The sequence below is a fragment of the Nymphaea colorata genome, chromosome 6 (genome assembly GCF_008831285.2).
Source record: "Nymphaea colorata isolate Beijing-Zhang1983 chromosome 6, ASM883128v2, whole genome shotgun sequence".
Lineage (NCBI taxonomy): Eukaryota > Viridiplantae > Streptophyta > Magnoliopsida > Nymphaeales > Nymphaeaceae > Nymphaea > Nymphaea colorata.
Window position 1 is genome coordinate 21179171 of NC_045143.1, and position 72089 is coordinate 21251259.

Consider the following 72089-nt stretch of genomic DNA (forward strand, 5'->3'; position numbering starts at 1 on the left):
GTTAGCATATGCAATATAAGAGTTATCATCAATGATAACAAGCGGTAGATTGTTACTTTGAGAAATTTCATGGTTCTCATTATGGCAATGGATTCTAATGGGCCACTCTCAAGACCATCTATAGGACCACTCTTAGGAGCTCCTCATCTAACCTTTTGTCATCAAGTCATTCATTGTAGGTAGCACCTTCTTGAGAGTGAGATATTGCTGAAAGTAAACTTTTAAACTATTGAAAAGGGAATACAAATTCGTCAAAGACAACATTTCTAGATACAAAAATCTGACCTGTTTGTGGATATAAGCATTTATAACCTTCATATGTTGAGCTATACCCTATAAAACACAGGGTAAAAATCTTGGCTCCAGCTTGTTCTTAACATTATCCCGAAGATAAGGGAAGTAACATCTTCCGAAGACTCTCATGCATCCATAATCTGTGCTCTACCCAAAATTTTCTTGGGGCACTAAGATGAAACATCATAGCAAGGCTGAGTCCAACTATAGTTTGATGTCTGCATTCAGCCATTCCATTCTGTGGAGAGTTTTACGACAGACTTTTAAATGTTGAATTTCATATTCTTACATGTAGAAAGCAAGATTGTTACTATTAAATTTTCCACCTTTATCGGTTTGAAGAATTTTTATCCTTTTCCCAAACTAATTTTTCACAAACTTGTGAAAAGTTTTAAAAACCTCACAAAAACTCTGATTTGAACTGCATTAGATAAAACCAAATGAAACCAGTGCACCATCAACAAAAATTGCATGATATTTATATTGTTGAGATCCAATAACCGAGATAGGTCCTCATAGATCATACTGCACACGACCAAGAAATTCATCACAATCCTCTTCAATAGAAAGATGTGGAAGACAACATGACTTAGCTAATTGTTGGAACGTAAAACCCTACTACTAGATGGGCCAACAACTCTAATGGCCTCTTTATTGATAAAGAACTCTACTATCTGCTGGTTGATGTGACCAAGGCAATGATGCGACACTCCTTTATTTACTCCTCAAAATTTGGCTGAGAAAAACTCCTTGTAATCTCCTTGCAAAGCTGACACCATCCTTGCATTTTTCAGCATGTAAAGCCCATCATGTAAGTTCTGGATGCCACAATTTGTCATTCCTCTTGTCCTTCACAAGAAATTCATTATCCGAGAATTCAAAACATATGGAATGTCTCTTGTTAATTGATTCATGAGCAAATTTTCAGTTTAGAGTATCCCATACATGTTCGGAGTTTTTTAGGCTAACGACTAATCCCAATATTTCTTTGGATAAGGTTTCTATGATCCATCCGTGCAACAATAGGTCTCACTTTTGCCAACTTTGTAATTTGGAATGAATTCTTGTTCAGTTGTAGCTACATTGCCTCTATTATTACTGTTGCCATGAAGTTATTTGTCAAGGGAGTTTCCCCATTGACAAATCCTACCATGCCCTGACTCTCAATTAGTCCTAGCACCTGGATCTACCATAGAAGGAAGTTGGACTGGGCTGATTCAATGGAAACGAAGTTGGCGATGTTAAAGTTGAAAGGATATGGGTATTTGGTGGAGGCAATTTGCAAGCTTTGTGTGACCATGAGATTGAATTACTGTACCATAACAAAGGTAAATGACATTACAGAAAGAAGGCAAAGAGCTCAATGAGCAAATATCATTATTTATAACTTTTACTGTCACCAAAATTTTATTGCTTGTAAAATAGATTACAATGTCGGTTACAACCATCCATAAAATATTTCCCTTGAGTATTGCTACTACGGTAACTTTCTCCTTTAAATTCAAAATCTGTCTTATCTTTAGCTTGAAAAGTTACTTTATTTCCAGCTTTATCTGCATACTCAAAGTCTTCAACAGCTTCCTTCTTGTTTTGCCATTGGTAGCATCAGGAACGTCCTTTTATCTTTGAGATCCCTAAAATCACGTCCTCTTCCTTTACTTGGCTCCCTTGTCCTTTCCCATTGTAAGTTCCTTTTTTGCCCACTGTCATTCTTCTTTTTGATCGCATCAAATGTATACTTAAAAAACTATTATATTTTATGGTTCTTGTAATGAAAAATGAGTGGCCATCTCTTTGTCGTGTCGTGTTCGCTTTTCCCGCAACCCAACCATGCTTCAACTTTAAAAAAGTCAGTATTCCTTGGGCATTGACACATAAATTGGGCTCAGACATAAATCGGGCCACCACTTCTGTGGGAGTAGTCAATTCATAGAAGTAAATTTCATACTTACTATCAGACGAAATGTCAACAATATAAGCAGATTCTCTCTCCCTTCCTCACCCTCTCAATCTATTCAACTAAGCATTTGTGCAGGAAATTTCCAAAACAAAGGAAGAAGGAAAAAGGCTTCGGTGGAAGTGATCTTCCTAGCCCCAAAGCTCCATTCATGGACCATATATATCTAAGACCATGGAGTCAAGCAGATTAACAAGCAGAATCAATCGGATTCGTCGTAGTCAGACTGCATAGATCTGAAGGAAGGGAGACCTTTGTGCTCCGCTCCGTCGTCTTCGTAGAACACTGAACCCGGCAAGCCCATCGACTTGTGTATCGAGGCCTCACCGTTGAGGAATTGAACCACTTGACGCATTGTAGGCCTCGCCCCGGGCACCGCCTGCGAGCACAGCAGGCCAAGTTTCAGCATCAACTCAGCCTCCTCCTTCCCGTACCTCCCCTCTAGCCTCCCGTCCACAGCCGCAGTAATGTCCCCCTTCTGCCACCACTCGAGCACCCACTCAGCCAAAATTATCTCCTCCTCTTCTCCACCATTGCCACCTCTCCATGTATGAATCGGCCTCTTCCCGCACACCACCTCAAGAAGCAAGGCGCCATAGGCGAATACATCTGCAGAAACTGTGGCCTTCCCTGTTCTGTACAGTTCCGGCGCAAGGTAGCCTACGGTGCCCATGACGCCGGTCGTCTGCGGATTCTGGCCGTGCTCGTGAAGTCTAGCAAGCCCGAAATCTCCCAACCTTGCGTTCATTTCGCCATCTAAGAGGACGTTGCTGGCCTTCACATCCCTATGCACCACCACCTGCTCCCACCCTTTGTGAAGATACAGCAGCCCATCAGCAATCCCCTTGAGGATCCTCATCCTCAGTTCCCAATTCAAGGTTGCCGCTTTTGTATCATCAAAGAGAAACTCATCGAGACTACCATTTGGCATGAAATCATACACAAGAAGGAGCTCATCCTGTCTTCTACACCACCCTTGCAGTCGAACAAGGCTTCTGTGAGTCACTCTCCCTAAGCTGGCGACCTCTGCTACGAACTCTCTCAGTCCCTGTTTCCCATTGTGGGAGATCCTCTTCACTGCAACTTGGGTCGAAGTTCCTGGCATGACGCCTTTGTACACGCTACCAAAACCACCAGTACCCAAAAGCCCCTTCTCTTTGAACCCGTCAGTGGCTTTATAGAGTGTCCTATACGAAAATCTATGTGGGTAGTCTAGTTCCCAAACTTCCATGATATCAGCAAGCTTTTCCTTCTTCTTCTTCTGCATTTTATAAGCCACATACGAACAGGCTGTCGAGACAACGATCATGAACACTACTGCTATAACAGAGGCTATGATCACGTACTTCTTTTGTCTTGCTTTGTCATTTGGAACGGGAAGGGAAGGGAGTTGGGAGAGATAAAGAGATTGAGCTTCTCCATCGGTGGAGAAGCTCCATCCCATGATATAGTGATTGCCGGAGAGTTTTCCAACTCCAGAAGAGAAGCCAACATACATGAAGTCTTCGAGAACAGAGGAGAGATTGAGAGGTTGAGAAAGCAGAGGCCGGCTTGGCTTCACAGGTTCTGTCGATGGTGAAATACTGACGTTGAGGAGCTGCTGATCATTCTGGTAGTCTATCCAAGCGAAGATCGGAAAGCCGCTTTGCAGGATGATGGTCTCGTTTGAATTGTTCGCTGCAAGGTAGGCAGCAGGAGCGGCAGAGACAGAAATCAAAGAGTTGATGTCGATACCGACATGGTTGTCGTTGATGTCCTTGAACATGGGGTCCTTGCAGGTGTCAAACTCGACAGCGAGTATGTGGTTAGAGGAATTGCCGAGGTTGGAGTTGTTGAAGAGGCCGAGGAAGTTGTTGACCGCCCCGCCGACGATGCCGTCGGTGGGGGAGAGGGCGAAGGCCAAGCCGTGACAGCTAGGGGCTTGGCTGGTGATGGCGAAGACGAAACGGGTGCTGAAGGAGGTAACTGTGGCACTACTTGCAGAAGAAGAATCTTTGAAGCGAATGGGAAGAGGGTAGAAGCCGTGGCCCATATCCTCGACGTGAGAATCGCTCGTGAGGCGAAGAAGGCCATTGGAACTAATGGCGGCCATTCCGTCTAAGGTGAGGTTGGCTCCTTTGAAGCCATGGAAGACGAAAGACTCCGCCATGGAGGCAGCGGTTTGGAACAGCAACAGAACCAGCATGAGAAGAGCCATGATCGACACGGCTCCTGATCTCCTCCAGTCTCTCTGATCTCCTCCAGTCTCTCTGATCTCTTTCGCTCCTTCAAATTTTGAAGGTGGGAGCGAGCGAAAGCTTTTGATCTGGACTTCTCTGCTTTTCGTGCAAGAGACGGACTCCTCCTGATTGCCGCCGGAGAGTCAATTGCTAACGTGCGTTCATTCAACAAAGGGCAGCAACTCAGGGACCGGATCAGACAGACGGCGCGCGACAAACGGATGATGGTAAAGCTCTAGGAATCCGTCAGGGATTGTGCCTTATCACGTAGTCCTGCCGTGGGGCCACTACAGGCGGCTGAATTTGGTCGGCTTGCTGCCTAACTTTTTTTTTTTGTTGGTACGTCGGCAGAGTTTTAGGTAAATTAACTGAGTTGTCCGCACTAACACCAGACTCCGCAGTCGCGGATAGGTGGATTGTTATTTTTTATTTTATGTCATTAAAAACTGTTGCAAAAAGTTTATTCACGGACAATACATAGTTGTTAGCAATACAATATACTTTTTAGCATAGTTTTAATGATACAAAATAAAAAAAAATAATTGTCAAAACAAGTTAACTCAGTTGGCCGCACCTACGCTTATTTAATGGGTTGGACTGAACCTAATCACCGGCTTTACTAAGGTTAGAGTATCTAACTGTTTAAGGTTATTTTCCATGGTTAAGGTGGAATATTTTTAGTCTTACTATATTTTAAAATTCATGATTTTTTTTTTACTATGAGAAATTAATAGACGATCTATTACATGTGTGTGTTTGAGGCAGGAGCCATTCATTGAAATAAATAGATAGTTGAGAGAAAAACAAAGAAAAAATATATAAACTAATACTAGATGTCAAAAAATGATAATTAGATGCTAAACAAATAGTGCGGCTTGTACTGTGCAATTATTCCTAGGCTGGGCTGTGACCACCAGGCAAGAGGTAGGCTTCCTTCAAGCCCACCAAGGCTTCCTAAGCATTTAGTGGCCCAGCGGTGCCTGACCTAGTGTTCGGACCTAATCCACACTAGAATGATTCAAAGCAGCAGCTAAAATAATTATGGTACATCTTGATATCTAGTAGGACACAAAGTACTTGAGAAATTAATTTAGAGAAAACATTCTCAACTTCGTATCATGCAATTTGTGTAGTTGTAATTTCATCTATAATTTCCTCTAGACCCTTTTTAGGTGGAACTAAACTTCTACATCTATATAATTGACGTCGTGCATTATGCATTAAACATATTATAATAGTTCTCTTTTTTATAGAAGAAAAATTTCCTTTTGACCAAACTCATACAAAAATAAGTAAATCCTACTTCTTTTGCCAGTATTTTGTCAAACCAGCGTGGAATAACCTGCCACTTCCAGATTCTTTTTCTGGTGCTCTTTTAGACAAATCTTTTCTATCTTTCAAACGAGGCAAAAGATTTGCCAGTTTCGGAATGAAAATTATCAAAAAATTTAAGGAGAAAATGACTCGTAAAGGATTATTATGTATGCATTTAAAATGAATGCTTTATCTCTTATTTAATTTTGTGTTTTTGATAAACAACTCCCATTAATATGTAACCTATATTTAGCATAGAATGAGAAACGCTCCAACAAATTAAGTTTAACGGCTTTGAGAACTTCAAAATCCTTAAAAAAAAAAGTTAGTGCTTCCTATAGATGGGAGATGATTGTGCCGCCCACTGTTTGGTGCATGCAATTTAGTGTTTCATGTATTTTATTTAAAATCTGACTGCTTCCACGAATAAAGAAGATTCCAAAGTATAAGAATTAAGAGAATGCAGAAACTTAAAATGTAAACAATATTGAATTGTAAGCTAAGAAAGGAAACCGATGTTTGTTATAGAATGCAATATCGCCAGGCACCATATCAGTTTAAGTGCTTATGGAATGGCATATCGGCCGAAAGGAACTTTTACATATTGGCCTTGCATCATAATATTTTTGTCAATCTAAAACAAATTAAAATATGTTAAATTAATTTAATTAAAATTGGCAATCTTGCTCATCAGCATCAGTTAGCCCCATGCGGACTGATATCTACATGTCACAATTTTCATTTTTTCTAAACATATAATTTTTTTGAGTATATATTTGCACTTATTTGTGCAGTGGGATGTAAAACCCTATACTAGAAAATGAGTGAACTTGCAGTCGGATGAATGTGGACAACACCATTTAAAAGCTCTGCAACACATAATACAGTAATAACCTGTAAATGGGCATTGAAATACACATCATACAGTAATCACCTGTAAGTGGGCATTGAAATATCTGTGCACTCTTTGTATTGTTTGAACTATCATCTTATGCTGACATTTTGCAACCCCAGCCATACTTCGTATAGTTGCTCAAGATGATAACATTTTGAATAATTAATGTTCAAAGTAAAATTAGATTTCTAATTAGTGGAAAGTTTTAGTTTATACTTAGCGACCTTCACACAGTTGTTTAAGGTCATGGTTTGGATAATTAATGTTCAAATTAGTTAAAATGAAGATTTATAATTGGTTAAAAGTTCTTCCCTTTTGTTCATTATGCTGGGGAAGCGGTGAAGCTGGGGTCGGTTTATTTGGGAGTCGTTAAGGAGATTGAGTTGCGTTGGCTGGGGGCATTTTTGAAATGTTTATAAAATAATGGCCGTTTTAGACTTTTTTCATTTTCCCACACCCTATTTACCTTTTAAAAAAGCTTTTTTTTTTTTAGAATTTTAACGAGGACATTTTGGTCATTGAACATCCACGTGCAAAATTGTTCACAGAGGTGTGCACATAACCAGGTTTGGTCATTAGGTCGAAGGAAGAACCTTCTATCATATTATAAACCTAAGTTTGACGGTGATATGTTCATACACTTAATTTGTTGAAAGGTCCATCTGTACTCCACCTACTCACTAAGAAGAAGAATAAGAAAAAACAAAAGAAGAAAAGAGTGGGGAAGAGGAATTTACATGTCTTCATGAGCTGGAGTCCTACTGCGAGAGAAGTAACAGGGATATGCTGCAAGATGGAGGTCCGAACCACAGGCCAAGGTCCCTGCCAGATGCATCCATTGCACGGGAAGCAACAAAGGGAGATAGATTTACCTAGGGGTGAAGCCAGAAAGTTTTCGTTGAGGGGATCGACGGGGATCGACTTAAAGTAACTAAATTTTAAATTTTGACATGAACCGAAATATTATTTTTCAAAATTTTTATGTAAGATAAGTAACTTTTTTTAATTTACACATAAATATAAATTTAAAAAAAAATGAGGTGGGGCCATGGCCCATGGGAGTCCACAGATTTACAAAAGGCAGAAAATTGGTTTTGAAATAAATCGGAAACCGCGCAAACAGACTTTGTTTTGAGAGTTTTCGTTCCAAGATAGCCGCATTTGCTGGCTTCTTCCTATTAAGCTCGTGTGAGGGAACGTGTCGTTCATGTTGTTGGACCTAGGAATGGTCCCAAACTGGTGCTAAGGACCTGTTCCAGTAACATATTTGTTGTACCATTTGGTTAAAGGTCTATTAATACTCCACCTACTCACTAATAGTTAAGAATCACTACAACATGGAAGACTTTTAGTAACACAGATTTTTCACTGTTCAACATTTTCAGAAATGAAAATCACCGTTACAAGCTATGTTACTAATAAACTCGCGATACTGGCCTCAAGGGGCATAGCGTAGCTGGTTGAGCTAGGGGCCTGTACTAAGGTAGGTCTCTAGTTCGATTCTCGTGGGTGCTATGTTCCTGTGTCTTAAGGCGGTAGGGTGCGGCATCTAAGCTGAAGGATGCACCGTTGCTATCGCTGACACCGACACAGCTCAGGACCCCGGAGGCAGGGGGAATGGGGGGGCCTTCGGGCCTTTTTCAGGCTTTGGGATTAATACCCCTTGCTCACCCGAAATAAACTCGCGTTACTGAATCAATTATAAATGAAACTAAATGTTTGTTACTAATGATTCATGACCACCGATGAAAAGTCTATGCTGCAAATTTGGGCTTGCATAAGTAGCGGTGGGAGCCTAACTTGGTTTTAGTAATGGTAACTTGGTTGCAAAATCATTTTTGTAACGAAATTTCTGCGTTACTATTTTTTTTTCTCTTATAAGAACCCTCCGGCTTCCTGAATTGATGCCTCGTTGTCAGATTAAGAAGGGAAATATGGACATGATTTCACATCTAAAGAAAATAAAAGTACTTACTGATGCCCTTAATGCATGCAGCTGATCATCACATGATTGTTGATGAGTACCTCAATCAAATCACTTCAAAAGAACTTTGTGAAAAGTATGAAAGTTTTACTTGCATCACTGCAGAGTCAAATTTCCTCTTCTGTCCTATGTTCAGTTGTGTGATAATCAAGCGAAACAATTATTAACTCATGGAGAATTTTAATCTTGATCAATTACTTGATGCCTCTAAGGTGATCAATCAAATTGCCTTTAAGAGTTATTTGGCAATAATAACAATATTTTACTATCTTATGTATTTGCTCCAAAAATTGGTGCTAATCAATCAATCTGTCCCAATTTTTGAAGCAGGTAGATACATATGATAGAAACATACTATTACTATTCTCAAATGGCCCCTTAGTTAGGGCTGCCAATGAATCATATTTAAATTGGATATATAATTAAACATATCTGTTTTTTCGTATATCAAATATTTATATTCAAATGCAAATGAAACAAAAAAAGTTATATCTAATTTTGAATCCGAATCTGAATTTTAAACTATATCTGACCAACTTTCAAAAGGCAAGGGCATTAAATATAGGATATTTATTTAAAATAAGATCTGATCCAAATCCAATTCCAATTGGATATTATGTATATCTGGATCCGATTAGATGTCATTTTCTAAATCTGAATCGGATATGATTTCTCAATTGAAAGTATTTTTTTTTTCACGTCTGAGTTTTTGTGAAGCAGTTCGGTCGGATATCGAATCTAAATTGAATATATTGACATCTATACCCTTAATGCTATTTAAGGCTGATGTAGAGGGTATGGCTTCTAACATGGTCAAGGCCATGGATGAAATCAGTATATATGGATGCAATTAATTTCAGAATACTTCGCAGCATCAAACACCAAAAAAATTGTGGATCAAAATGCTTTGAACCAACAAGATCCCATAAAAAAGCAAAAAAAGGAAGGTCCCATAACCAGTCATTATTGTAGCCATAAGAGTGATCATGCCTTCTCAAGCAACATCGTTGGTAGCAATGAACATATTGAGAACAAGAAAGCTTATGAAGAAGCTGACTTTAAAATGATTTGTAATAATCATTAAACTCGGTTTCTCCTAAAGAAGATATACCAGTTCCTGTTGATTTCTATTACTTCAACAAAGTTTAGATTGCAAACAAAAAACCAGAGTAATGTGTAAACAGCCAGTAAACAGACTTATGTATGAGATATTGAGAAAGTGAATGGATAAGATAGAAAATTAGAGAAGCTAAATCACACAAAAGACAACAAATACATGGTTCGGATAGGCTGTTTGTCTTCCTACATCCACTAGGAGAACACATCAGGATTCACTATTATATGAAGCCTCAAGTACAATGACATCAGAGATACTGAAACAAGTAAACCCCTTAGAAAACAGTACTGCTACACCAGTGACACTCTGCCCCCAAATGCTCCCTCTGTCATCTGTATGTTTTTCCCACTTCAAAACTGAAAACATACCTGTTTTTATAAATACAATAGAGAATAACTGCCCAAAAAACCTTCACAAACGTGATGATCTTCAAGAGGACGAAGATCACTCGATCGCAACGCTCCACCGTTGGATTACAACACCTATTAATGAAGAAACTACAACAAGAGAGAGAGTTGGGTAGTGGAGGCTCCATGTTTATAGAAGCTCTACCAAAATAGCATACCACAACAAAAAGAAAGAAAAAGGGAAAACCCTTACATAAAGCGAAAGAGGGTTTTTGAACAAAGACAAAAATGCTCATTGTTGACTTGTATATGACCAAGTCAAAATAATAGCAAAACTCTACCTTTTTGATTTGGTCATAATAATAAAAAAAAAGATCAATCCTATTCAATATGAATGTCCCTTCTCCCTAAGACTCCAAACATGTTAACATGAATCTGAGCCAAGCACAGACAATGGTGAAATTTAGTTGTAGTGAGAAGTTTTGTCAACATGTCTACTACATTATGTTGCAACTCCACTTTTGTAATTGAATTTCATCATTTGCTACAACTCCCTGATTTTATGGTATTTAACATCTATATGTTTAGTTCTTGAATGATAAACTGAATCTTTAGCCAAATAAATTGTACTTTGACTGTCACATTGTAATTTGACACCTTCTTGCATAATACCCAGTTCATTAACAAGTCCTCTTAACCAAACTATTTCTTTGGTAGCTTCTGCTGCAGTAATATGCTTTGATTCAGTTATTGATAATGCAACAATATCTTGTAATGCAGCTTTCTAACTGATTGGGTCTCCACCTAGAGTAAATATATACATGTTGTTGATAAGCATCAGAAATATTTGTACTTGCTTGAAATAGTAAACCAAAATCTAATGAGCCCTTCAAATATCGCAAAATCCATTTTACTATCTCCTAATGTCTTTGACCTGGATTTGCCATATTTCTACTGACAACACTTACATGAGATAAATCAGGCCTAGTGCATATCATAGCATACATAATACATTCCAACTGCATTAACATATGTTCATATGGTCATAACTCTGCTCTCTTTTTGAGATTGGGGACAATGTTTTAAAGATAACTTAAAGTGTTGTGCAAGTAAAGTGCATACTTATTTTGCATTCTTCATATTGAATTTAGCCAACACTTTATTAACATATTCTTTTTGTATCAACCACAGTTTTTTCTTCTCTTGATCTCTACGAATTTTCATACCTAAAATTCTTTTGGCTGATCCCAAATCTTTCATTTCAAATTCATTTCTAAGTTCATATTTCAACTTAGAAATTTCTAGGATGTGTTTGCATGCTATAGGCATGTCATCCATATAGTGCATCAAAATAATAATAGAACCATCATTCAAAAAACAAAAATCAACACAACTGTGATACCTACTTCTATTGTAGCTTTGTGCCAACATAAAGGTGTCAAATCTTTCATACTACAGTCGTGCTTGCTTCAAGCCATAGAGTGACCTTTTCAATTTGCACACTAACTTTTCATTTTTTGCTGGAATAAATCCTTCTGGCTGCAGCATATATATTTCTTCTTCTAGGCTACCATGTAAAAATGCAGTTTTGACTCTAGTTGTTCAAGTTTCAAATCGTTAATAGCTGCCATGGCTAAGAAAACTCTAATCGAACAATGTTTCAACTAGGGAGAAATTTTTTGAAAAATCCACTCATTTTTTCTGACCATAGCCCTTCGCCACCAGCCTGGCCTTGTACACTGGTGGTTCCTTTGCACATGAAGGTTCTTTTATTCTAAATACCCATTTGCAGCCAATAACTTTCTTTCTTTCGGGAAGACTTACCAATTCCCATATCTGATTCTTTTGAAGGGACTTCATTTCATTTTTCGTAGCTGTCATCTATCTTTCACTATCCTTACTTTCTATTGCTTCCCGAAAAGTCAATGATTCAGTATACATAACTGAAAATGCATATGCTACTGTACCTTGAAATTTTAAAGGTAATTTAACTTCTCTTCTTTCTCTACCCTTTACAATAGAATATGGTTCTTCAAGTGGTTGTTCCTCTTCCTCACTTTCTTGTGATGGTTCTTCTAAAATTTGGTTGATCTTGTCATTACTCCACTCTAGCTGAATTTGATTGTTTGTCTTTTCAATGTCTTTATCACAATCTTGAATTTTCTTTAACAAGGAAGCTTCATCAAAGACTACGTTTTTGCTTATTTTTACTTTCTGTGTGTCGGGGTTCCATACTTTATACACTTTCATGCCTACTTTGTACTTAAGAAAGATACATTTGTTTGATTTAGCATCAAGTTTGCTTATTTCTCCTTCTTGCAATAACACATAAATAGGACTAGCAAAAATATGTATGTCAAAGTAATCAACTGGCTTACCATACCATACTTCCTCTGGCATTTTCAGATTTAATGCTGTAGAAAGAGATCTATCTACGAAAAAACATGATATATTAACAGTTTCTGCCCAAAACTTTTTTGGTAAACCTGCAAACAACCTCATGCAATGAGCCATCTCAACTAAAGTTTTGTTCATTCTCTCTGCGACGCCATTCTGCTATGGTGTACCTGAAATAGTGAAATGTCGAGTGATCCCTTCAACTTTGCAAAAATTTTCAAACTGAGATGATGTATACTCATCACCATTGTCACTTCTTAGCACCTTTAACTTTTTACCTGTATGATTTTCTACTCACTTTCCATTCTTTAAATGTCTCAAGTACTTCAAACTTATACTTTAGGAAATATACCCAAACTTTTCAAGAGTAGTCATCAATGAACGGAACAAAAAATCTAGCCCCTCCTTTAGCTGTAACTAGTGCAGACCCCCATACATCTGAATTGATATGTTCAAAGATGTCGTTACTTCTTTTTGTAGAGGTTAAAAATTTAAATCTACACTGTTTACCAAGAACACAACATTCACAAAATTCAAGTTTACATGATTTGATACCTATGAGTTACCTTCTATTATGCAACTCTTGAATTCCTCTTTCACTCATGTGGCCTAATCTAGCATGCCAAAAATAAGCAGTATCATCATAAAAAAGGGCTGAAGAAGATGAGATAGCAGTTATCTCTGTTACAGTTTTTCCAATCAACCTGTATAGAGATCCAACTTTCTCTCCTTTCATGACAACTAAAGCTCCTCAGTTCATTTTCAATATGTCATTAGCACCACTAAAAGTAAAACCATTAACATCAAGTGTACCAAGAGAAATAAGATTTTTTTTAAAATCTGGAACGTGTCTAACTTCTGTTAAAGTCCTAATGACACCATCAAACATTTTTATTTTTATGGTTCCAATTCCAACTGACTTACATTCTTTATTATTTCTCATTAACACTTTTTTATTATCACATTATGTATAAGAATCAAACTATGACTTACCAGGACACATATGGTATGAACATCCAGAATCTAAAATCCATACATCAGGTTGGAGATTATTACTTGAAAAAATGGCCAACACATCTCCATCGACGTCTGATACTACACTTGCTTCTTTGGCTTGTTTCTTTTTCTATTTATGTTTTTTTCTTAAGCTTTGGACAATCAACTTTCTAATGTCACTCTTCTTTGCAATACCTGCATCTGTTGTCTCTACCCTTTGACTTGGATCGAAACCTGAATTTCTTGCTGAATTTATGTTTTTGATGACCTCTCTCATGACTATGTTCTTTTACCATCAAATTTTCTCCATGATTCAGCTTATGTTTGGCTTCATTTGAAAGCAAAATAGTCTTGACTTCTTTCAGCTTTAAAGTTTCTTTGCCATAAAGAATAGTAGTCACAAGATGGTCATACAATTTAGGCATAGATGAAAGAAGAAGAAGGGTCTGGTCTTTTTCATCTATCTTAACGCCAACACTACGAAGTTGAGTAATTAATTTATTGAAAGCATTCAGATGCTCAAGCAGATTTGTCCCATCAGTAATGCGTAAACTATAGAGCTGTTTTTTCAAATACAACTTATTTGTGAGAGACTTTGACATATACAAATTTTCTAATTTTACCCACAAATTAGTCGTAGTATCTACATTTGTAACATTATATATTACCACATCAGCCAGACAGAGTTGAATTGTACTAATCCCAATTAGCATATTTGATCCCTGATTTCTCATTTCCAAGTAAAGCATTATGCAAGTTATTCTGTACTAAAATGACTTTTATACGCTTTTGCACAAACCAAAATCAATCTTCCCGTCAAACTTGTCCACCTCAAACTTAGTTGTTGACATATTTGATGTCACAATCACTAAAACAAACTATCACAAACACAAAAAAATTGCAACCTGACTCTGATACCATATGTTATTTCAACAAAGTCCAGATTGCAAACAGAAAACCAGAGTAAGGTGTAAAGAGACTTGTGTATGAGAAATTGAGAAAGTGAATAGATAAATAAATCGGCAGGTAGAAAATTAGAGAAACCAAATCACGTAGACGACAACAAATTATGTGGTTCGGATAGGTTGTTTGCCTTCCAACATCCACACGGAGAACACAACAGGATTCACTATTATATGAAGCATCAAGTACAACGACATCAGAGATACTGAAACAAGTAAACCCCTTACAAAACAGTACTGCTATGCAGTGACTCTCTGCCCCCAAATGCTCCCTCAATCATTTGTATGTTTTTCCCATTTCAAAACCGAAAACATATGTGTTTTTATAAATATAGTAGAGAATAATTGTCCAAAACACCTTCACAAACTTGATGATCTCCAAGGGGACGAAGATCCCTCGATCAAAAACGCCCTACCATTGGATTACAACACCTATTAACCAAGAAGCTGCAGCAAGAGAGAGAGCTGGGTAGTGGAGTCTCCATGTTTACTGAAGCTCCGCCAAAATAGCAGACCAAGACAAAATTAAAGAAAAGGTAAAATCGAACCCTTACATAAAGCGAAAGAGGGTTTTTGAACAAAGACAGAAATGCCCATTGTTGACTTGTATATGAACAAGTCAAAATAATAGCAGATTTCTTCATTTATTATATTTAAACATCCTACGTGTCCCTACCCAATTCAAGTTGGTTTAAAGCACAAAATTGAGTTCAAGAAAGCTTGCACTATTTGTCAAGTCAATTAGTACAAAGTTAGGGATATTAATAGTCAAATAAATGGATCGTATTATTTTGAATATTCAAAATAGCATGTACTCCAGCGCCCTATGCATCGAGGCCTCACCGTTGAGGAACTGAACCAGTTGACAGATTGTAGGCCTCGCCTCAGGCGCTGCCCGTGAGCACAGCAGGCCAAGCTTCAGCGCCAACTCAGCCTCCTCCTTCACGTACCTTCCCTGTAGCCTCTGGTCCACAGCCGCAGTTATATCCCCCTTCTGCCACCACTCGAGCACCCACTCAGCCAAAATTATCTCCTCTTCTCCTCCATTGCCATCTCTCCATGTATAAATCGGCCTCTTCCCGCACACCACCTCAAGAAGCAAGGCGCCATAGGCGAATACATCTGCACAAACTGTGGCCTTCCCTGTTTTGTACACTTCCGGCGCAAGGTAGCCTACAGTGCCCATCACGCAGGTCGTCTGTGGATTCTGGCCGTGATCGTGAAGTCTTGCAAGCCCGAAGTCTCCCAACCTTGCGTTCATTTCTCCATCTAAGAGGACATTGCTGGCCTTCACATCTCTATGCACCGCCACCTGCTCCCAACCTTTGTGAAGATACAGCAGCCCATCAGCAACCCCCCTGAGGATCCTCATCCTCAGTTCCCAAATCAAGTTTGACGCTTTTGCATCATCAAAGAGAAACCTATCAAGGCTACCATTTGGCATGAAGTCATACACAAGAATGAGCTCATCCTGTCTTCTACACCAACCGAGTAGTCGAACAAGGTTTCTGTGAGTCACTCTTCCTAGGCTTGCGACCTCTGCTATGAACTCTCTCAGTCCCTGTTCCCCGTTGTGGGAGATCCTCTTCACTGCAACTTCGGTGGAAGTTCCTGGTAGGACGCCTTTGTACACTTTACCAAAACCACCTCTGCCCAAGATCTCCTTCTCTTTGAATCCCTTGGTAGCTCTGTAAAGCGTCCTATACGGAAATCTATGCGGGTAGTTTAGTTCCCAATCTTCCATTATATCAGCAAGCTTTTCCTTCTTTTTCTTTTGGATTTTAAAAGCTACATATAAACAGACAATGGAGACAATGACTATGAACGCTACTGCTGTAACGGAGGTTATGATGACGTACGTTCTTGATCTCGCTTTGTCATTTGGATGGAGAAGGGACGCGAGTTGGGAGACATCAAGAGATTGAGCCGCTCCATCAGTACTAAAGCTCCATCCAACGATGTAATGATTGCCGGAGAGTTTACCAACTCCAGAAGAGAAGCCAACATACATGAAGTCTTCGACAACAGAGGAGAGATTGATAGGCTGGGATAGAAGAGGCCGTTTTGGCTTCACAGGGTCTGTCGATGGCGAAATGCTCACGTCGAATAGCTGGCGATCGCTCTGGTAGTCTATCCAAGCGTAGATTAGAAAGCCGCTTTGGAGGTTTATGGGCTCGTTTGAATTGTCTGTCACAAAGTAGGCAGCAGGAGCAGCCGTGACAGAGACCAAAGAGTCGACGCCGAGACCAACGTGGTTGTTGTTGATGTCTCTGAACATGGGGTCGTTACAGGTGTCGAACTCCACGGCAAGAAAGTGATCGGAAGAATTGCCGGGGTTGGAGTTGTTGAAGAGGCCGAGGTAGTTGTTCGGCACCCCGCCGGCTATGCCGGCAGTAGGAGAGAGGACGAATGCCAAGCCGTGGCAGCTGGTGTTACTGAATTGGCTGGTGATGGCAAAGGCGAAACGGGTGCTGAAGGAGGTGACTGTGGCATTCCTTGCAGAAGAAGAAGAAGTGGAAGAAAAAGATTTTTTGAAGGGAATGGGACGAGGGTAAAAGCCGTGTCCCACAGCCTCGACGTGAGAGTCGTTGGTGAGGAGAAGAAGGCCATTGGAGGTGATAGCGGCCGCTCCATCTAAGCTGAGGTTGGCTCCTTTGAAATCATTGAAGATGAAATGCTCTCCCATGGAGGACGTAGTTAGGAGCAGGAATAGGATCTGTACTACAAGAAGAACCATGATCAAGACGGCTTCGCTTCTGAGGTCTCTCTCTCCCTCTCCGGCCTTATCAAATCTTTAATAAGGTGGGAACTTGAAGACTATTCGTATGGATTGTTTTGTTGGCCTGCGAGATTCTGACTCCACTCATTACTCCCGGTCGTCAGTGCGCATTAAGGAAAAGTCAAGCCAGCGACGCTTCAGTTGAAAAGACTAGACATGCGGCGTCATCTCTCCATCGGTATCCCGATCTTTATTACAGGGCCAAGGAAAGGGCTGGACTTGGTTGAAGCCGTTGAGTGACTATCGAGCTTTTGTAGGTCAGCTCATGAGCTAGTACGGCCTGACCGACTGCGCAGCTCCGGTCCACACAACAATTATTAGAAAATTAGTAATATTAAAATAGCCAACTTGCATGTTGGGATCCAATTAAGGACACAAAATTATTTTAAAATTTATAAAAACAAACAAAACAGCAACTTTATAGCGTTAAAAAATAAAGATTCTCCATCATCCTCTGACTTGGTAAATTATTGAACAAACTAGTCAACATATTCAAGCCGGTGGGTGTGATTCGTTTTAGAAATATTTCAAAGCACTACTGGCAGAAAAGAAAACAAAAATCCTGCCACTTGCCTTTTCATAATCGATTAGGTTATTTGTCGCCTTATTCAATGTCCCAATTTAGCATTTTAACGGTTTTCACTACTTCAGAATCCTCAAAATAAAGTTACTACTTTATATCTATGAGACATTTGATTGTGCCACCTGCCCACGCCATGGTGCCAATTGGTGTTTTATGCATTTTATTCACAACCTCAATGCATAGGTGAATGATGAACAGATAAATGTAAGAACTAATAGAAATATAAAAATTTAATGTCTAATTCCATTGTATATATATATATATATATATATATATGAAAGCTAAGACAGGATGATGTATGCATCATGTCCGTATCAGCCTGATGCATTGGCTTATTTTTATTTTGTGAATTAGAAAATAATTTAGTATATTTTATATTGGTTTAAAAATAAAAAAATTAAATATCTCTATTGACCTTCTATCTTATTAGGTCAATACAACACATATTGGATGATACATACATTACTCCTATACGAGGTGATATTGATAATGGGTGAAATTTATTGTAAATTATGATGTACACATCATATTTTTTGACTTTTCTTTAACAAGTAAATTTGGGTGTATATTGTGCATTTCGATCTGGAAAAGCCTATCCAGAAAATGAACGAGCTAGCCCAATGGCTCTACATGTCAGGTGCATGAATATGCACAACAGTACCGTCTAAAAGCTCACAAATAGATGCCGATAAAGTTGACTAAGGGGCAGTACTTTGATGGACTCCTTATATTCTGTGAAATGTTTTTTCACTTAATTATCTAATCTTAGCGATAGGGAGAGGTCATTTGTTTTGTGAATTCAAGGTTATATTTAGAATCATTAATTATTTTAAATGAAGCTTTGTAATTAGTAGAAAGTTTTATATTGGAGATCTTATTTCTTTCTTTGTTTGTTTGTTTTTTATCAGAAATCCCTTTCATGCGTCGCTCAGTCATAAATCTCTCTCTTTCTCTCTCTCTCTCTCTTGGGCCGCCATTGGGACCATTGCCTTGAGACTGCTAAGATCAGGCCACTGGCTCTCTCCCTCTTGCTTGCCCATGTGGGACTCTTCTGAGTGCTCTCTCATGGGGACCCACCACTGGAAGCTCTATCATGGGGACCCACCACTGGAAGCTCTACTCTCTTATCTCAAATAAAGGGTGAGTGGCATTGATAACAAGTTGTCACTATTCCATAAATATGCCCCATATATTAGGACCTACAAAATACTGTGTAACAATATTTTCACAAATCTGACCCAATTTTTCTTATCAGATTTATGCAACAGTAACAACATATTATTATTGTCAAACATTTTCTAAGAGACTATCTGATTCTCTATTTGTGCCCTCTATTTAGGAAAGTTCTCTATGTTGTTTCGTGTACATAGCGAGCGTACACCATGTGCACCATACTACCAATATGTATATTGACTTTAGTACCCAAACGTTTCATGTGCATAATGAATATTTTTAATCATGTTATCTCATTATTTAAGAAAGTTCTCTATGTTGTTTCGTGTACATAACGAGCATACACCATGTGCACCATACTACCGATATGTAGATTTACTTTAATACCCAAATGTTTCACGTGCATAATGAATAATTTTAATCATGTTGTTATCACATTATTTTTCATTATTTTGTACCTTTGTCATTACTTCATATCCCCTATTGTTATCTCATACGCATTATCTCATACCCACTATTATTATCTCATGCCCTTGTCATTATCATAAACTCATGATGTCTTATACCTATTATCTCATACCTCTGTTAGTATGATACTCGTATTGTTATGTCATACTCATTATCTCATACCCAGTCATTATCTCATACTCTTAGCATTTGTCACTATTTTATACTATAGTATCTAAGATAGAGACAGAAAGTAGCGTCTGAGATAATGATTGGAATATGAGAAAATGATGGGTATGATACTGACAAATGAGATAACAACATGAGTATGAGATAATGGCAGATGTATGAGATAATGTGCATGAGATAGTAACAAAAGTATGAAATAATGCAGATGTATGAGATAATACTTGTGAGCAGAACCCAAAAAAATGAAGACATTTTTGCCGCTCATAGGGGTATATTGGTCATCGATATATATATACTGACTGACACATTTTACCTTCATCAAAACCTAAAATCTTCTTTTTTAGTTTTCTTTTTTGTCCCTACAAAAGTTTTCTTTTTATATTCATCATGGACATTTTTTTGTCATGATTAAAATAGCACATGAAAAAATTTGTACATGGGACACCACATATAACCAGCTTTGCTCTGTTCATTGTGAAACTGATTGTAAATAAACAGCCCAAACCCTTACCACTAATTGCTTCCACCTTGCACTTTCCATCGAACTCCACCTCTGTCACTTAAGACCCCCACTACTTACTCCATCATGCCCCAAACCCCATGTCAGAGCCCCATGACTCTTTGGGTGCCTTTTCTCCACTAAGCCCCCAAATGTCTGCCTCCTCTTGCGGCTGGCCATGGTTGCCCCTGTCGCCTTTCCTTTCTTTCTCCCCTCTCTCTCACTTCCTCTCTCTCTCTCACACAAGGCTTTGTTAGAGTAAGTTGAAGAAGTTCAAAACAATATAAAATGAATAAAGTAAAGTGAAAACAATTGAAAATGTGGAAATTTGGAAAATGTACAAAAATGAATGTAAAAGGGTTAAAAGATGGAGATAATTTTTTCTTAAGTATTCCCTTAGCCTCCCCCCACCACCTTCTCTTGCTATATGAGTTGAAATCAGTTTTTTAGAGTTCATGCCAAAGTGAAAGAATCTTTTTATTTTAGAGTTGTGGTTAATTAATGGTACATGTGAACATGTTGTTAAGTATCTTGAATATAAAATAGTTGTACGATAAAATATAGATGTTTTGGTCTATCCGGATATGCAAGGAATCTGTAGTTTTGTGGTGGTATAAAACAGTGGGTCATCATTAACAAGAGTTGAGGTGTCATAGATAATTATTGGAAAGAAATGAATAGGAATGATGGGCCTTAATAGTGTATGCTTTTTTTATATGTATTGTCTCACTATATACACCCATATGTTAGCTGAAGCAAAGTATGAAATGAAAAGAAACAAAGTTTTGTGAAGCCTCTCTAGTTTGTTTTCTCATTTTTAAGATCCTGTAGGTTATCTTAGTTCATGTGATAAAGATATTTCTACAATCTATGGTATCAGAGTGGCTAGGTGTTGATCAAAGGAATTGGAGTTGGGAAGTTCAGTTAAGGTGAATTGCTTCCGTCGGGAGAGTTGAAACCCATCTAGGTAATTTAACGGATACGAATTCCAGTATCTTGAAATTGTCATAGTCCTCGGTGTGCATTTTTAAGGAACATAACTATGAATTTTTTGAGTATAAAACTGAATTTTTTTTTCTTTCACAAGATTTTTGGAATTTTGTTGATAATAGATATGTAGAAACAAAATCTTTGGAGTCTCTAGGTAAAGAACTAGGTAATGTCAAAGAATAATTGAAGAGGGATGCCAAGGCATTGTTGGCCCAGCAACAAGTCGAGTCAGATGCCATATTTCCACTGATTGCAAATACAACCAAATAGGCTGAAGCATAGATGGTATTGAAGCAAGAGTTCCATAGCAATAAGAAATAACTGTAGTAAAGCTTCAAGCTCTATGGAGAGAATTTGAGATATTACTATCCATGAAAGGTAGTAAGCCAGCCCAAACTTTAATATTTAGCTTGTTGTCATTGTTAACCAAATGGAGACGTTTGGGGAGACTATTACCAATCAAAAGGTAGTTAAGAAAGTACTAAAAAAGTCTGCTACCAAGGTTTGACCACATCGTTACAATCACAGAGGAATGTAAAGATTTTCTTTGTATACTTTGAATGCATTAATAGGCACGGTGTTGGAACATGAACAACAAATAAATGGGGTAGAAAAAGCACACAACATGCTTTTTCATCAAAGAATGACAATAAGGAGGTTAATTGTAGTGGAAATAAAAGTGAAAATAGAAGCTATCGAGGCAACCATCATGGTTGAGGAAGAGGCCACAAATGGTCAAAATATCAAAGGTACAATAATAGTGAGAGAAACAATTTAAGCAACCAACATTCAAGATGTATACAATGCTATTTTTGCAAACAAAAAATGGTCACAAAGCTAAGCAACAAGCAAATTTTGTGGAAAAAGAAAGTGATCATTTTCTCACTAGTACAAATTTTAAGCATAAGTAACCAAAACATGTATATTTTAGAAAATAGTTGTAGTAACCACATGACTGGTGAGAAAAGTTTATTTAAAGGCAATGATGAGTTAGTAAATTAAATTTTTGGCACAGTAATAACCATCATATTCAGATTATCAAAAAGGCACTTAATATTTTAATATGGTGAGACAAAACTCATTGAAGATTTGAAAGATATGCTAACTTCTTTAAAATAGGATTATATTGTTAAACTTGAACTCCTGTGAGGAATTGCAGAAGTCTGCAGAAAACAGGGGAAGAAGCTCACACGCAAGTGACAGAGAGAAGAAGCATTTCACGCAATTTTTATTTATGTATATTTTTCTCTTTCTTTACATCAAACTATTTATACATATGTGACACACTTTTGTTACATTACAGTTGTACAATCTGTTGGAGGGTGAGCTGTTATGCTTGTCATAACAGTCTCACAACTAGAGTTGTGTCTTACACACTAACACTCCCCCTCTAGTTGGGGATCCTAATTCTAGAATTCTCAACTTGTTTATAATTCTATTGAAACTGTCTTTACATAATGATTTTGTAAATACATCAGCTAGCTGCTCTTCGCTTCTAACAAACACGGGTTTTATCTTGCTTTTCTGGACTTTCTCTCTGATGAAATGACAGTCTACCTCTATATGTTTTGTTCTTTCGTGAAACACTGGATTAGCACAGTTGTACATTGCAGCTTTGTTGTCGCACTTGAGCTACATTGCTTCATCCACTTTGACACTAAGATCAGTAATGACATACTTGATCCACAACAATTCACATGTAGCTAATGACATGGCCCTGTACTCAGCTTCCGCACTTGATCTAGCTACAACTAGTTGCTTTTTACTTTTCCAGGTTACTAGTTTTTTCCTATGAAACTGCAATATCCAGCAATTGATTTTCTGTCATTGGGGTCTCTAGCCCAATCGGCGTCTGAATAGCTTGTAACATTCAGACCTCCATCTCTTCTCATAAGGATTCCCCTATTAGGTGTTCCTTTGAGAAATCTCACTATTCTACGCAATGCCTCTAAATGTTGTTTTCTTGGACAGTGCATAAACTAGCTTAATCTGTTTATAGCATAAAAAACTGTGAGGCCTTGTGGACGTCAACTAGATGATCTTTCCAATAAGTCGCTGAAAGCTCCCTGTGTCTTTAACTAACTCTCCTTCATCCTTCAGAAGTTTTATGTTTGCTTCCATTGGTGTCTCTACCTTTTTTGCATTTAGCATACCTGTTTCTTTTAGTAAATCAAGTAGATATTTTTGTTGACACATAAAAATTCCTTTAGATGATTGAGCTACTTCTATTCCTAGAAAATAGAGCAAGCTTCCCAAATCTTTGATCTCAAACTGGCTGTTGAGAGCTATCTTTGTGAGTTCCATAAACATGTCATCATCGCCTGCTAATAATATGTCATCAACATAAACTATAACCACACTAGTTTTCCCTTGGTTAGAAATGTGAGTGAACAACGAGTGATCTGAAGCACTTTGTATATAGTTGAGTTCTTTTAGTTTCTGACTGAATTTGGCATTCCATGCTCTAGGGGACTATTTCAGTCCATAGAGAGATTTTAGCAATTTGCACACTGCCTTAGGAACTGAGCTACATTCAACACCTTGTGACAGATCCATATATATTTCCTCATCTACATTGCCATTGAGGAAAGCATTTTTTACGTCAAGTTGATGTAAACTCCACTTCTTTACTGCGACCATTGATAAAACCACTCTTATGGTGTTCATTTTCACAACAGGCGCAAATGTTTCATGAAAGTCAATTCCTTCCTTCTAAGTATAGCCCTTTGCTATTTGTGTTGCCTTAAATGTTTCTATCTCTCCACTGCTTTTGTATTTGATTCTAAATGTCCACTTGCATCCCACAGTTCTTTTCCCATTTGGTAGGGTTACTATATCTCATGTTTTGTTTTTTTGTAGTGCACTCAACTCTTCTTGAATTGCTGCACGCCAACTTGGAGATTGACAAGCTTCAGTGTAGTTTGTGGGCTCCTTTTGTGCATATATTTTGGTCAGATAGCTTTGATACAAATCAGAGTAATTTTCTAGTCTCACATGGTTTAACACTGAGTAGTGATTCTGCCCTTGCACATAGTAGCTGTAAAAATCATTAAACTTTGATGGTGGCCTACTTATTCTTGTAGACCTTCTAACCTGTTGTTGGGATGCATGAGAACTATTGTTGTCGCTATTCTGAACGTCAATTGTGGAAGAATTCCATGTGTTTTAAAGAAATTGTAAAACTGCACATTAACAAACTCTCCACCATTGTCTGATCTTACTGTTTTTATGCGTTTGTCAAACTGTGTCTCAATCATCTTGTGAATTTTTCTGAAACAATCAAATACTTCATCCTTTTTATTTAGAAAATATATCCATCTCATACGTGACTTATCATCGATTAGTAACAGAAAGTATTTGAATTGAAGTTTGGAAAGTGTGGGAGCCAGTCCCCATACATCGGCATGAATCAAATAAAAAATCCTTTCACCATTTGTTTCAGATTGAGGGAAAGTTAACCTTGGCATCTTGGCAAACTCACATGCTTCACAAACAGAAAAATCACACACAAGGTTTGGAAACATTGTTCTAAGTATTCCATTTGAAGGATGTCCCAACCTGCAGTGCCAAAGGTGGGATGATTCACTGTTCTTTGCTGTAAGAAAAGCTTTAGACTGCTGCAAATCAAGAAAGTATAGCCCATCTTTCTTGTAGCCTTCGCCAATCTTCATCTGGGATGTTGGGTCCAACAGAGTTACTCTCTCCTTGGAAAAAATAACATTGCAGTTAAGATCCCTTGTTAACTTGCTAACTGATAGAAGGTTATTAGGGAACTTTTGAACATATAATGCTGAACTGGATTTATTTTTAAACAACAAATGTCCAATTCCTTTAACTGGTGTCATAGAGCCATCTGCCATCTGTAACTTTGTGTTACTAATATGTGTAACCATCTGTTATTTTATTTAGATCACCAGTAATATGTTCAGTAGCACCGCTGTCTACTACCTAAGAACCGTAATTTAATTTGACTGTGAGAGCAAGAGACTTACCTAATACAGCGGAAGATTCTTCAGGTGTAGAGGACACAATGCTGGTGGCAATGTTAGATTGAGCTACTTGACGCAACAGACGAGCAAGGTCTGACAAGTGTGCTTGAGAGAGGTTTGGATTTCTTGAAGCTTGTCCTGGAGTCTTGCTTATTTGTTGCCTTCCGTGCAGGTGCCAGCATTTATCCCTTGTATGGCCATTCTTCTTACAGTATGTGCATTTAAATTTTGATCCGAATTTGTTTAAGGAAGGAGGCTCAGCAGCTTCTTGTCTTTGATTCTTGAAGGCCATCATTTCTTGGCTTTCTTCCATGCCTCTTGAATCTTCAGGATTCATCACTTTGCGACGAGTTTCCTCTCGTTGTATCATGGCACATACAGTGTTCAAAGATGGTAATGGGTCACTCATTAGCACCTGGCTTCGTAGGTTGTCAAAGTCTTGGCCAAGTCCAGCCAAGATTTTGAAGATTTTGTCTTCCTCTTGGCGTTGCCTCAGAATATCTAAATTTGCTGTAATTGGCCGGTATTGGGAAAGTTCATCCCACATACCCTTAAGGCCATTCAGATATAGGTGGAATGGTCTGTTACCTTTGACTGTTATGTAACTTCTTGTTGCAGTTGATACACACGAGCTAGATTGTGTGTTTCACCATAAATCTCATTTGGGGCATCCCAAATTTCTTTTGAGGAGTCAAGAAACAAGAACCCCTCAGCTATGTTTGGCTCCATGGAGTTAAGCATCCATGCCATAACGAGTATGTCGTTTGCCTCCGATTCATCAAATGTAGAGTCTGTTTTTTCAGGTTGTAGAATTTTACCTGTAACATAGCCCATCTTTGATTTGCCACAAAGGAATAGGCTAGCAGACTTGGACCAGATGATGTAATTTGATCCATTCAAGGGGGTTGTCGTGATCTTCAAGGAAGGATTAGGATCTTGAACTATGGTCTTGTGTTGATTCAACACCTGTCAATCGCTGGTTTCATTTCCTTCTGCACTCATCTTGATAGCTCTGATACCATGTCAAACTTTAACTCCTGTGAGGAATTGCAGAAGTCTGCAGAAAACAGGAGAAGAAGCTCACACGCAGGTGACAGAGAGAAGAAGCATTTCACACAATTTTTATTCATGTATATTTTTCTCTTTCTTTACATCAAACTATTTATACATACGTGACACACTTTCATTACATTACAGTTGTACAATCTGTTGGAGGGTGAGCTGTTATGCTTGTTGTAACAGTCTCACAACTAGAGTTGTGTCTTACACACTAACATATATAAGCGATAACCTTTAAATTCATCACTATAACCATCAAAAAATCAATTTTTTGTTTTTTTTGTCCAGCTTAAAGAATTCACTTGCATCCATCAATGCATAGATAATGCAAGCAAAAATTTGCAAATTACTAACATTCAGCTTTTACTTGTTCTATGTCTTACATGAAGTTTTGTTTTGAACCGCATATGTTAATGAAATATTCAACAAATAGATTGAGGTAGCTGCAACTGCAGCTTCTACCCTTCAAGGAAGATGTTCGACATTTAGCATGCTACAAGCCATTTTTATGACTATTCTATTCTTCCTTTTTGTCACACAGCATTCCGTTGAAGAGTTTTTTAATTGTTAACTATTTGTAAATCTCATTTTACTTTAAAAAATATTAAAATCATCATACAAAAAATTCTCTCCCTTTCTTGGCGCATAAAATTTTGACAGTTTGATTACTTTATTTCCCTACAAGAGTTTTAAATTCTTTAAATTTGATATGAAATTTAGACTAGTGGAGTGAAAAATAAAGTCAGCTCATATGAGGAAAGTAACCAGTAAATAACAAATTATATTTATTAATATTCATTGATAGTCATTTGGCAAACTCTCCAACCCTTGCCAATTAGAAATGACAACTGATGTTGCTTCCATATACACAACCTTCACAAACTCTATTGAGCATTACAATCAAAAGTAACCCCAAAACTAAATTTTTTTAACTAAGCTATTTCAGCTCAATAAAATGCAAATGCCTACATTTCAAGTGCCAAAGAGTAGAGGTATGATCAACCTTAGAAATTAAAGCACAATAATTAAAATAAGAAGATTCAAGAAGAAACATATGATTTTGTGCTCTATTAACTTTAGCAATCATTTTTTTCAGTATTCTTTATTTGACATGTATCATTTTTTAAAATATGCTTAGTAAATTGTGTGCCAAGCCTTGCCGTAATGTAACTTTTGATGAAAGTAGTAAATGAGAGTGAAACAAAAATGATGCTAAGTAGCCAATGTTTGATGAGAATGCATTTAATCAAGGTAAAGAGGAACAACCCTCATATAGCTCTACACAGTCTCCAAACAATGATGGTGAAAAATCAAGTGATGAAGAAGCACCATCAAGAAAGGTACATTTTTTAGAAGACATCAACAAAAACGCATTTACACTTATGGTGGCTGAATTCTTGAATTATAAGTGACATTTGGGAAATAATAGGTTACCACCTAGAAAAAGTCTTATTAATTTAAAATGGGTTGATAAAACAAAATAGGATGAGAATGAAAATTCAGGTTGATAGCAAAAGATATATTCAAAAATATGGAGTTGATTATATATATATATATATATATATATATATATATATATATATATATATATATTCTCTCATGGCAAGATTTGAAACTATTAGGCTAATCCATGCCATGGTTGTACAACAGGCTTGGCAAAATTTTCAACTTGATGTTAAGTCAACAATTTTAAATGGGTATTTGAATGAAGTTGTTTATGTTGATCAATCATAAGGTTTTGGTGTTGCTGGTCAGAAAACAAATGTACACAGATTAAAGAAAGCTCCATATGGCTTGAAACAAACACCTCAAACTTGGTATAGTCGGTTAGACTCATATTTCCATATGAATGGTTTTTGTCAAAGCAAAAAAGAGCTCACATGATATATAAAGTGAAAAATAATTAGCTTTTACTTTCCTGTGTGTCTGTTAATGATATTATTTATACCGATACTTCAAAGAAATTATGTGACGGTTTAAGTTGAAAATAATGAAGGAGATTGAGTTATCTGATTTGGGCTTGTTGCATTATTGTGTGAGTCTTCATGTGAAACAGACTAATGATGAAATATTTATTTTTCAAAAAAATATGTAGATGGATTATTGAAGAATTTTAATCTAGATAAAGGCAAGAGTCTTTTTTTACTTTTATGAATATAGGAGAGAAACTCAAAATTGATGATAAAACCACTAAAGCAAATCAAACTTATTTTTGATGCACAGTGAGTAGCTTAATGTATTTAACACATGTATGGGTTGCCATTATATTTTGCAGCTGAATTGCTTTCTCTACGCATAAACCAATTGTTTATCATCTTGGAGCTGCAATAAGAATTTTGCGTCATATTCAAGTAACCTCAAATTTTGGTATCTAGCTTAAACTAGTCACGAATTTTAAATCGTATGGTTTTTCTGATAGTGATTAGGCAAGTTCTATAGAGGACAGGAAAAGCATGAGCAAGTATGTGTTCAGTCGTAGATCTGGTGTATTGTCTTGGAATTTAAGAAGACAAAGTTGTGTGGCCCTTTCATCTTTTGAAGCAGAATATGTGGTTGCAACTGCTGCAACTTGTCCACCTATTTGAACAAGGTGCATCTTTAAAGATATGCACATTCAACAAAATCAACTAATTGAAATTTTCTACAACAATGCTATCATTTCTATGGCAAAGAATTGCATAGAAGGATGAAGCATGTTGAATTCCAAGACCATTTCATTTGTAAAGTTGTTGTAACTGAAGTAATCTCAATCACTATTGTAATACTAATGGCCAAATTGTAGATGGACTTGTCAAGGCTTTATCTTATCAAACATTTGTTAATTTTAGAGTGTCATTTTGCAGACTTGAGTTCTCACATCGAGGGGTAGAATATGCATATTGATGTTCATAGTAAAGTAAAAACTAAAAAGCCACCAAATGGTGTTAATAGGAAAATAAATAAATATTAAAAAAAGAGTGATTGCTATGTGCGTCGAAAATATGGAAGTGTCATATAGTTCATTGCAGAGTTAAAGAGTCTCTTGGTTTCAGAGTTGTGGTTAATTAATGGTATAGGTGAACATTCTGCCAGTGTTTTGAATATGAGGTATTAGTATAATGAAATATAGATGTTTTGGTCCATCCAAATATGCAAGAAGTCTCTAGTTTTTTTGCGGTGGTATGAAATAGTGGGTCATCATTAAGAATAGTTGAGGTGTTATAAATGTTGAAAGAAATGATAAGAATGATGGGCCTTATTAGTTGGTGTTTTTTTATGTAATGTCTCTTCATATATAGCCATGTGCCAGCTAAAGCAAAGTATGAAATGAAATGAAAGGATTTATGTGAAGCCTCTCTAACTTGTTTTCCCGTGCTTTAACTTCTTGCAGGTTTTGTTGGTTCATGTGGTGAAGATATTCCAACATCTCTTGGGAGATTGGTTGCCATGATTGTTGAGCCTCCCTTCACTATTCCTTCGCCATTACTTGCACCCTTCCCCCAACCCCATTATTTGGTATGGGCTCAACTGTTTTGCAGAATTCACTCTTTTTATTTGAAGCTTGCCAATTGTCGTTCTACAAAACAACTTCCTCTAGTAGCCCATGTGGCTTGCTCTTTGAATGTCAAACAAATGGTTGCAGGTCTTATACCTTAAGATGTTAGTCGAAACAAGTTGTTTAGCAAAGGCGAAACATGATTTTGTTCCCAATTGAAGCCAATGAAGAGTAATTTGGAGTATGATACTGTTTTCTAGCACCCTTCCTTTTGGGACACACCAAACTATTGTTTTCAGGTATAAAACTACACGTTTTTTTTTTGTTTAATATGGTAAAGTTGTTTTTTTCTTAAAAAAAATCTTGTCAAATTTTTAAAAAATCTGAAAAAGTAAAATAAAATGTAAATAATGTGAAAACAAAAGTATGGTAATGAAAAAATATAAAATATGTGAAAATATGTGGAAAATGTAATGACAAAAAATGAAAATAATGTGAAAATAGTGTAAATAACACAAAAGAGGAATAAAACGCATTTTGTTCATTTTGACATTTTTTTAAAACAAAATGTTTTTTCATGTTTAACGATTGACTCGTTTTTAATGATTTTTTCACGTTTTTTTTAATAAAGCCTGTTTTTTGCCATAGTGAACTGCAGGTGAGTGTAATATAAAACTCAAATGGTATAAAGAAACTTCGAGCATGTGGCCTTACTTGAAGTCATCCCTTTTCAGTGCGTTAAAGACTGAACAATAACATCTTTTGAGGTATAAACATATTGAAAAGGTAGGTGGGGGCGAAGACACAGGTCAATTCGTTGGCTACCAATCCAAATTAAATTGTAGAATCTCTAAACATTATGTCATCTAAACATTATGTCAACCATGATGGCAGCATCACAGGTTTGTGCATGAAAATTCGTGCACAGCGCCTTGTGTATCGGGGCCTCACCATTGAGGAATTGAACCACTTGACGCATCGTAGGCCTTGCCTCAGGCACTGCCTGGGAGCACAGTAGGCCAAGCTTCAACACCAACTCGGCCTCCCCCTTCACGTACCTCCCCTCTAGCCTCCGGTCCACAGCCGCAGTTATATCCCCCATTTGCCACCACTGGAGCACCCACTCAGCCAAAACTATCTCCTCCTCTTCTCCTCCATTGCCATCTCTCCAAGTATGAATCGGCTAAAAGACGTGATGAGATGAATCCTCATCTCGAGCTACGCAGATTTGGGGAGAAGCAAATTGGAGAGTATGAAGAGGCAAAGAGTGAAGGCATCTTGGAAGAAGACATCTTGGGAACCAAGAAAAACGTTTCACAAATCAAGAGAAACGTTTTAGATACCAAGGCATTTAGAATTAATTCCTCTTATCCAAAAACTATTATAAATAGTTGTGTTATGGAAGGAAACCCCAAGTCGTGTAAAAGTGGGTGTGGCTGAATAGAGAAAATCATTTTTTTTCTTCGTGGATGTAGGTTCTCTTTGAACCGAACCACGTTAATTTGAGTGTCTCTTCTATTTTTCTTTATGGTTTCAGAGCTAGTGTGAGTTGCAGAGTTATATTCATGGCATCCTCATCCTCGACGCCGCCTGCTTATTCATCGTTGTATCCTTATCAGTATACACTCAACATCTCCAACTTCATATCGTTGAAGTTGACTCAAGATAATTTTCTCTTATGGAAAACTCAAGTCTTGGCAATGGTGGAAAGCCAAGACCTTTATGGTTTTCTTACTGGTGACATTCCTGCACCACAAGAGACTCTTATTGAGGGATTAAAAAAGGTTCAAAATCCCGCTTATATTGCTTGGAAGAAAACTGATCGTTTGTTGAGAGGATGGATTACAAGCACACTATCGGAAAGTGTGCTTGGCCAAATTGTCGGCCTGGAGACATCAGCCGACATTTGGAAATCGTTGCTTGATGCCTATTTGCAGGGCTCTCAGGAGAGAGAGTTCCATCTTATGCAAAAGCTCACAAGCTTAAAGAAAGGTTCAGACTCCATCAATGAGTACATTGGAAAGTTCAAGACCTTATGTGATGAACTAAGTGCTATTGGGCGAGTGATCTCAGACAAAGACAAAGTTTTCTGGCTTTTGCAAGGTTTGGGATCTGGATATCAACCGTTCGTGACCACTATGCTTAGACCACCTGTGCCGCAATACAAGGAGGTAGTTCCGTTACTCCAAAGCTATGAAGCACGTAATGAAAATTTTGCATCTTCTCCTCAGATGAGTTATGTTGCACACAATCAAAAACAATATCAAAACAAGCGGCAAGGAGGTTATCAACGTTTCAATTCTAGAGGACGTGGATTTGGGCAGAACAATAACAGTCGAAATCAGTCCGTTGACAATAAAGGAAAGGCGAAGGTTGTATGTCAAATATGCAGCAAACAAAATCACTCCACTTTAAAATGCTACAATCGCTTCAACCATTCTTTCCAGCCAAATGATATTCCGCAAGCTCTTGCTTCAATCAAAACAGCCGACAATCAAGATAGTGAATGGTTCGTTGATACAGGAGCCACTGCCCATATGACATCTGATGTTGGTAAGTTATATAACTCTCGACCCTATTTTGGTAATGATGCTATTATTGTTGGAAATGGAGAAAAATTGTCTATTTCTCACATAGGTGATGCCAAGATCAAAAGTCAATTGACAGACATACCTCTGAAAAATGTGTTATGTGTGCCTAAAATCAAAAAGTATTTACTTTCGGTAAGCCAGCTTACTTCTGATTTGCCTTATATTATTGAGTTCTCATCCACTGCTTGTTTGATTAAGGACAAAGTGACGCAGAAAATAGTGGCGACCGGAAATAGACGAGGAGGTCTTTATGGTCTTGAAAATTCTCAGTCTACCTTGTTTTCAACCAGATTTTGGTCGGTGGCATGAACGGTTGGGGCACCCTCATTTTGACATAGTTCGATTATTGAATAGAAACAATTTGATCTCAGTTGAATCCATGAAGAACAGGAACCCCATTTGTTCTAGTTGACAAATGGGTAAATCTAGTAAGTTGTCGTTTTTTGATGGGGAGTCATATAGTGAACCCCTAATGAAAGTTCATTCTGATCTTTGGGGTCCTGCTCCTATCTTGTCAAAAGAAAAATTTCGATTCTATGTCATTTTTGTTGATGAATGCACAAAGTTTACTTGGTTCTATCCATTGAAGAAAAAGTTTGATTTCTTTGAAATTTTCGTTCATTTTCATAGATATGTTGAACAACAATTTGACAAAAAATTAAAAATCTTTCAATCTGATGGTGGTGGAGAGTATAGCAGTCAAAAATTCATCCATTATCTTGATCAAATGGGAATAAAGCGACAAACGTCATGTCCCAAAACACCCGAGCAAAACGGCACGGCTGAACGAAAGCATAGAAATGTGACAGAACTTGGGCTGACGATGATGTTTCATTCCCATACACCAAAACATTTTTGGGTAGAAGCTTTTTCCACTGCCATTTTTTTGATAAATAGGCTGCCGCAATCGAGTTTAAATATGGATTCTCCTTATTTTCGAGTTTTTGGAAAGCATCCAGACTATGCATCTTTGAGAGTTTTTGGTTGTCGATGTTTTCTTTATCTACGTGGATATCAAGAATCAAAATTTGATCCAAAATCATTACCATGCATTTTTCTTGGTTATAGCACACAATTCAAGGGTTACAGATGTCTTCATCCACCAACGGGCAGAATATACATGTCACGGCATGTTGTGTTTGATGAAGAAAATTTTTCTTTTAAGGATCCAGCTTGCCTTCATCGACAAGAACAACTTGAGGGAGAATTTAGTTCCCTTATCGATGACGAGATTAAAGATGATACTCATACCAGTCAAGAAATGAATACTTCAGTTTTAGATTCTCGAAATGGCTCTAGTGAACTCACGCATAAACAATTTCAAGATATGTAGGTTCCGCGGATTGAATCTCTTGACATGTCAAATCCCTTGTCACAAGAAGAAAATGAAGCAAGGTCTACCATGATCACCTCACCACAACTTGAAATTCCATTGCAGTGCACTATCATTACTCGAAGCATGACTGGGATATCAAAGCCTAACCCAAAATATGCTAACCTTCATGATATTACCACATATGCTTCTGTACCTAAGGAGCCGAAAAACATTAAGGAAGCACTGAATCATCCAGGTTGGAAGGCTGCTATCCAGGAAGAAATATCGGCACTACATGAGAACCACACTTGGGATCTAGTACCACATCAATCACACATGAATATCGTCAGATCAAAATGGGTTTACAAGGCAAAGCTGCAAGCTGATGGAACTCTTGAGAGATTGAAAGCTCGCTTAGTTGCACGTGGATTCTCTCAACGTGAGGGAATTGATTTTGTCGAAACTTTTTCTCCTGTTGTGAAACCTGGTAGCATCAGAATTATTCTTTCTATTGCTACTGTTAGACAATGGAGCATACGCCAACTTGATGTGAAGAACGCCTTTCTTCATGGTCAACTTAAGGAGACGGTTTTCATGTAACAACCACCGGGTTTTGAAGATCGGCGTTTTCCTAATCATGTATGTCGTCTGCAAAAAGCACTTTATGGTCTTCGACAAGCCTCTCGAGCCTGGTTTGATAAGTTAATCTCTTTTCTTTTACAATATGGTTTCTTTTCCAGCACTGCCGATCCATCTCTTTTCATCTATAAGCATGAACATGATATCATTGTGCTTCTCATCTACGTCGATGACATGATCCTCACGGGGAGTAACTCTCAATTGCTGGATCAATTCACCAAGCAACTTGCAAGTACCTTCGCCATCAAGGATCTTGGGCGATTACATTATTTTTTAGGCATTGAAGTTCATTCTACACATAAAGGACTTTTTCTTTCACAAACAAAGTATGCGAAGGATTTACTTGACCAAGCAAATATGTATAATTCCAAGCCTGCCGTTACACCCATGATTGAAAAAGTTCAAAAAGCTTCTTATGAATCTTATTCAGACTCAACTCATTACAGAAGTTTGGTTGGTGCCTTACAATATTTGACCATACCAGAACTATCCTTTAGTGTCAATTATGTGAGCCAACATATGCATAGTCCTATTGTTCAACATTATGAGATGGTGAAGCGTATCCTCCGATATGTAAAAGGTACTCTTGATACAGGTCTGAGAATCATGGCTCAAAGTTCTCTAGACTTATATGCTTTTTGTGATGCCGATTGGGCTGCCTGTCACGACACAAGAAGGTCGACTACAGGTTTTTGTCCTTTCTGGGAAATAATTGTATCACATGGAGTGCCAAGAAACTGAGCACAGTCGCTAGATCAAGCACAGAGGCAGAATACAAAGCCATGGCATCCATTGCTGCACAGTTAACCTGGATCTCCTTTGTTCTTAGAGATCTTGGAGTTCATTTAAATAGTCCACTGGTGCTTCATTGTGACAACATCAGTGCGTTACACATGACCATCAATCCTATTTTTCACAACAGATCCAAACATATTCTACTGGATTATCATTATGTCAGAGAAAAGGTAGCTGAAGGATATTTGATCACCAAATTTGTTCCTTCAAAACATCAAATTGCAGACATTTTCACAAAGCCTCTAACAAGGATTCAATTTCATACCTTAAGGTGCAAACTGGGCCTCAGCAGCCGGCTCAGTTTGACGGGGAGTAAAAGACGTGATGAGATGAATCCTCATCTCGAGCTACGCAGATTTGGGGAGAAGCAAATTAGAGAGTACGAAGAGGTAAAGAGTGAAGGCATCTTGGATGAAGACATCTTGGGAACCAAGAAAAACGTTTCACAAATCAAGAGAAACGTTTTAGATACCAAGGCATTTAGAACTAATTCCTCTTATCCAAAAACTATTATAAATAGTTGTGTTATGGAAGGAAACCCCAAGTCGTGTAAAAGTGGGTGTGGCTGAATAGAGAAAATCTTTTTTTTTTCTTCGTGGATGTAGGTTCTCTTTGAACCGAACCACGTTAATTCGAGTGTCTCTTCTATTTTCCTTTATCGGCCTCTTCCCGCACACCACTTCAAGAAGCAAGGCACCAGAGGCGAATACATCAGCACAAGTTGTGGCCTTCCCTGTTCTATACAATTCTGGCGCAAGGTATCCTACTGTACCCACCACGCCGGTGGTCCGGGGATTCTGGCCATGCTCGTGAAGCCTGGCAAGCCCGAAATCTCCCAACCTTGCATTCATTTCGGCATCTAAAAGGACATTGCTGGCCTTCACATCTCTACGCACCACCACCTGCTCCCACCCTTCGTGAAGATAAAGCAGCCCATCAGCAATCCCTTTGAGGATCCTCACCCTTTGGCCCCAATTCAAACTTGATGCCTTCGTATCATCGAAGAGAAGCTCATCAAGGCTACCATTTGGCAATTGGCATGAAATCATAGACAAGAAAGAGTTCATCCTGTCTTCTACACCACCCCTGTAGTCGAACAAGGTTTATGTGAGCCCCTCTCCCTAGGCTTGCAAGCTCTGCTACAAACTCTCTCAATCCCTGTACACCATGGTGGGAGATCCTCTTCACTTTAACTTCAACCGAAGTTTCTGGCAGGATGCCTTTATACACGCTACTGAAACCACCTTTGCCCAAGAGGTCCTTCTCTTTGAATCCCTTGGTGGCACTATAGAGTGTCCTGTACGAAAACCTATGTGGGTAGTCTAGTTCCCAACCTTCCATTATATCAGCAAGCTTTTCCTCTTTTGTCTTCTGCATTTTATAAGCCACATATAAACAAGCAGTCAAGACAATGATCACAAACGTCACCGCTGGAACGGAGGCAATGATCATGTACGTTCTTGATCTTGTTTCGTCATTTGGATGGGGAAGGGAAGGGAGTTGGAAGAGGTCTAGAGATTGAGCTGCAACATCGGTGCTGAAGCTCCATCCCATGATATAGTGATTACCAGAGAGTTTACCAACTCCAGAAGAGAAGACAACGTACATAAAGTCTTCGACAACAGAGGAGAGATTGACAAGTTGGGAGAGAAGAGGTTGGCTCGGCTTCGCAGGGGCCGTTGATGGTGAAATGCTCACATTCAGCAGCTGGCGATCGCTCTGGTAGTCTATCCAAGCGAAGATTGGAGAGCCACTTTGAAGGGTGATGCTTTGGTTTGAATTGTCCATTGTGTGGTAGGAAGCAGGAGCAGCAGAGACGGAGATCATGGAGTTGATGTTTATACCGACGTGGTTGTCGTCGATGTCTCTGAACATGGGGTCATGGCAGGTGTCGAACTCGACGGCAAGGATGTGATTGGAGGAATTGCCCAGGTTAGAGCTGTTGAAGAGGCCGAGGAAGTTGTTGCCTTCCCCGCCGATGACACCAGCGGTAGGGGAGAGGGCGAAGGCCAGGCCGTGGCAGCGGACAGGATTTTGGCCGATGATGGCGAAGATGAAACGGGTGCTGAAAGAGGTGACTGCGGCATTTGCCGAAGAAGGGGAAGAGCTTTTGAAGCGAATGGGGACAGGATAAAAACCGTGGCCCATAGCCTCGACATGAGAGTCGTCATTGGTGAAGAGAAGGAGGCCATTGGAGGTGACGACGGCCATTCCGTCTAAGGTGAGTTGGCTCCTTTGAAACCAGTGAAGACAAAAGACTCTGCCATACTGGAGGACATGGTTGGGAAGAGGATCAAAATCAGTACAAGAAGAACCATGATCAAGGCAGCTCTGCTCCTTTTGCTGTCTCTTCCTCATGTCTCTCACCCTCCCTCAAATTTTGAAGGTGGGAACTTGACAAGGATAGCTTTATTTTACCGACAAATGGAAAAAACATGCAATACTTGGGCAAATAACACATCATGACTCAACACTTAAAGTTAGATGAATAGAAGTTTCACTTTGAGAAAAAAAGAATCTCAAATAGCCACCTTTTGACCAAAAAACATTAAGTTTTGTATAATATTTATTTTTCAAAAAAATAGAAAAATGTGTACAACATTTGGGTAAATAAGAATAGCTATCTGATTTTAAAAGAAAACAAATAGTAACGTCATTAATCCTGTCATTAACAAATTTCTAATTTGCTCTTGCCTTTTTACCCAATTTCCATCTGAGTCCTATCTTAGTTACACCATCACCTTCTTTCCTTTAATGAAGTCAAAATAAGATCTCGAGTTGTGATTAGACATAAATTAATCAGGGTTATCCTCCAAGATCAAACCTTTAGTTAGCCGGAGTTCTGCTCTCTCCACCGGATATTTGCTCACTAACAAACACCCAAGTGTGTGTGAATGCCAGTAGGCAGAGTCCAAGACTCCAAAACTACTTCATGAACCTGTTGGGGTCAGGTCTTCGCCGTGTCTGAAAAATGAGATGTTACATTCCCTCCCAGAAGAATCACTCATCAATTGGGCAATAATAGATACTTTTGGCCTCACTGTAAGTGGGATTTTGAGAATCGCTCAAAGGTTGAGTGCTTATTTTCTAAAGTTTAAAGTTGACTGATGGTTTGTCATTTACCCAAATGTCAGGCACTCTTTTATAATATCTTATGTTCTTTGTCTTTTTTTTTTCCAGAATCAAGTGAGACTAGTTGTCACCTCTATTTTGTATGGAATGAGTAAATGCTCCAACCTAATATGTTTGAGGGCTTTCACTACTTCCAAATAAGTGTTACTGCGAGATGGGTACCCGCTTTGTATTGCCAAAAAGTTGAATATATTATATATACAACCAAAAGTTGGATGCCTTGCAACTCACAAATAAGCCAAAGCAAGACAGCTGTCTCAAATAGAGAACACTAAGAAAACTACTATGCAAAACAACCAGGTTCAATATATATATATATATATAGATATATATAGCTTGTATAGATCATCGAAATCTTACACCAATATGAGAAGATTTACTGTGAAACACTACAAAAAGGGGAGTTTTAGCGACGAGAGAAAATGTCAGTAAAAGTCCACATTCACTGAATTTTTATGTAAATGTCAGTAAACATGTGTATTCGCTGACGGCAAGTATGCCACAACAATAAATCTTTGTATTTGATGATGTTTAAGCAGGAGCCATCAGTGAAACTCAAGATGAACTGACGTGGCTATCTTTCCGTCAATGAACAGTATCATACGAGGTATCGTTTTTATGCGCTGTACCCTATGTTGGAAGCTCTAAATAGTTCATAAATTTTGGTTTTTACGCTTATTTGCAGACCTGCAGTGCAGTTATAAATCCAAGTTAGGTCATATTTAATTTAAGTAAACAAATTCGATCTTGTTATAAAATGGATCTTGCTAAACAGATTAATTACTCAGTTGTATACTTGCACAAGCGAGAACGTCTTTTTGTTTGGGGTGCGTCAGAAAAAAGATTATTTTTGTTGAGAAAAATGAGGGAAGGAGCATTGTGGGTTGGTGTGAGCCTGATCATTCATGACACTTTTATTGGGCATAACCAAACCAAGAATTAGTATCTTTGTTGTGCACATTATCTTAAAATCCTATATGCATGTGTATTCAAGTTCAGTAAATTTTCAAAAGATTGAGAGAGATTTTGAAGAAATTTAAAGAGGGTTTTGTTTAAAATATAGCTCAGGGTAAAACTATGGACTTAGGGGTATTTACTGAAGTGGGTTGATTGATAGCAATTATAGAGAGAAGAGTTTGAAATGTATAAATATTAAATAGTTTTGAAAGAAAGATAGTTCGAAATAGTTTGAGTTCTTCGAATGCTTGTCATTAGAACTCAAAAGGAAGAAAGAATAAGACAAATTAAATTGTATTTCAAAAATAACATTGGAAAAGTATAGGTTGCAGTTTGTTTTGGTTTAGGAAAAACATGATTTGGAAGCATGTTTGAAGTTTGCTTGCTTTGCAAAACATGAAACTTGTTGTGCTTTGAACAAGCATGATTTTCAAAATGATTTCAAAATGCATTTTCTTTTATATGATTGAAAATGAAGGGACCTCATGCAAAGTGGTTGCATACATAGGCCGGCCAAGGCACACCAAGTATGGCCTGACCAGGCCTGCCAGCCCGCAATGGGTATTCTTAGAAAAGTATATGATATTTTGAGGAAATCAAGGGCGATTTAGAAATTTCAAGGATATCTTGGAAAATTGAGAGTATTTTCAGAATTTTATTATGAGATCAAGGGTATTTTCAGAAAATGGCCATGATGCATCGATCTTTGGGCCTACAATGGTCTGTGACTTGGATTTGGATCTGAAATTAAATCCAAATACCAGGGCAGGTTAATGTTAGAATTTTAGAGCTGCAAATGGATACAAGATATAGATATGGATCTCGAATATAGACTTGGGTCTGGAAATGAATACAAGCATCAGATCTGCACCTCTATCTTGATCAAAAGATTAGAATTGATCTGGAATCACAAATTTGGATTTGAATCTTGGATTGGATCTACATCCCAGATTTTGATATAAACATGGAACTTGGATCTGGATTCATATGTGAACTGAGGATTTGGATCTGAACAAAGATATGGATCTAGATTTTGGATCTCATATTTGGGTCAGATCTAAATCGACTTGTGTTAAATGGTCTAGAATTTGGGTTTGGATCAAGGTTCAGATCTGAAATTATGTTTGGAATCTAGGTTTGGATGCGAAAGCTGGTTTTAGATTTGGTTTGGATGTGAAAGTTTTCTTTTTAATTGAAGCTGGAACTCAGATATGAAAGTTTGTTTATGATATGGAGCTAGAATTTGGATCCAGATCTGGATTAAGGTCTGGTTGGGTCTCTGGAAGAGTTTTTGGACTGGATCCAAATTTGATTTTGAATCTAAATTACGAAATAAGCCTAGATTGGGTTTGGGGTTGAGTCCAAAGTCCAAAATTAGATGCAAATGAGTCATAAATAGACTTGACAATCAAAACAAAGAAGAAATTGATCAAAATTAAGGAAAATTAAAGTGTTTGAGACAAAAAAATTATTGAAATTATAACATGTTGGAAAAATGCTGAATGTAGACTTTTTGAAAAATTTGGGTGATTAAACTTGTCTTTCCCACCGTGGACCATATGAGGCACTACGTTTATACCAAAGAGAGCAAGAGCATGGTTGGTTGGTTGAGTTGTCGAATTAACGCATCTTGTAGATGCCAACTTAGCCCTAAGTCGTAGTAATACAGCTCAAAGATGCTGGGGAATTATGAGGCAAACCAGTGGAACAAGGATCTCATCCTAACACTAAGAGGTCGTTTGATGGCCAGGACATGCGCGTCCGGTCCAAGCAATTTTTTCATCAAACACTATCCACAGGGATAGGCTGAACACGACAGACAACGGGACAAGAGTATAAATTGTTTTTTTGTTCCATTCTCTTCCGAGCTAACTCTCAGAATTGACAAAACTCTTCCCTCCCCCGACGACCACGAGCCCCTGACACCGACCCCGACCCCGAGCCCTCGACGCCATCATCTTTCTCTCTTTCTCCTCCATCTCCGCCCCCGTCTCTGCTACCTTTCTCGTCCGTCTCAGCTACCTTTCTCCTCCGTCTCTGCTGCCTTTCTCCTCCATCTCCGCCCCCGAGCTGCCTTTCTCCTCCATCTCCGCCCTCGACCTGCCGTACCCCTTCATGTTTCTCACCTTCTCCTCCGTCGCCTGAGCTGCCCTAGCCCTTTCTATTTCTCTCCTTCTCCTCCATCTCCGCGGGAGGGGCGACTGCCAGACGCTTTCCTTTGCTTCTTCCTCTGCTGAATGGAGTCATTGAGGGAGTTGTCCGCACCAGTTGGTCTTTGTCGTTCATCAACCTCTTCAGTTGGAAGAAGGAAGAAGAAGAAAAAGACGTGGAGCTTTCTGTTTCCGAGTGATTGAAGATTTCAGCAGTGGCACTAAAGTGAATAATCCTCTCTTCTTCATTTTTGCTTCCCAAATCATCTGGAAGTCTAAAAGCTACTGACTCATTTCAAGTCTCCCTTTTGTCAATTGCATTTTTCCCGTCAGTATGGCCTCTGGATTTGTCAATTGCATTTTTCTCCTAGATTTTGACAGGAGCCAACTAGTAGAGCAGGAACATTTGTTTGCCTGTTTTAAGCTATTTCCTCCATCCCAATTTCCGCTTTTGCTGTTTGTAAACTTGACAGCAAGAGGCCGACAGAGCTTATGCAAGGCAATATGATTGAATTTTCTGATGATGAACTGCTTTTGGGGCTTGTCACTAAATACTGAGCACAACAGGATTGCAGAAATAGAATGTTGTTGATCATATTAGTATCAACTAATGAGCTTTTATTAGAAGTGGTACAACCGTACAACAGAAAGCTTTTATAAGTGCATGTCTCTATGTGGTGTCTGCTAACGCCAAGGCTAAGAGGATTCTAGCCTTTTGAAGACTCTTCCTCATCTCTTCATAATGTGAAACAAATTTTTACCATGTCGAGTAAATGTAAAACTTCCTGCCTTCATCAGTTCCAATTAAGATTTGCTCTGTCTGACCATTACGTTTAGGTTGTGATATCAAGTCTTAGGGGAATACTTATGGGAAAATCACTAACTTCTTTAGTCGATGACGATATCTAATAATTGTTGAGACCTGTTTTTCTGAATTTAGGTCTTCCAAAGGTAATCCAGCAAGGTCCTATATATCTTTGTAGGCAAAGCATATTATGGTTCTGGTAATGCAATTTGACATCATAGATAGCTTTGCCAAAACTGTGGTGGCTGCAGAGGACTTATAATACTGCAACTGCTACTATTCGATCTGCCATTGGTGTTGAAATCATTCCAGAACTTGTTCTCTGGTAATCTAATATGGTAATATCTATGTGGAACCAATGCATATACTGATATATTTGACCAAGTTGGTCTGCGTTGATCTTTGATGCAAAATCCAGTGAAAATATAAAATGGGAAGGTTAATGCCTTCTTAACGTTTTTAAAAATATCATGGATTTCATAGGCCTTGTAACATAAACCTCAAATGTGTGTATATAGGCAGTTGCAGTGCTTATGACGAAGATTAAGCATGTATCATCTGTTATGCATAAGAAAGTAAATATAAGTTGATTGACTTGAGTTCATGCTTGTCTTAATCGCTGAAGTCAAGACACCGTTCGGATTGTGCATGTTTAGTTATTTGCTTTATGAATATTAGGTTATGTGTTTCTTTTCTGGTTCTGTCTCAATGGTGCCTTGGTCCAACTTCAAGATTTTTCACTTCTGTAAGCATGTACGGTGGAAGGCATAGAATGCCATCAAATGACCTATGACCCTAGGAATAATTCTGATCTTTCTTCTAGTCCACTTTTCATAGTTTTTTTTTTCAAATATGATTTGAATACTGAAGAGGACTTACGAAGGCAAATGATCAAAAGAAGTGCACTGTTCTATGGGATGTTTGAATAGCAATAACAGTTTCATAGATGTTGCCTTGAGGCTTATATAGTTTCATATGTCCTTGAAATCACTTAATTTTGGAAAGGGGTCTTTAAAGCCTTAAGTCAGCATGGAGGACATATATAGGCCCTTCACTTTGGATAGTATGTGTGATATTTTACATGGACAATCCAGATGGTCCTATCTTTGCTGATTGCTTGTGTTGAAACAGCTCTTCTTGAACAAGAAAGAGTCAGGCATTTGGTATGCATATTGGACATTTTTGTTTTGTCGAAAATTTATCAGTCATGTGAACAAAAAGAATGGACGTCAGATCTTCTTGCAAGCTGCCTTTTTTATTCAAGCAGTGTATCATCCTCTGGCATTGTATGGCTGATCTATTTTTCAATAAGAATTGGTGGAGAATAACTCATTAATGCATGTGTCTGTATCTGTCTTTGTACAGATTGGTGGAGAATAGGCCATTAATGCTTGTGTTTGTATATGTCTTTGTACATAAATGAAGACATGCATACATACATCAAATGGATGGAGAATGACTCACTCATGCCTGTGTAATGTCTTTGTACAGAAACAAAGACATGCATGCATACATCGATTGTATATGTGTGATGCCTTCCTTTATGTACCCATGTTCTTGTAATAGTGGTTTTCTGTTGTGCTTTCTGCAAAGACACCTGCACCTGCAGCTACGTGAGATTTTGTCCTTTGACAATGAGCATGCATTGATGAGAGACTTGTGCAGATGCCCTCTAACAATGACCAATTTTAGCTCCTGATATATGATACATGTACACCTACATATTAGAACAAAGTTGGCACATCATCTCACCAGCATGAGAGAGTATCCTCTCTTTTAACAGTCCTTGCAAAATGCTGAGAGGTCCATATAAGACATCGGTAAGTTATACGAGATCTTAAGTGACCTGGATGAGCTATTCCTTCTTGTTTAAGGTTTTCAAAATAAGAGATGCACAATCTTTGAAAATCATTGCAGAAATCCTTTATAAATATGAAGGGCTTGTTTTATGGGTTTCAAGGCCTATGGCCTTTAGTGTGTAAAGAAAATAAGGTCCACGTTAATCTCTTCGAGATGTCTAAGCTTCAGTAACACACTGTCATGGCGTGAACATCATGATCTGTTTTTTTTTTTTTCATTTTCTTTGGGTGCCAATGAAGTGCATTTCCTCTAGTGAGGATTTGTCGGCACACACACACAAAAAGAGAGAGAAAGAGAGAGATCATTTCTTTTACTAGGAGTTTTTTTTTCCAAAAAAATAAAAAACTTGTAGGTTGCTTGATATTTTTGATAAGCGATTGCATTGATGAATTTTATCAATCTCTTTCTCTCTCTTTCATCTCTTTGTTCTCTGTTTTTCGTTCTCCCTTCTCTGTTGTCTATTATCCCTGATCTATGGTTTTATGATTACCTTGTTTTCCTTTGACTTGAGTTCTTTCTTCTATTTGTTCAATATTCTTTATCTGAATCATATGTTTAGTAAAGATGGCAATTAGATTATCTAAGTACCAACAGATGTTTCAGGCATTCAAGGAAATTCAAAACTCAAAAGCTTGCAATTCCTTGTATAGATCATGTTTTCCATATAAAAAAAGTTGTAAAATTTTGTTGAGTCTCATGTGCCCAATATATAGTGATAGAAGATCTCTATGTGCAGTACAGTTTGGACAGTAGGAACAACCAATCTCTCTCTCTCTCTCTCTCTCTCTCTCTCTCTCTCTCTCTCTCTATATATATATATATATATATATATATATCGTTTTTCCCTATGTATATAGCATTGAAAGGGAACGTGCTTAAGTTTGGATTTCTTTCACTCACAACCTGTTTTTAGTTATTACTTTATGGTGATAATCTAATTATTTGATTGTCTTTTTAATTTTTGAAATGTAGGACCAGATAGTGATGCCTCTTCTCAAGTATTACATGGCTTTGATAGGAAGAGTAGTGTGTAGGACAGAAGATGACTATATAGGAACCATATTTTTATGTTAATGTACTCCAACATAGCTTAGAACAGTTGAACATTTTAACTATTTGTATTTTGTAGTTTTACTTGATATTGGTGATTATATATGTGTTTGAACATTTTACAGTAATGATGTTTTTGTTATATATATGCCTCTATTGAAAGAGTTGATTTTACTATAATATTATGGATCGTGTTATCGAATGTATTGATTTACATATAACATGTTATGAATTTTATACTTGTTTCAATATAACATGTTCAAAAAATAAGATATCATATAGCGGACAAGAGAAATATAATAGCCAAAACTGATTAGAGGAAATACAAACACCGGATAGAACAGACAGTTCAAACAGAACATAAACAAACACTAGACAGAACAGATAGAACTAACCATGCAAGACACAAACATCAGATAGAATAGATAGATCAGACAGGACAAAAACAAACGTTAGACAAGACCAACAGAACAAACATATGCGAAACAAATGCTGGACAAGAAGAACTTAGTGTTCTGTGACAATGAGGACAAGACAATATTATAATAGACTGGACGTCCTGTCTGTCTTGTCCCAATGGACAGCAATCAAACGACCTCTAAGGATCACATATGAGGTAAAATTTTCTTTTCAGTCTAAAACTTCTTCTTGTACGAATATCTTAACCTTGCCTTAATCGTGCATTCTTATAGAAAGCAATGAAATTTTAATGGATGCTAGATCCGTTCCCCTCCTCATTGAGTTGGTTAATTAGAAATTTAGAACTAATTCAAGTTGATTCAATTGCTGGTGGATGGTTAAGCAATAATATCAATTATTGTATATTGCTCTTTACCTGTTTGCTGTAATTTAAACTTAAATTGAAAGAGAACAAAACAGAAGAAGCATAGAATCCAAAACATTGAAGAGATTAAACAAGATGTTAAGCAAATGGTGGAATGTTGCAAGCAGCCAACTTATGACGGTTACTTGTGCTTAACATAAGAAATTTCATTTGCATAGTGTATTGAAAATTTTTATTCCTGGAATAATCAATCTCATAAATTATGTAAAAAGAAAAAAAGAAAATCTTTGCTAACATGTAGGAAAATGTCAATAATTGTATGTTTATTCATCATGGACTATGAGAACATCGGCAAGGTACTTTGACCAACGTTTATCTAACATCAGTCAAAGTTTTCACCGATGTTCGGATGATGTCATTGGTGACTACATCTACACGACATTAGTTTGAATGTCAGTAATACATTTCCTTGAACTTCAATAGATTTCGGATGATGTCATTGGTGACTACATCTACACGACATTAGTTTGAATGTCAGTAATACATTTCCTTGAACTTCAATAGATTTCGGATGATGTCATTGGTGACTACATCTACACGACATTAGTTTGAATGTCAGTAATACATTTCCTTGAACTTCAATAGATTTCTGTTTACACTTTTCGGTGAATGTCAATAAAGATTTGTAAATTATAATTTGACTTCGGTGTCAGTCCTTAAAATTTCTTAAAACTCAACAGCAATTACAAGAATTTTAGGGTCAAGTTACTCAATTTATGACACAACAACTTAGTGAGGTATGTTATATAGCATTAAATTTGATGTAATGAGTTCTATTTGTTAAACTTCAATCGTGATAGTCTTAATATGTTTTCTTAATGTTCATTTAAACAAGACGAGACCACCAAACTTGCCTAATTTCGACATCTGCGTAGATGTTACTGTAGTATCAATTTATGTTTATGTTTTTGTAACTTTGAACTTTAGTGAGTCACTTGTATTGTAATATAATTTTGAACATTTGTTACATATATTTTTTTCGTTTATGAACATTTAACTATTTCATTTGTTTCATTTGATATATGAAATATGTAAGCAAGTTAATTATTTGTATTTTCGAAAAAACTGTCTTACTCAGATTAGAAAAACAAATTACAACACTTTTACCAAGGCATAAAATTGTGTCGATAAAGCTTAATAGCAATGTTTGTTGAAAGTCGATTCAAGTTTTACTGACTTTATCAATGTCCAAGACCATTGTCAATATAAAGTTTGACTGATGTCCAGGGTAATGTCAGTAAATATACTATTACCAATGCGCTTGAACGTCTGTAATCTATATTTACCTACATGTTTGGTGCATTGGTGACGGTCTCTACATTGACGAGCCCAGCTGGTATGTACGCTATCGATTTTGATCGACACTCTCTTCACCAACGATCAACGCAAATGTCGAAAAAGCCATTACCAATGCATGAACATGTTTCACTGACATCTTCTAGCCGTCAGTAATACCTTGATTTTTTGTAGTGCTTGTTTGCCATGAAATGTGTGAGGATTTGTAATATGTGAATTAAAGATACTTCATTTATTTCTTTCATAGCTTGTTGGTCAATGAAAGGGCATAGTTACTTTCAAATAAGATGGTGACCATGGCATTTCGATTGACATTTGTTGACTAGATATTGGTTGTGGCCATACGATTGCTTTACATGGCTAACAATGAGATTTCTATTAAACATGTCATTTGATCAATAGGCTTTTTTCATTTCGAACCTGAATTGATCATTCATGTGAACCATGCTGGTAATCTGATACTGCAACCTGAAGCATGCCCAAGTCTGACGGAGAGGGAAGGCGCTCTTACCGTTCCGCTCTTGAAAGAAAAAGTTGAAAAGAACAAGATCCATGAGTAGGTGCTTAACAAAATATATCACAACAAGCATCATACTCTTCCATGATTCAATTAAAAGAAGGAAAAAAAAAAAGGAAAAAGTAATACCAAACCGTACAAAATCAGTAAGAAGAAGTGGAACTTGAACGAAAGGACATGGAAGCACAGGTGGAAAGGACAAGTTGGTCGAAACCATAGTCTTCCTGCAGCATCAAGCCGTCCAAGACAAGCCCTTGGTGGACGGAGGCCTCGGCCTCTAGGCACTGAACCACCCGACGCATCGTCGGCCTCGCCTCCGGCGTCGCCTGCGAGCACAGCAACCCAAGCTTCAGCACCAGCTCAGCCTCGTCCGGCTCGTACCTCCCTTCCAGCCTATGGTCCACTGCCCTCGTGATCTGCCCCCTCTTCCACCACTTGAGCACCCATTCAGCCAACACGATATCCTCCTCAGTCCCCTGCCTGGCTGGCGCCGCGTCTTCTGCAACTACTACCGCTGCTGCTTCTTCTTCTTCTTCTTCCCTGGACCAAGTACACAGATGAATGGGCCTCTTCCCACAGGCTACCTCGAGGAGCAAGGCCCCGAAGGCGAAGACATCCACCTTTCTCGTGGCCTTGTTTGTGCGAGAAAGCTCCGGCGCCATATAGCCGAAGGTCCCAACCAAGCGCGTCGTCTGCGGGTTCTTGTTGTGCTCATGGAGTCTGGCCAGCCCAAAATCGCCCAACCTCCCGTTCATCTCGGCGTCCAACAGGACGTTGCTGGCCTTCACGTCCCTGTGCACTACCACCTGCTCCCACCCTTCGTGCAGATACAGCAGCACGCTCGCAATCCCCTTTAGGATGTTGAACCTTTGCTCCCACAACAGGTGTCTCGCTTTCTGGTCATCGAAGAGGATGTTGTCCAGACTCCCATTGGGCATGAAATCATATACGAGCAGCAGTTCCTCTTGCCTTCTGCACCATCCCTGCAATTGAACCAGGTTCCTGTGTCTCAACCTCCCCAAGCTCGAGATCTCTGCTACGAACTCCCTCAGCCCTTGTTTTCCATTGTGCGTGACTCTCTTCACCGCAACTGGCGTGGAAGCTCCCGGGAGGATGCCTTTGAAGACGGTGCCGAAGCCTCCGGAGCCCAACAGCTCCTTCCTGCTGAAACCTTTGGTCGCTCTGTAGAGCGTCCTGTAAGAGAACCTATGTGGGTACTCTTTCTCCCAATCTTCCATCACATCCGAGAGCTTCCTCCTCCTATAGAACACGTAGCCGGAAATGAAGAGCACGATCACTGCTATAAAAGCTCCGATAGTCCCCGCCACTGCGTTGACGAGAGGTACCGTTGGTCGACCCGTCGAGGCCCGTTTTGGAAGAGAGGGAAGGCGAGAGAGGTCGATGGCCTCCGCTTCTCCATTGATGGCGAAGCTCCATCCCAACATGTATTGATCGCTGGACTGCTTTCCAACACCACAGGAGAAGCCAACGTACATCAAATCATTGAGGATGGGGGAAAGATCGACGTTGAAGGAGAGAAGTGGCTTTGTTGGCTTGATCGGATCCGCTGCAGGGGCGATGCTCACATTAAGCAACCGGCGGTTGCTTTCGTAGTCGATCCAGGCGAGAATCGGCGACCCACTTTGCAGATCGATGGATTTATTCTGGTCATCCTTCGTGAAGTAGGCAGCGGTGGCAGAATCATTGGAGATCAAGTTGTTGATGTCGATACCAACGTGGTTGCCGTCGATGTCCTTGAAGGTCGGGTCCTTGCTGGTGTCGAACTCGACGGCGAAGATGTGATTGGAAGGATCCCCCAGGTTGCTCTCGTTTAAGAGGCCGAGGAAGTAGAGGCCGAGGCTTCCGGGGACGCCGGGGTTGGGGGAGAGAGTGAAGGCGAGGCCATGGCCCGCTAGGCCTGGAATTTCGGAAGATATTGCGAAGACGAAGCGCGTGCTGAAGGAGACCACTGTGCCATTAGAGGAAGGATGGGAGTTGTTCTTGAAAGGAAAGGGAAGAGGGTAGAAGGCGTGACCGGCCGTTTGGATGTGGGAGTCATTGCTAAGCTGTAGAAGCCCATTGCTGGTGATCCTCGTCGAGCCGTCTATAGTCAGGTTCGCCCCTTGGAAGCCATTGAAGATGAAGCCAGCTTGAATTGCAGAAGAAGCAGGTTGAACAACCAAAAGAATCAAAAGGAACAAGAAAGCCATCGAGAACGAGGGCTTGTTGCTCCCTCTCTCTCTCTAATGGGAGAATCTAGTGGCAGTGTTCGTCTTCTATGAAAGGGGAGTCGCTAGTCCGAAATGGCGGCGTCTCTGTTCTAGGTGGCACTTCCTTGACTTCTTCTTCAGCAAGGAACCGCCATTTTTGTCCTCATGATTGTCAAACTTTCAAATTGTTGGCTCGTGTGGACGATAAGACAACGCGCTTGAAGTCAAGCCGCATTAATTCCGCAATTTGGGTCTTTCTAATTAGCATCATGATCAAAGCACCAGAACTGTCTTTGGGATTCCAACTACATCAACCTTTTGAGCCTAACAATCTGAAAAACAACTGCACGTATATAAACCAAGGCCAGGTTTTAATCTTGTTTATATGAAGTTCGTCAAATCTTTGATAACTAAGGGAAAAGAAGTTGTTTAAGAGTTAAAAAATCGATCGTTTACATCCAATAGTACTTTTCGCAAGATTTTTTTTTTTGTGTTTTCAAAATAAATTAACCTAGTACCTAAAGTCTAGAGATTGAACATTTTGTTGGTGAAAAGAAAACGAGAGATGAATCTTGGAAAATCTACAGGAGATCGAACAATGGGTACGAGCCAAAACATTAGTTACGTGTAAAGTTTTCAACATGATACATTTGTTTAATCAATCAAACACGTTACCAGAAGAGCCTAACCCGTGGTGGGACATAAGAAAAAACATGTTCTAAGTTTGAAACTTTTTGAATTATCTGGTCTTTGGTGGACGGCGAGTCGGCGACTGCTGTCTTATGCCCTTAAACCCACCCGATGGGGTTCAGCCAGTTCGTTTAAAATTGGAAAGACAAAAGCATGTTTTGACTTTTGGTTGCTTCACGTTTTCTGTTTTGTTTGTTTTTTGCTAAAGTTCTGGCCTCTTTTGCTCTACATAAATTTTGAAAGACGCATTTAAAGAATAGACAATAATTAAAAATACACGTAAATTTGGGAAAGCCCCTTCCTTTCCTTTGTTAAATAGGAAAATCATGATCGGGATAGCGCGACACAAAGTTATGGAACTCGGCTATTGTTTCAATGCACCATACAAGTCTTTTCAAGGACAGTTACAAACACTGAAAATAACTCTTAAATTGCTGAAAATTGTTATTTTGCTCTCTTCAAAAAGCACAAGAAATATACGTAATTTTGCAAATATGCTTATGATTTTCTTGCATGACTTCTTGACATTAAAAAAAAGACCAAGTACTTTTGGTATAAAGAAAATATAACTAATTTAGACATATTTAAACGTGAAACAACTAGCATTTGGTACATATAAAAAGACGGGAACATGTTATTTCTTGGGTTCCTGACACGGCAAATTGTTATGTTACATCCTTTATGTTTAACGAAAAGGACTCCTTTTTAAAAGGGCAACATTGAAAAGAAACAAAAAATTACCTGTTTTGCATTGGAACGTCCATCTCTTCTCAAACCTACCCCTTCCACAAGAAGGGACAAAGGGGACAAACCAGTTAACATGTAATGTGTTTATGCTAAAGGTATTTTAGTTAATTTATCTCATTAACCTAGGTCAAGTTTTTCATAAGGATTTAATTGATTAAAATTTCATTTTTATGAACAATAGAAAAGATTGTGTGTGTTTTATAAATATCAAAAATTTGTTAGCAGCGTTTCTTATTATTGCTAAATCCTTAGGACTGATACTGAAAATTTCTTATCCTTTTTATTGGCAGTTTGTGCGTGAGAGATTATTTCCAAATCTGTCGCCCCTACGACCATACGCAAATATGACAAGTTTCTTTCGGAAAATGATTTGTTGTATGACTTTTTTTGAAAGTGGCAATAAATTGACAAGGGGAGTAGTCTTCACGATATCATTTGATTTCCATGGTCGAAATTATCGAGTAAGATAATGTTATTCAGGTAAGTTACTCAAGATGCTCTTCTTTCAAGAGGAAGAAACAAATCTTCTTCCTTTGGACTTATCACATCAAGACAAGTAATGGAGAATAAAGAAAGCGACCACGACGATAAGACTGCTGAACTCAGACTTAGACATATGAACGTGGAGCAGGTGAGAGAAGCTGGAAGTGCGCCTTAATCTGAGCAGCTCTGCGTGCAGTTTCTTACCTTCTAAAGAATTCTTTAGGTTAATTTGGTGAGAGATCTTTTTTCTTAACAGCAAAACTCTATTCTATTGCATGTGGTCTTTGGATGCGCAAAAGGTTAACAACTCCACCACCCACAAAGACTCGAATGACCCTCGATGAATGTTAGGGTATACCTTTCAACTTGAGTGTGGTCATCTTATTTTTTAGAGTGTAGATTCTACCATCAGCTTGGTCAACCAATTATGCTGCACCCCTTGAAGCTATTGCGTGTTGTATCTTAAGATGCCCAAAGTGTTAGGAATTGTCTTGCAAACTATAAAAGAACACATAATGTCCCTGTATTTTAGCAAAGAAAATGGCAGCTGAACTACTAATTAGGGGATATTGCTTCATATTAGAGATAGAACCGCATAATCAATCTATGCTAAAATCTAAAAGTGTTTCATTTGGAACTAACTTTGTTCTATGAAATTGAAGAAAAGAGATTGACGGACTTGTTACAAACAATGGGCATATATTACCACCGAAATTTTTTATTTCTGTTGCAATTTCATTTAATCTTCTACCACCCTACTTCCATGGTGCCTTTGGATGTTGGTAAAATTTGACTTGTGTAAGTTTGTAAAGGAATGATCGCTTGTCTCCATTCTGAACATGGAAATAGCAAGTCCCTCTTGGAGGGAACACATTGTCCTCGCTTTAAGGTGGATGAGCTACAAGGAGATGTTTTGGGCTAACAGTTCTCTCCAGACTTTACTGATCATGAAAGGTTGAGGACCACCCGAAACTGATGCATGCCAACATTTACCTCCAAGTTACCAGGTCCATATGGGAGTGAGTGCGCCGCTCGGTGGATGCAACAAAAATACACCAAAAGAAAAAGAGTAGGTAGTTGGGATATTTTGAAAATTATTTTTAAAAAATATCCTTTTTAGTCTTTTCATTTTTTAATTTGTTTTTTTTTTATCTTTCCATTTCTTTTTTTCCTTTTTTTATTAACCAGGGCATTCTCTTTGTTGACCATACTGGTGCACTAAATTTTTGGGCACCAGTAGGGCGTACAAAACCAACTTCGGGTCCATATCGCAGCCAGTGCACAACAACATTGGCAGGCTTTTAATCCACTCGTTCTCCAAAAATATCCGAAGCTATCAGGTCTAGTCAATGTCGTGCCATTCATCTATCAACCATACCAAAAGATAAAAGACTTAATTTAATTAATTGGTCAGAACCACTCATTTATGGTCCTTAAGGCTATTTGGCGGTTGTAACAAATTGTTATTATTTTATGAATTTACTAAAAATTATGCTAGATTTATAACACAGTATTCTATGAAACCAACTCAATTTTTTTGAGCAAGTTCATCAAAAAATAATAATATAATACTGTTACCAAACCAACTCTAAGGGATGGTTTGGCAAGAAGGATACTATGTGTCTGTCCTATGAATTTGTTCTAAAAATTAGACCAGATTGATGAAACATTAGATTGTCTCATGAATATGTTCCAAAGGTTAGGCCAAATAAGAATTAGGCTATAACCACAAAACAATAGTTCGGGCACAATCTTTGGAGCAGATTCATAAAACACTCATATAGTGTATCTTACTTGCTGTCAAACGATCTCTGAGGGGCAAGTTTCAAGAGCTTCAATTTGAAAGATCTAAATTGGGACCCATGTAAACTAGCCTCTATATGAACATTGATGCAAATTCAGCCGTACTTCATCAAACCGTTGCCAGGGGTCTTATCCCCCACTTTTACTAATCAATGAATTTATGTATACAAAAGATACAAATCTAAGGATATCAACAGATCTTATATGAATCAGATTATCCTTAATTGAATCCAATTTTCGGTTATTTACATATTCAGATTCAAATACAAAAAAAAAAATGTCATATGTGAATCCGAAATTCAATTTCACAATCTGCATCCGATCTGATTCTAATTTTTGCATTCATATTTGAATCTAAATCTGAATTTGGACCGAAATCAATTGATTTTCAAAATGTAAAAGCATTAGATATAGAATGTCTGTTGAAAAATAAATCCGATCTGAATTCGTATCCAAATCCAAATCCAATTGGATGTTGAATAGTCTCTCTTCGCTTTAATTCCAAGAAAAGGTCTTAAAATAAACATTCAACTAACTGTTGGCAGGCTTCAAGAACTCTAAATTATTACTAACTAACAACTTATTGTCTACTTATGCACACAAAATTACAAAAACCTTTCATTAATGTTTCTTATAGATACGGCAGTCATCATTAATCACGATGAATTCATTGTTCACTCCATTATTCCTTAAGGCCACAAATAAGCTGTTCGAGCTAGCATTCCCTGCAATCATAACCTCTAGCAACTAATCCATTGATTCACATAGATTTTTCCATTGAGAGTTTCATGCATTGAGGAAAGTTGTATTAGTGTCCAATAATGGAATGCATGATACTTTGGATCTAGTCGACCTACCTCATCCTCTCTGTGGAAACATTTTCAGATACTTGTTTTTCAATAAGCTTGGGCATTGGGCGGTTAAGGAGTCGACTTTAGTGCACCAAATAATGGAATGCATGATACTTCGGATCTAGTCGACCTACCTCATCCTCTCTCTGAAAACATTTTCAGAAACTTGTTACTTGTTGTTTTTTAATAAGCCTGGCCATCTGAACGTGACATGAAATAGACAAACGGTGGTAATCTTCAATAACATGAAACACAATCATGCCATCAAAAGCCAGCCTTTAGTGACGCTAAAGGAGAACACATCATTAAAGGCAAACTCTTCTCTGACATAAGAGTTGATATCATTACCAAAGATTGAGCTGGCACAATCTCCAAGAAATTAAGTGGTTTCATCACTAAAAGTTGTCTTTAATGGGCATTTGGTATATCTAGAATCATGGAATTTTAGAATCAAAATGCTTGTTTTTTTAAGAAATTGGGAATATTAAACAAACATGGTATTTTGTTTTTGAAATTAAGAAAGTGAAACTTTGAAACTTTGATTCCATTTCAGTTTGAGGAGCAATTATGATTCTGAAATTTTCATTATTCAATGAAAATTCGAAACCATCAAGCCCCGCTAAAGGTTGAGTTGGCATGGTTTTTAGTGATATGGGTTGCTGTTGCATGGCCCAACTTGTAGTCTTTAACGACGTGGAAAGCAGTCATGTCTGGTCTGGTTTTCGGTGATGCAGAGCTAATGTGTTGCTGAAGGTTGAGCTTGGCACTCTTCCAGCGTGTTCTTTAGTTACAAGTTTTCAGTAATGTGTGCAACTGTGTCACTAAATATTGTGCCTCCCATGGACTTCAATGACCCTGATTCAAGTAGCATCTTATAGGTTGAATTAAAAGGTAATGGTTCATGTGGTCTTTAACAACACTTACAGGATAACGTCACTAATGTTTTTCATAGGCGTCATTTGTGATTGTTCATTTGCATTACAGACGCATTTTCAAGAAAAGTTGCAAATGATCTCAGCCAGTTATATAGCGGCAGTGAAGATTGCCCATCCATGAACAACCCCCACTCCCCCCTTTATTTTCCCGCCCTTTTTTCCTCATCGCCACCACCGCTTGCCCTGTTCTCTCTCTCTCTCTCTCTATGGAGGAGACGCACAGAGAGCGGAAAACACGACTTAGAGCACCAGAAACTGTCCTGATTAAGCACAGATCTTCTCCCTATTCACTGGCTTCCTTTCTTCATTTGCGCACCCTGTTTTATCCATACCAGAATGACCCGTTTCCTTGACAAAAACAGAAAATATTTGATTTGCCTTCTGCTTCGAGTGCTTTCAGCCTATAGTAATTTGTTTTTGTCAGAAATCGTGATTTTGATCAATACCGTAATTGCCTTCCTTTTCTTTTACTGGTTCCTGTAAAAGATGATGGTGGACTCCGGAACAAAGAAGCGAAAGGGAATCGTTTTCTTTCTTTCCAGTCTCATTGTTACTCTTATGCTAATCCTTTAGGGCGTGTTTGGATGACACCGTTTCACATAACTTGGTTTCCCCCAAAACATCGGTTTTTTGGGGGAAGGAATGGAAAAAGCAACTCCTCAGCTTCAAAACAAAAGTATGGCTGGTACCTACTGCAACTTGGGCAATGGTTGACTTGTTTTCCCCTCTTCCCGATATCCTCATTTGAGGCAACCCTTTCATTGGTGAGAGGCTATGGTGCCGATAGATCGATGCAGACGATCTGACACAATGCTTCGGTTTCTTCCCCTCCATCTGAATGCACCTACCCTTCCCTTTCTAAGAGGCCATCATAAGGGCCTTTTCTTTTGATGCAAGTGAGCATGTGAACCCTTACTGGAAATCAATGATTCTGTCATCCAAACTGGAGCTCCTCAATCGTGGATTAGGGCAATTTTTACTAGGCAAGCACATGTAAAGGGATTAGGGCTTTTAAGGAATTAGAAGCCTCTGCATATTTTCAAATAATTCAATATTTTCTTGATACATGCCATCCAAGTGCAATCACACTGAGTTGTACTTCATATCTGTAGAAAACATGCACGGTGTATGAGCAGATGAGCATTGAAAATATGGTTCTGCCTTCAAATTGATTGACAAGACTTTCTTTCTTCAAGCTCTCTAGTCTATTCCGTTGTCTTCATGTGAACAAATTCCATGTGCTGTTGATGTACTGTTGTGTGATTGCAAACTTTAGCGTAGAATATTTGAGAAACCTTTTAGCTACCAAACCTTAATTTTGTCCATCTTTTTTATGCAAATAAACAATGATGAGACGAATACATGGAAATCAACAACTGGATTTATAGCATAGGATTTTTCATTTTTAGTGCCAACCAACTTTCAATCAGCTTACCCTCCCAGCCAACTTGCTCATTCAATTTTGAAAAGGTCAGGAAATGGGAGTGTTGTGCTTCTGTTAGTGGCATTCTGGCTTTAAAAGTTTAAATTCTTGTTCCCTCTGTGCAGCAAAGGTTGGTGGGAACCTCTGCAGCAAGTAAAGGTGAGTGGTTTTTCTTTTGTGGTTGTGAATTTTTTTCTCCTTGAAGAACAATTATTTTGATTTGATATATCCTTAGCTAAGCTGCATTTTCCACATTATGCCTCAGCTGGTTGAACCAACTTTGGAAGAATTTGGCTTGTGAGTGGACCAAGGACAATATTCCCTCCAACTCTGTTTTTCTTTTGTGGAGATCATAGGGATCATGGGGTTGGTCCACTGCCATATGTAGGGATGTCAATGGATTGGATTCATACTGGATATCCATCCAAATTGCTTTAAAAAGATCAGGTATGAAAAGAAATTTAACATCCCATCAAGAAATCAAATCGGATTTGGATTTAAGAAATAACATCCGATTGGACTCGAATTTGAATCCAAACTGTAACTTGATGTCGGAATCCAAACCATAAGCTGATATCCGAATCCAAATTGTAACATGATATCCGAATCCGAACCATGAGCTGATATCCAAAGTGAGATGGTATATGAATTCAAACTGTCACCTGACATCCGAATCCACAATCTTTAGATGTTTTGGGCAAGAGGTCTATCCAAACGTACCAACTTAACATCATTGTATGATTAGAATGTAAATTTTCTATTAAAAAACCCCTACTAGTTGCTAATGACTTTCATGGAGTTATGAATAATAATGGCCTTATAGTTGCCATATACAGAATTTGACTTAAAATATTTACAATTACATCATACAAAATAATTTAAATTAATTAATTGACATTTACATTTTTATGTAATCAAGTCAACTAATATAGTTAAGAAATCAACTAAGCAGGATATCTTAAATAATGTATTTATTTAATTACAAATAATAATGAAAACTTTAATTAAGGAATTTCAACAAAATTGACATTTTAAGAAATATGAAAATTAATATCAAATAAATATATTTAATATGAAAAAATTGTAGAACCAATTTGTTTGAAAGATAAACAATTCAATGTGCAAATGGATCAATTTATAAGTTGTTGTAATTATGTAATTAAGAAAACTAATATATTAAGAGGGCGAACCCAAAGAGCTAGTGATGATGTGGAATGAATAAAACTTTGACATCATTGAACACTCTTTATGCATATGTAAAGCAAATTATTTAATCAACTCAATGAAATGAAAAAATTTCCTTAAACAATGTATTTTGTAATTGAGAACTAATATGGGTCACCTGATTTAATAATTATCAATAAGTGATAATGAAAAAAAGTTGTCTACTAAATTAAATTTGTTGTTATTTTAAAATATTAAAATCATAGTTCAATATGCACAGACAATATGGAAAAGTATGAAAGCCACATGAATAATTTATTTATTCAACAAACTATTTTAAGAATTAATCAAATATATCATTTTTCTATAGACATGCGACCTGATAATAAGTAGCAAAAGGACACAATTCTTCTGAAAACACAGAGAATATCTAGGTGTAGAAATTGGTGAAGGAAAAATTAAATTACAACCACATATAGCCACAAAAGCTTTAGAATTTGAGGTACATGAAGGGGGCCAAAATTGCACAAAAAAGCCCCGGTTCACTTTTACGGCATGGGAGGCAGAGGAGAAGAGTGGAAAGGAAAAGAAGAGGAAGGAGGAAAGGAAGAGAGCAGGACAAAGCACTTGTAAGTACTCGATTCGGGGGGGGGGGGGGGGGGGTGTTGCTAGATGAGGTGGCAGTCGATCGTGTCCAAAAGGTCAAAAAGTGCTATAGTGCGTAATAGTGTCTGCCCCAGTGCTACAGTGCACTACAGTGACTGCTACAGTAACTGCCTTCACTTTTTCTCAAATGAGACGCCGCGTGTCTTGTTACTTTCACTTTTTTGATGTGTATGAGATTCTTTCGTCTTTATTTCCTTTATCTCCACGCAACGTTGCTTTATTTTACATAAAGAAAGTCAGCAACTACAACAATCTTCTAGAGGCTCCTTGAGATGATTTGCCTTAGGATATGACCCAGTGCTTATCTTATAGGGTATGTCACAGGGTAAATTTTTATTCCAAAAATTTACAAACGTAAAACTCATACTTATCTTGGAGCGTTTTTCCAAGGCAGATTTTGAAGTGATAATCTACAATACAAATCCTATTTTTAATTTGGGAGATTTTCCCAAAGATACATTTATTACGTACATTCTCAAACGGATGATGCTTAAGTTTTACATGGGAAGCACTATACCCATGGGAAGTTTAACTATTACTTGCAAGGGCCAAGTTTTACCGATCCTGGAATTTTACATTTACAAACATTAGGGTAGGACTCAGCAGCTTCGTCCCTACTCCTTTTTAGTTATTTCCCATTTCTTCTACAATCTCTTCTTCATATTGTTCGTTATTATCCCATCCTCCTTCATCACCAACATTCCACTTGTCTTCATTGTCATCTCTCTGGATGACTGCTCCAACATTCTGATCGTCACCTGCCCATTCTGCTAGGTTACTATCTTGGACTTGACAAAAATGTTCACAGATGCCAGGGTTTATACATAAGACACTTTGGTAAGGGATGCAAAATTTTTCAGTAACCCAATTGTCTAGCTTGCAGGGGAAAAAATGAAGTGTTTATATTGATCATAATTTCCTGTTTTGCTTCATATGGGTATTCATAAGAGGGAGGAACAGATTCAATGTCTAAGTTAACATAACCATAAGGTTTTATATCTCCAATTTTGAACATTCTTCTTACCATATATGCCAACCGCCAATGAAAATCAATATGTTTTACTTGCTCTTCTTTGGTAATCATGATCCGGTTCAAAATCCTTGCTCTAGAAGAGTCTTGGGAGAAAGTTTTACTCCCTGGATATCCTGGTCTTGCCACTTTCTAAGGTTAAGGGTGGCTTGTATAATTGAAAATCTTTTTTCACATTCACAGAAAAAATTATCTACATGGTGGTCATGTCTGTATTTAATCAAAGCAAATTCCAAACTAGGCTTCCTCTTTTTTGAATTTCATGCTATTGTCCTTTGTAGATTCTTCATATTGACTTGTTCTTTCCTTTTTGCCTTCAGCACCAAACTATAGATCTGCTCCTTGACTTGTGGAATATTTGGGGGAACCATCTCCCTTTTTTCTCTTAATTTTCTGATTTCTTCCTCAGCGTATTCCCTGAGGATTCTGTTTTCTGACTCTACAGCTTGTATTTTTTCATTTAGCTCTTTGTTTCTTTCTTTCGCCAACTTATCTCTACTTGGGCTGCATTTAAGCTTCTTTCTAGAGTAAGATAAGCATCCAGGCTTTGCGGACAGAGGGGTATATGATCCATGGAGAGTTTTGGATTGAAGTTGCTTGTTATTTAGGTTTAAATGGCTGGCTAATAAGGAAAGGATTTTTAGGTATGAGGGATTTCATTTTTTTTGCCAGAGCTTGTCTAGAAGGATGGATATGGTCATTTAAATCAAGGATGAGGCCTGGTGAGGTTCGAAACACCAAATTTGGATGAGGAGAAAAGATTGATAATCATAGGTCTGGGTCAAGAGGCAATTGGCTCGTAGAGGCCATCTTGTCCTGTAGTAAGAAAAATGATAAGTGAAACAATGCATTCTATATTGTCTAGCATAGTTAATGTCTATGTGGAGATAATTTAAATCATTCCTACATGATGTGGGGTATAGTTATCTGAAACCAATAGAGGAATGACATGAGGATGCTCGAACTCTTACTTGTTTCATGGCGGCGACTAACTGTTGCATACTTAAGAGAACATCTAATAAGTTATCACTAACTTTCCTTATTTCAATGGAGAAGGCATGGTCAAGGTCATGTAGTCTTTCTCTAGATTGGTCAAGATAGCTTATATTTTTATTAAGTCTTCTAATCTCGGATTCATAAACATCAATGTCTCTATTCATCTTTTTTATGTCTACTTAACATATCGGCTGGACAATTGTCTTCTCCCTTTATGTATTCAAATGTCACTTTATAATTCTGATTTATAAGGGTATCTTTAAAGGATATCCATCTTCTTTAGCTTCTTTTTTTTGAATTCTTATTTTCATAGAATTTTACAATAGCATCACAAACTGTTCTAACTACTATTTCTTTTTTATTGAGCAAAAACAAGCGAAAACTGTTTAACCCATGTATTACAGCAAGGATTTCCTGGTCTATACTACTAGAAAGTCCTTTTTTTTTTGTAGTGGCCATTGTTGTATCTGCAAATGACCTCTGCTACTTTGGAAGCATATTTGTTGGGCTTCCTTTTTAACACTGCTCCCCATCCATTAACACATCCATTCGTTTCAATTATTAAAGAAATCTGAATCTAAAAGGAGTTACATATTTCGAAAGCTTTAGCTAAGATAGAACATAAACATGAACATAAATTGAAACATAGATCAGGAAGTAGTGACCACTCATGCATATTTTGTAATGGGTGTCCTACTATAGAACTTAGATTACAATGTAAAATTTGTATGGCTGAAACATGTAAATTCTGTTTGGAAGAAAGACTGTATCAATTTATTCTAGAAAAGACTACAGGACAAAAAGATGACACTATAGATAAAATAATCCTTGTAGCAGAAAATAGAATGGATGACATAGAAAAAGCACTAGCTGCAGTAGAAATAAAGATAGGATCTTTAGAAAAGAAAGTAGTACAGCTTGACCCAACAGGATCCTAGATGCCGAATACCAACAACAAAGGTAAAGGCATAATTCTAGAAAAAGGTGAAAGACCATTGACCACAATAACTTTTCTTAATGTGAATCTTGACCATAAAGAACAAAGGAGAACATCTATAAGAATTCCTTGTATATTCAAAACAGAGAAGTGAAAATTAGAAATAGATGCCTTAATGGACACCAGATGTAGTGTTTTTGTTAGATAAAGTGTTAGTCCCTTTAATATATTATAGGAAGCTAGACCCTGCCTCTCAATTTTGGGTAGAACAAATGGACGGATATTTGCATAAATATGATGAAGAGATATGTAAATATAAAATAGCTTCTAGGATCTCATAGAAGAGCATACTGCCTACCAACCAGGGCCCAAGACATTTATCAAATATATGCAATTGTATGATAGTACAAAATGCATTATAGGACTAAATTTCATTCTGAGAAATATGGCTGGATGTGTCATCACTAGGAAAGGCCTTTCTTTTCTTAATAATCAAATCCCTTGGGTAACAAAAAGAAAACCAGATGAAAGTAAAGTTTGTAAATGTAAACTTCCAGGAGCCTGTAAAGAAAGATAGACTTGGCATACTTAGAAGAAGAAGATGACCTAGATGATTTAGAAATGACTCTTGAATATAGTCCTATAGATATGCAAAAAATTTATAATAAACTAGAAACATGTGGCACAAAAATAGATGATTTACTCAGAATATTAGAAAAAGAAGAAATTGTAGGGGAAATACCTACAAAACAGTGTGATCGTAATAAATAGAATGCATATTACAAATAAAAGATTCAAGATTTACTATTTCCAATAAAAAGATAAATACTACTAATAAAAATATCAAAGATTTTGAGACACATATAAATGATTTATTGAAACTAGGAGTCATAAGAAGAAGTATAAGCCCCACAGAAGCCCTGCTTTTGTTGTTAACAAACACCGTGAACAAGTTTGGGGAAAATCTAGAGTTGTCATAGATTATAGACAACTATACAATAGACGACTCTTATGACATACCCAACAAAACTGAATTAATCAATAGCATACAACATAGTAAAATATTTAGTGCAAATCTGGATTTTTATAGATAAAAATGCATAAGGATAGTATTCAATGGACTGCCTTCACTTGTCCTTTAGGAAATTTGAATGGTTGGTCATGCCTTTCAGCTTGAAACATGCTCCTGCTACATACCAATGAAAAATGGACTTGGTATTTGGCCAATATAAGGGATTTGCTTGCATTTATATAAACAATATCCTCGTCCATAGTAAAACCCAACTAGAACATGTAGGCCACCTAAGAATAGTACTTGGAGAACTTTTACAAAATGGAATTACAATCAATAGCAAAAAGGCACAATTCTAGGTGTAAAAATTGGTGAAGGAAAAATTAAATTACGACACATATAGCCACAAAAGCTTTAGAATTTGAGGTTCATGAAGGGGGCCGGATTTGCACACAAAGCGCTGGTTCGCTTTTCCAACATGGGAGGCAGCGGAGAAGAGTGGAAAGGAAAGGAAGAGGAAGAAGGGAAGGAAGATAGCGGAACCAAGCACTTGTAAGTACTCGATAGAGGGTGTGGAAGTAGAAGAGGATGATCAATACAAACGCCAGGGTGGTGCTTATATAGGCACCGGACTTCAAAACAAATTACAACTTGAGAAAGGAATTGGATTCCTTTCCGAACAAACTAAACACTAACAAACAAAAACTGTTATATTCGAAGGAACTCGAAAGAGAACAACTGTTGTGTACTAGATGAGGTGGCAGTCGATCATGTCCAAAAAGTCAAAAAATGCTACAGTGCATAATAGTATCTGTCGCAGTGCTACAGTGCGCTGCGGTGACTACTACAGTAACCACCTTCACCTTTTCAAAAACGAGAAGCTGTGTGTCTTGTTACCTTCACTTTTTTGACACGTATGAGATTCCTTCGTCTTTTATTTCCTTTATCTTCACGCAACATTGTTTTATATTACATAAAGAAAGTTGACAACAACAACAATCTTTTAGAAGCTCCTCACGATGATTTGCCTTAGGGTGTGACCTAGATCTTATCCTCAAAATAACCTTTTGATTTCTAAGCCGTGTCTGTTTAAAAACTTAACAATATTAGATACACTATATCAAATACATTTACACTAGTTAAAGTTAGAATTAAATTTGTGATTACTTATTAAGCAATATAAAAGGACTTATTTTACTTAACTTATAAGATTTTCTATCACACCATCATATGAATAGATTAGAATATTTGAATCCAGAAACATACCCAAAGCATAAGACACTAAAAACAAGCAAACTTTACAAATCATGTCTGTTTTTATTATACTTATTATATTTTTAAATGGGTGATAAAGAAGACATCTACATAGAGAGTCCAAAAGACACAAGAACCTATTACCCAGATACCGAAGGACTAAGCAAATATGATCCAACTAGCAATTCTGATGAAATAATAGTTGGACAATTAAACATGATAATTATTATGATAACAAAATTAAGCCAGAAAATTAGCCAACTCGAACGAACTTTTGGTAAAAGACCAGATCCACACAGAGCAAATCTAGATGAACTAACAAAAAACTAGACAATCTAAATATAGGAAATGGTGGAATAAAACACACCCTACTCCTAACCCTATTCCCAAAAGTATTGCTTTTCTAGAAGATAGAAGATAATGACTACAAGACATTCCTTTTCCTATATTAGTAGAACCCTTAGTAATACTAATGAAATAAGACAGATAGATGAGAATCTATTAACTAGAATAATCCAAAGTTAAGGTCCTAGCTCCATAACGTTAGAAGAAATAATAGATGTAAATAGAGATTTAAAAATTTACAATAGCTATCAGTTAACCCTATTAAATCCAAGAACATTATATAGGACAGGCTTTTGGAGCATAAATCCGCAATTAGTTAGGATAAGTAGAGAAGAAGAAGTTTGTGTAACTACTCAACATCAAAATATTGGCATCGTGAGTTAAGAAAGTATTAATCGATTATTCCAAAATCATAATAGGTTTATTCATCTTGAGTTAATAATTATCAGAATTAAAGGATTAGCTAGAAGAAACTTAGCGACAAAAGTTTAAATCACTTTTCCAAGGTAGGTTTTGAAGTGATAATCTACAACACAAATCTTATTTTTAATTTGGGGGATTTTCCCAAAAAGAAGTTTATCACGTACCTTCTCAAATGGATGATGCTTAAGTTTTACATAGGAAGCACTGTACCCATAGGAAGTTTAACCATAACTTGCAAGGGTCAAGTTTTACCGAACTTGACAAACATTAGGCTGCTGGGTTAAGGACTCAACAACTCCATCCCTACTTTGATTAAATAATGTCTACTACCATGCTGGGTCCATTTCTTCTTCAGTATCTGAGTGCTCGTTGAAGAAGGGAACCGTCAAAGCACAGTCTTTACCATGATCTCCTAGTTCATGAATTTGCCATCCTGTATTGTTTTGGGCAAAATGATCTCGTAATCCTGGCTTCATGCAAATATGGTTTTGAAAGGGTATGACCATGGATACATCCTTAGAGTCAAAAACATATATTCTGGTATTCCTATCTTCTACAATGAGGCTATGTGGGTGTTGCCATTTTTTCAATTGTTGTGACATCTTGAATTCTCTCCATCTTGTGAGCTCATCATACCATTCGTCTAAAGGTGCTCCTGGCACTTTTGTAAGAGGCAGGGTAACTTGTGAAGGGGTAGCAAAAGAATATGTCCAGATAACTATTTTTTGTTTTTCGTCACACATATAATTATGTCGGAGGAACTACATCAATTTCTAGATTTACAAAGCCTTCTGTAACCCAGTCGTTACTGAATATTTGTTCTACTATGTGAGCTAGACGCCAATTGAACCTTATCATACGAGTCTGTTCTACTGCTATTACGATAATCTTTTTTAGGTATTCTTGTTCCATGAGATTCTGTAAAGAAATATGCATATCAAACACCTCCATATCTGTCCATTTTTTTAGATTACTGCTTGTTAAGATGATCCCAAATCCTTTATAACATTCACAAAAGGAATTGTCTACATGTTTTTTCTGCTGAAATTTGACTAGGCAGAATTTTAGTCCCTTTTTTCGTAATCCAAAGTTTCTGGCAAGGAATCTTAATAAATCTTGGATACGTCCTTGCTCCAACCTTTTCTTCTGGAGTACTATTTTGTAGACCTATTCTTTTACTGTGTCTATTTTCAGGGGAAAGCTTTGTCTTTTTTCTTCCCACTGTTTTTCCATTTTTTTCCCACTGCTCCTTTAGTAATTTTGCTTTGGCTGTTGACTGCTTCAATTTTTCAGTCATATCTTCTAATGTTTCCTTAGATAGATTTAGTTCTTTACAAGTATCTTTCAACTTTAGGTTCAGTCTAGAAAAACAGGGGTTTGGGTAGGATCGAGAAAGAGCTTGATTTGGCTTTGTGTATTCTTTATGCTGAGGTAGGTTGCCAAGATGCTTAGAATTTTAGAAAATGTTAGGTTTTTCCTATTGTGCCAAAGGTTGTCTAATAAAACATGGTCTTTTTGGTCAAGGGTCATGCCGGGTAGAGTTAGGAAAGAAAGATTGGAATCTGAAGGAAATATAGGCAAACCTAGATCTGGGTCTATTTGGACTAGTTGGGTTTGATTGGAAGAGGCCATATTTCTTGAAACAAAACTTTATATTAGGTAAAAGAATGCATTCTATGTTGTCTATTGTGCCTAATGTCTATTCACAAAATATCAACAATTCTAATCATATAATGCAAAAATCATTTAAACAAACTACTAGTCACCATTCATATTATCTAACATGTATTGTAGGTTGGTTGAAGTTGACACTTTGTTTTGGACTTCTTCACCATACTTTTTGTTTGATTCGAGTATATTGTGACTGATGCGACTATTAACGCATGGTTCTTCATCAGAGGAATTATCATGACATGGATCACCTATTGAAACAATGCTATAAATGCTTTTTGTATCACTAATATATTCATCTTAGGCTAGTACATCTTCATTTACATAGTTAACTAAGATTGAGGCTTTATTATATAGATTGTTTTGTTTAGAACAATCTCTAGCTAAATATTCAGGAATTCCACAGGTAAAGCATGTTAATTTGTTCTTATAATCTCGCTGGGTATTATATTTGCTAACCAGTCTATGTTTGTCTAGGTATGGCTTCCTAGCATTATATTTTCAAAGGTAATATTTTCTCCTTTTGTCTTTTGTTTTATATGTTTTTGAGCGTCTAGGTTCTTTATCATATCTTTGTGGTGCATATATTTGTTTACAAAAACTATATTCTCCTTTTAATTGTTGAGTAATGGTTATTTCAGTACACTTTTTACCAATTCATCGATAATAAATTGGATCCTTATGCTAATGTTATCTAATTGAGGTATTTGTTTCTTTTTCTTTGTATTTTATATGAATTTCAGAACCCAATGGATTTGGTAGTTTAAGAAATAAGTTTTCTCCTATTTTCTTATTATAAAAACATCGTGATAAAGAGCTATATTAAAAGAAATCTTGTAAAAAAGGTTTTTATATATCACCAGTCTTTGATTTGGAGTTGTTCTAATTTTCTAATCGAATTTTGCTTTTGTTTATCAAATCCTATGTTTGGTTGATATAATAATAGGAGTAATTGTATTTTATTTGTAAAATTATAAATGTTTTTTCCTCATAGAATTTCTTTTTGTAAGTCTTGAGGATGTTCTCCTAAAGACTTTTCTGCCCAAGTATATTAAGAATTCTCGAATTTACTTCTAACTTTAACTAGTGTAAATGTATCTGATATAGTGTATCTAATATTGTTAAGTTTTTAAACAGACAAGGTTTAGAAATCAAAATGTGTGCTAATTTTAACTAGTTCAACTATTGGATGAAAGATAATGGAGAAAACAGATGACGTAAATCCCATTCATGTTCATTTAATTTTGTGATTTCAACACCATAAATGTCATTTGTATTTATACAAACTTGAGACTTGTACCCCATCCAGTTAGATAACATTAGCATAAGGATCCAATTTATTATCGATGAATTGGTAAAAAAGTGTACTGAAATAACCATTACACGACAATTAATGTATGAATATAGTTTGTATAATGTAAAGAAAAAGAGTAATTGTTTAAAGTGTACCCCATTCAGTTAACATTAGATATTTAAGGTGTACACTTTATATGAATTGTATACTTTAGATGAATGGTATGTGAGCTCATCATGCCATTCGTGTGAATATCTAGACGAATGGTATGTGAGCTCATCATACCATTTGATTAAATTTATGAGAATTGGCATTTTCAAAAATCTGAAAATTAATAACAAATAAATATATTTAATATGAAAAAATTGTAGAACTAATTTGTTTGAAAGATAAACAATACAATGTGCAAATGGATCAATTTATAAGTTGTTGTATTTATGTAATTAAGAAAACTAATATATTAAGAGGGCTAACCCAAAGAGCTAGTGATGATGTGGAATGAATGAAGATTTGACGTCGTTGAACACTCTTTATACATATGTAAAGCAAATTAGTTAATCAACTCAATGAAATGAAAAAATTTCCTTAAACAATGTATTTTGTAAATGAGAACTAATATGGGTCACCTGATTTAATAATTATCAATAAGTGATAATGAAAAAACGTTGTCTACTAAATTAAATTTGTCGTTATTTTAAAATATAAAAATCATAGTTCAATATGCACATACAATATGTTAAAAGTATGAAAGGCACATAAATAATTTATTTATACAACAACTATTTTAATAATTAATCAAACATATCATTTTTGTATAGACATGCAACCTCATAAAAATTTTATTCAGTTGATAAAATAGTTGTTTAGATAAGTATTTAGAAAAAGAGAATAACTTAAAATTTCCACATCGGGAATTAAACCCAAGTTTTATTAAACTATTTATGTAGTTACAACTATTTAGTTAAACTAACTTATGCAATCAGTGAATGCATCAAGGAATGTTCTTTGCAATAGCTTAGCCTTCGTGAGAAGGAGAACGACTCAAATTCGCTCTCGTTTATAAAACAATCGAGCTCGAATTTAACGTATACTTGAATTGTTAAACAAGTCAAGTTTGAGTTATAAGAACACAACTCAATTAAGCTCGCTTGGCTGGACTTGTAATTAAACCAATGTTGTCAAAATTATTTTTTAAATCAAATCAAAAAGTTAAAAAGTTCACAGTATCAATAAATCAAATTAGAATAAGAATTAAAATGGGATACCAGGCCAGGGGCTCGTCGGGCTTTCAGGAAGACAGGCCTAGACCTTGAAAATGCACTGAGGGCAACTGTGCCTTGCAAGAAACCCCACCGCACTTGGGCTCGTGCTTGGGTTGACATTTGGCCGAGTCTTATTTCAGTTATTTTTATTAATTTTAAATGTAATTATATATATATATGCATATAATATAAATATATTAATTTTTCATACTAAATTTGAAATGTGCCCAACCACACTTAATTGAAATCACTTGTGAAATGGGATGGTTAAAAATGTATTTTGATTAAAAAAAATTTAAAAGTATTAAAAAATAAAACATATATTAAAAAAATTTAAAAGTGATGTAAAAGCTTTATCATATTGAAAAAAAATGGTAAAGAAGCTTCACACATATTCCCCTTTGGTTGTAAAAAAGTTTTTCTTTCTATTGGTGGTTGATGTACGTTTCGTTTCTTCCTCAGGAAAGAGGGATTGCTGAAAGAGAAGGATAACAATGGAAAGAGTGACACTCTTCCTCTCTCTCTCTATTCTTTGTGTTCCTTGTTTAGTTGTTTTTTTTTTTTTTTTGCTATTTGTTTTGTTCTTGGGTTGATTTTGCTCTTTGTTCTGTTCTTAGGTTCTCTCTCAAACATTTTTTTTTGTTTTGTTCTGTTTGCTCTTTGTTCTGTTCTTGGGTTGTTTCACTTCTGCCTTTTTCCATGTATGTTCTTTCTTCTGATGTTAGTTTTTGTGGCAAAGCTGCATGTTTGAAAAAATGTTTGGTTCTCATGAACAAGTATGATTTCTTGATCTAAAGTTTTATAACTACAAGAATGGGAAAAAAATCTTGGGGGTACTAAAGATAGAGGAGCCATAACTTTTAATGATCATTTGAAGCCAAAAAACATTATTAGCAGAGCAATGATTAGATATATTAGATAACTACATGAATTCTTGATGCTTGTGCAGCCAGATCTAAATTTTTTATGCTAAATTGCTAATGGTAGCTTGTTGTTGATGAGTCCAAGGACATGCATGAGAAATAGTGTCGTCACTTCCTTTTCGTTGACTTGACGTTTGAATTGTCGATCATTTGATCTTGATACGGCTTGTGCTTTTATATAGAATTGTTCATTGTATGCTTGTTTAAATGCTGGTTTGGTACCATAATCATGTAGTGTCTGTTCCATTGGGTTTTTTTTTTAATTTTTATTTCTGCAAAGTACTGTTTTTCTTTGGCAAGACATGAATCACATGATTCATCAGTAAGCAATGAGTTACTAATTTCCTGTTTCTGTGTTATTATTTAATTTACTAATACTCCCCTTTCTGTTTGCTTAGTTTCATTTTTTGAAACAAGCTAGATTCCATTAATGAATGGCTCTCATAATTTTTAAAATGTATGCTTGCCTTCTTCTGCTTCATATTTCCTTCTCATGTTCTTTTCGTCTATGAATTGTTTGAATAACAAGTATGAATGAGGTGAGAGGTACTTATTATCTGTAAATGCTTAGGGGCCTTTTAATCTTGGGCTATGTGTTAGATGCTGTTCATCTTAGCATCAATTGCTCTAGATCTTTATGTGGACCATCCAAAGCATAAGGAATCCATGAATGGTCCTTAATGCCCTTTGTGGTGGATGGGGGGCGTCCAAGGGACTCTTCACTTGATCTCCACCCTCACATGTTATATTTAGCTTGACTCTTATAAAATGATAATTTCACCAAAAGGCATCAACATCTATGAGTTCAAGGATTCATGGAATATTTTTTGTCTTCAGCCTTTGGCCTTTATTTTTTGGCCGATACTACTATTTTATAATCCCATTTTCTTGCTTTCTGCAGAACTATATAATTGTAGAGTAAATTGTGTATGGTTGAAGTGGCTCGTTAGTGTTTGGGGTGATTTTGATGTGAATGGCAATAGGCCTTTACGGTACAATAAACTTTGTTTTTCTATTAGTTCTTATCTAATAGAATTTTAGATAAATTTTATATTTATGTGACGTATCTTGTCAAAATCTCAGCATGGCTTAGTAGAGAAATATTTTAGGCAGGCCTAGACAAGCAAGAAAAGTAAATAAAGGAAAAAAAATATTGACGATGATGGAGGAGGCAGAGGAGAAGATATTCGACAACCAAAAATAGGTTTGTTTCTCTCTACATCCATGAACTTTGCAAGTGTATGTTATTTCTTGTGAAGTATTAGATGTTCAACAATTTTACCGTTTGGTAATTCCATGTCAAAAAGCATTAATCTTGCTAACACAGAATCAAGAGATGATAGTCATCAAACTCCTCAATTGGTAAAATATTTATTTAATTTTTTTGTGGGTTTATCATTAATTATTCATTTACTTATTTCTATTTTTTATATATGCAACATATGGATTCTACAATATCTAGTGCCAATGTTTCTAGTTTTGTCTCTGCTAACAATACAGAAACTGACATGCTTCTTATAAAAGCCAAGTCACTAAGATCAGCTATATGAAAGGAGTTTAGCAGGACAATAAACGAAACAGGTATTCAACGTACTTTTTGTCAGTACTGTAAGGTGTCAACTGATTGCAATTGTAAGATGAGCACCACACATTTAAAGAATCATTTAAAGGCATGTCCTAACAAACCTAACTTAGAACTAGGCCAACAACGACTTGCCATTGGTGGAAAGACTAATGATGGAAAATGTACTATTGGTACTTTCAAGTTTAATTCACATAAAAGTTGACTTGATTTAGCTAATATGATGATTTTTCATGAATATTCATTTTGTATAGTTAGTCATTCAAGCTTTCAAAAGTTTATTAAAGGATTGCAACCACAGTTCAAACTATTGTCACGTAACACTATCAGATCAAATTACATACACATTTATGAAGATGAAATGACAAAATTACATAATAGTTGGACAAGCTTAATAGGAGGATTAGTCTCACATCTGACATAAGGACTTCATCTTGTCAGAGTTGCCATTTTTGTTTAATTGCACATTACGTTGATAATAGTTGGGAAATACAAAAGAAGGTTCTCAACTTTGTTACTGTTGAAACACCTCATATAAGAGAAAAACATGCATCAATCATCAAAGATTGTTTATTAAAATGGAACATTGATCGAAGTTATTTTCAGTTACATTAGATACTTGTTCGACAAATGGTATCAGGGTTATAAAATCAATAGAGTGGCTTCTTGAAAAGGATGCACTTGTTTGTAATAGAATTTTTTTTTAAGTTAGATGTGCTCTCATATTCTTAATTTGGTTGTGCAAGATGATGTCAAAGAAATAAATGATGTA

General features: G+C 37.0%; 3 protein-coding genes and 1 pseudogene across 3 annotated transcripts; all 4 read right to left on the minus strand.

The window, feature by feature from the left end:
• Nucleotides 1–2186: 2186 nt before the first annotated feature.
• On the minus strand, nucleotides 2187–4754 carry LOC116256712 (L-type lectin-domain containing receptor kinase S.4-like). Its single transcript, XM_031633153.2, has one exon. The coding sequence runs from the start codon at nucleotides 4446–4448 to the stop codon at nucleotides 2454–2456; it is 1995 nt and encodes a 664-aa protein (XP_031489013.1). The 5' UTR covers nucleotides 4449–4754; the 3' UTR covers nucleotides 2187–2453.
• A 10318-nt stretch (nucleotides 4755–15072) lies between these two features.
• On the minus strand, nucleotides 15073–17256 carry LOC116256394 (L-type lectin-domain containing receptor kinase S.4-like). Its single transcript, XM_031632751.2, has one exon. It carries the CDS (start codon nucleotides 17217–17219, stop codon nucleotides 15282–15284), a length of 1938 nt encoding a protein of 645 aa, XP_031488611.1. The 5' UTR covers nucleotides 17220–17256; the 3' UTR covers nucleotides 15073–15281.
• A 13271-nt stretch (nucleotides 17257–30527) lies between these two features.
• Nucleotides 30528–37363, minus strand: LOC116256627 (L-type lectin-domain containing receptor kinase SIT2-like; annotated as a pseudogene).
• Nucleotides 37364–47536: 10173 nt separating this feature from the next.
• On the minus strand, nucleotides 47537–50105 carry LOC116256910 (L-type lectin-domain containing receptor kinase S.4-like). Its single transcript, XM_031633460.2, has 2 exons — nucleotides 47756–50105; nucleotides 47537–47619 (listed from the first exon to the last, which is right to left on the minus strand). The coding sequence occupies exon 1, from the start codon at nucleotides 49824–49826 to the stop codon at nucleotides 47760–47762; it is 2067 nt and encodes a 688-aa protein (XP_031489320.1). The 5' UTR covers nucleotides 49827–50105; the 3' UTR covers nucleotides 47537–47619; nucleotides 47756–47759.
• Between the last annotated feature and the right edge of the window lie 21984 nt (nucleotides 50106–72089).

What these genes read in the sequence shown, in the direction of transcription:
- LOC116256712 (XM_031633153.2), bottom strand. Translation starts at nt 4,448, where the DNA reads ATGGCTCTTCTCATGCTGGTTCTGTTGCTGTTCCAAACCGCTGCCTCC.
- LOC116256394 (XM_031632751.2), bottom strand. Translation starts at nt 17,219, where the DNA reads ATGGTTCTTCTTGTAGTACAGATCCTATTCCTGCTCCTAACTACGTCC.
- LOC116256910 (XM_031633460.2), bottom strand. Translation starts at nt 49,826, where the DNA reads ATGGCTTTCTTGTTCCTTTTGATTCTTTTGGTTGTTCAACCTGCTTCT.